Raw genomic sequence first — 68,131 nt, 5'->3', positions numbered from 1 at the left:
TACAACAGACAGGTGTGGCAGGTAGAAATCTTGGTGCACAAACTCAAGAAATACTCCGTATCTGTATTCTTGTTAAGTCAGTTCCAATCTGACTCACACTAAGCCTATGAGTTGGCAGCAAATGCAATCTCAACCATCCCTGGGGTCCCCCTGCCACTTCCTCCAGAGTCTTGTGCAAGGACCTTCTGTCCCACTTGGGCCTAAGCACGGAGGAGGTACCACCTGTCATCCATCTACTGTGATCACACAGAGATGCCCATTGTCTCAGGTCACGTGGTCGCTCGAGGTTCGAGGTGCGGCAATTCAGCTGTTCCTCTGCTACTTCCGAGCACTGAGGCTAGAACCCTAGTGCCTGGGCTCCAGCCCCCCCCCCCCCCCCCCCGCCCCGTGCACCACTTGCTGTCCTCCACAGCTCCTGCCACCAGTCAGGGGTGGGGCTGCTGGACACACGTCCCTAGCACTCCCAGGAGCCCCCTTCTGCCCATTCTGTAGCTAGCTGCTCTGCCTCAGTCCTCTTCTCCCCATCCCTTGGGATTACCCAGCCCAGTCACTCCAGAAGTTTAGCTTTTTCCAAAGTCAGGATGAGCCATCGGACTTGAAACAGCTGTTGTGTTCAGCCTTGCACAGTTCCCCGAGGCTAGGAAAACCAAAGGGCTGGGCTATCAGCATGGAACTGGGAGGGGAGCAAAACAATGAACATCTCAATAAATTATCCTGTCACAGGAGTGCATAAGTGATGAGACCCAAGCAGTGAGGCTCTGAGAGGGGCAGGGATGCATCCAGGACGGGGGGGGGGGGGGGAGGGGGGGACAACTCGGACAAGGGGCACCAAACTCATTCCGAGGGGATCAGGAAAGGCCTCCCAAGGAGCAGAGTTTCTGCCAGACTGAGCCTTGAGAACAGCAAGGAAGAGTGTTCCAGGAGAAAGGAACAGCAGGTGGGAAGGCCTCTTGGTGAGCGCCAGCAGGGGTCTGGGAAGAACTGACAGTTGGCCTGTGTGAAGGAGGTGGGGTTAAGTGGTGAAAAGCCTCCTAAGTCCCCAGCCAAGGTTTGGCTGTTCATCTTGATCATAAAAAACCTTTGAAAGAGATTAATCAAGGAAGTGACACGACCAGATTTCTGATTCAGAAACGCTAGTTGGCTAGCAGTAGAAGAATGGTGGGGGAAAGGGGAAATTGGAGGGATGGACAGCAGCTGGCAGGAGCTGCAGCGATCCAGGCCAAGGACGGCGGCTGCCTGAACCCGGGGCGGCCACCTCGATGGACAGAAGAGGACACCATCCATATGGATAGGGGGAAACGGGGGGACCGAGCTTCAAATGACTATCTGGGGCCGATCCCTGAGATGGAGCCGATTGGCTGGGGAGGATAGTGGCGGTAGGTGCCAGCAGGACACCCAGGGAGAGGAAGGATTCCAAGTGCAACGGACCCCTCCCCCCACGCCACCTCGGCATCCCCTCTGCGATTCCCAAACTTCCCACTAGATGGAGGGCTGGTGCTAAGAGACCGGCTCCCCTCCCATCTTCTGCCCCTCACCCCCTCCCCCCGACCAGGGGATGGGCCTTCACTTGGGCCTCTCCAAACCCCAAGTCCCTGAACTCGCCAAGAGAGCTCAAGTATTTGGGGCCACCAGCTGCCCCCACTCCCCAGGACTGTGACCTCAACCTCTAGGATCCAGTAGTGGGGGTATCAGCCCAGAGACCTCTGCCTCAGGTGCCTCGGCATACCGCTCTGTGCCCGCGAATACAGCAGTGTTTCTGTGTTTCGAGGGACCTCAGCCACTTGGGCTTCTAAAACCGCTGGGGTCCCACAGATAACACCCTCAGCTTAGAGACCTCCCTGTCAATGGCGCTGCGGTTGACCCCCATCCCCCGACGCTCTCCTTTTCCCCGACCCCACGCTGGAGGAGGAGGCACCCATTCCTCTCACTTCTGTCCCGGCCTCCCGAGGCAGGCCCAGGTCCAGTCCCAGGCCGCCATGCATCTCGGCCTTTCTGGACCTTGGAGACAGGATGCAAGGTTGGCCAGGGCCGGGCGGAGCCAGATAGGAGGCGGGGCCTAGTGTGGAGTCTGGGAAGGCAGAGGCCGTGGGTGTGGCCTAGGGGGCGTGGCCAGAGCGGGCTGGAGGCGTGGCCGACGGAGGCGTGTGATCGGGATCCCCCAACTTGGAAGCTTCCTCTCCTCCTTCCCTAGCCACTTGGGTCTCCCGGGAGCCCCGCCCGCCCTGGCCCCCAGTCCAATAGCCAGACAGACCCGCCGTCGCGAGGCTCCCGGCCCTACTTAACAGAGGTCGTTTCTCTGGGGAGGCCGCTCCCGGCTCCCTGGAACTGCCAGGCCTCGCAGGGAGGCGGGTGGAGGGGGGACGCATTCTCGGGCTTACACCTCACCTCCTGCAACTCCCCCCCCCCCCGCCCCGTGTTTCCATTCTTTTCTAGGTAGACAGCTGGAGGGCCTGGGGCTAGAGCCCCAGCGGGAGGAGCTGGTCAGGCGCCTGCGTCCCTATGAGGCGCCCCACTCCTGCCCCTCTGCGCTCAATCCTGGAGCCGGCTCTAAAAATAGACCTGGGCGTCTGACCCGCCCACCCAGGAGGGGATCTGGGATGCCTGAGTCACCCTGCCCGCGGGGCCTCCCCTCATCTCTGGGAGCCGGGGCCAGGTTGATGGCCAGGCATCACTCCGGCTCTGTTGGCTGGACTTTGCGCTCTCGGCCGGCCGTGCCTTGTCCCCATCCCAGGCCCCGGGAACTGGCGAGGCGATGGCAGGCCAGGCTGGGCAGGCGTAGCGGTAGCAGCCACAGCCGGGAAGAATTAGGAGTTCCCGGCCCTGATTTATTTAGTTGTTTTTGTGCGTCTGGCGGCGGTGTCCCCCCACCGCCCTGGCGGGACGGTCAGGTCTACACCTGCCCTTCTCTCCCGCCCAGGCCCACGGGGCTGTTCCAGGCTTCTGGGTGGGGACCTGGGCTCAGAGCAGCAAAAATATCCCAACTTGGATCTTACAGATTCTGGGGTTTCCACCCCATTTTACAGAGGAGGGAACTGAGTCCCAGAGAGAGGAAGGGGTCTATCACAGAGCAGACTATTGTAATAGCCCTGGATTCAAATCTAGCTCTGCCTCTTAGCAGGCCACTTCTTAGTGCCTGTTTCCTTACTGTAAAGTGCTCAACCTCAGGATGACAGCCATTCACTTGTAAAATGAGAATCATGATAGACACTTAGGATTGTCCTAATGACGAAAATTACTTTTTATTTTTAAAAAGATTTTATTTATTTATTTTAGAGAGAGAGAGAGAGAACACGAGAGCCAGGGAAGGAGCAGAAGGAGAGGGGGAGAGAGATCATCTCCAGCAGACTCCACGCTGAATGCAGAGCCCTATGTGGGGTTTGATCTCACGACCCCGAGATCATGACCTGAGCTGAAACCAAGAGTCAGACACTTAACCCACTGAGTCACCCAGGCACCTGGAAAATTCCTTTTTAGAAAGCAGCAGAGGCACATTGGGAGTTTCTCGCACCTGGGTTGGATCCCAGTCCAGCAAGTTCGTGAGCATATCTGGCAACTATTTTCCTCCCCTCCTGATGTGCAAAAGGGGATGAATGGATGAGCTCCCCTCCTCAGAGCCGCTCAGCTAAGGTGGTGTGGCATGGGACACCGGGATGGGTGTGGAACACTTGGCTCCGAGTGGGTGGGATGGGAGAGGTGAGGAGTGGTGGCATTGCATCGTAGGCTTTGCACAGGTCTGGCTCACCTGACTCTATTCCCAGTTCCGAGGAGGGAGCATGTTGGGTTCATTACAGGTTTAAGACCTGCAGACTTGGGGGAATGGAAGGGGCTCAAGAGTCCCCAAAGTTCAGCTTTACCTTGTTGCCAAGGGACAGCCTCCCCCACACCCCCCCCACCAAACCAAACAGTGCATCAAGGCAGACCCTGGCCTTGAACCCAGGTCCTCAGTCTTAGGCTCTTCCCCCCTACCTTCCAACCACCTGCCCTCTTTGTCAGGCCTTCTGTGAATGGCCAAGTCTGACAACACTCCAGTTGATTTTATTTCTGTATATATTATTTGTTATTTAGGCTTCTTCGTGGAGAAAAAAAACAACCCTGTCTTATATCTGTCAGAAATGTCATTGACCTCTCAAAGCGACATGAAATCAGCTATGTAAATAGTGAAGGGGACTGGGGGACTGTCAGATATGAATGTGGGTGTGAGGTATGGGGCAAGAGTCCCTGGTGAATTACTAGCCCTCCCTAATAATAATAATAATAATAATAATAATGTTAATAATGAACATTTTTGAGTGTTTATATGGGCTTGGCTTAGTTTCATGCGTTATCTCATTTAATCCTCCCCAAAATTCCATGTGGTTTGGTGTTATCATTATCACCCCATTTTATAAATATGGAAACTAAGGGCTCAGAGACGTGAAGGAATTTGCCTAAGAGAACAAAGCCAGGAAATAGGGCCAGGATCAAACCTTCTTCCAACCTTTGATTTGACTTTCTGCCTTGGTGAAAAAGTTGCATTTTTGCCTTCAACTTTCCCTTCCCCTGCCCACTCCCTTAAGTCCCCTTCCTAGCCCAAGTCCTCAGGCCTCCCCAGCACTGCCCCCCCCCACACCCCGTACTACTGGGAGGAGGTGGGGCTGGATAACAGCAAAGCTTCTCTCCACTCAGAGTTTCCAGGATTCAAAGAATTCCAACTGTCTGAGGCTTTTGCATGCAAAGGAAGAATCTGGGAGTCCCTGGATGCTCCCCTCCTAACCACACCTCCCCCAGAAGACTCCTTGGCCTGCCCTCCAGGGCCGGGAGTGTGTCCTTTAAAGGAGCTGGGCTCTTCTTTCATTCATGCAGCAAATATTTGTAAGGCACGTAGTCTCTGTCATAGGCTCTGGGGATAAAATGGTAGCAAAAGCAGCTCTTTGTATGGCTTATAGTCTAGCAGGGCACAAAGACATTCAGATAAATCAATGGCTGATAACTGATTGCACCCGTTTTTCCAAGCTTCTGTTGGGATTTACCTCTTGTGAGAGACTGTACCCCACCCGCTACTGGTGAGGTGATTTACCAAAAGTCATACAGCTTGTAAGTAAGGGGTAAGGTGGGGTGTGAACCCAATTATCCTGGGGCTGGAGACCCCACCCTTAGCTACTATTCTGAGTTCTTGCTTAATTTTTAGGTGAAGAAACTAAGACCCAAAGGGGACTAGAGGTTAGCTCAGAGTCCCACAGTACAGCAGGCCTGAGCTGCGTTGGCTGGTAGCCAAAGGAATGCTTGGGTATAAACTCTCCCACCGGGGCCTTGGGATGCCAACACTTGCCCCCACAGGGATCCTTGGGGGGTGGGGCAGATCTTGGAGGAAGGCTGGGGGCCGGGTCAGCCTGGGGGTCTATCCCCACCCTGCTCCAGGAGGCCCTGTGCTGTGGGGCCAAGGCCCCTTGGGAGGCCTTGATAAATGAGGGCTCCATCCCACTGCCCCATCTGCTTGTTCTGAGATGTCATCTCTGTGCAGGCCCGGGGAGGTCGCCCGTAGACAGGAGAGGAGGAAGTGTCAGTCCTTCACCTTCTGGGAGCTTCCATTCTGTCTGCAGAGCGGAGAGTTGCCTGGCTTGGGGATCGTTATGCCAGCCAGCGTCTTTGAGCATTGGCTAGGTGCCAGCACCTTGAGAGCAGCTTTCCCTTCGTCATTATCCCCTTCAATCCATCCAGCAAACCCCAAGTGATAGATGTTGCCATTATCTTTGTTTCTCAGAGGAAGAGGTTAAGCTTCCCCCGCCCCCCACCCGTTACAGAGCCAGGATTTGAACCCAGGGACAGGTGATCTAAGCCCAGGTTCTACTGCAGGGGTTCTCAATATGGTCCCTGGGCTAGCAGCATCTGCATGGCCTGGGAACTTACTCAAAAAGCAAACTCTACTGGGGAGCCTGGATGGCTCAGATGGTTAAGCGTCTGCCTTCGGCTCAGGTCATGATCCCGGGGTCCTGGGATTGAGCCCCACATCAGGCTCTCTGCTCAGTGGGGAGCCTCCTTCTCCCTTTCCCACTCCCCCTGCTTGTGTTCCCTCTCTCGTTGTGTCTCTCTCTCTGTCAAATAAATAAATAAATAAATAAATAAATAAATGAATGAATGAATGAATGAATGAATGAATGAAAGCAAGCTCTACTGAATCCGAAACCCTGGGGATGGGGCTGTGTGGGACCAGTCCTCCAAGCTTGAGGACCTCTGCTCTCATGCTTTGTAGCACTTGGGGGACTGCAGGTGACCTGATTCAGAGCAGGAGCCCTGGGGTCAGGCAGAGCTGAGTTCAAATCTCTGCTCCACCACTTCCAAGCCCTATGACCTTGAGACTTCAGTCTTGAATCCTTGCCTTTCTAGCCCGTGAAGAGGTAAGAATAGTGCCTTATCTCCTAGAATTGCCGTTGGCTGCGTTAAATGAGAGAGTAGATCCCATTTGATGGATGAAAAAACAAAAAACAAAAACAAAAATCAAAAACCGGGAGGCTGAGAGAGGTGAAAGGCCTTGCCCAGGACTGTGCTGTGTGGGCTCTTTCCCAGCAAGGGCCCTGCCCTGTGGGTCTGTCCCAAAATGACCAGTTCATCCCCAGCTCCATCCTTGCCAGATGGGTGATCTTGAGCTGATGCCTCACTTCTCTCCGCCTGCATCCCCACACTTAGAATGGGCATCTGGCTGGTGCCTGGGCCTCCTGCGGATTTGTGAGACTAACATGAGTTTCTCCATGTTGGGTACAAGCCTATGCTTTAGAAGGGCTCAATCACTCTTAGCGGCCGCTGTGAGAGGCAGGGCCAGGACCACCGCTAGTGTCTTCTAACGCCCCCACCCCTGCTCAGAGTATGATGAAGACTTTACAGGCAGTCCAAGAGCGTGGGAATTCCGAGGAGCAGAATTTTCCCCTCTGGGGAGGGCAGAGCTTCTCCACCTTGCCACTGCTGGCAGGTGGGCCTGATAATTCTTTTATTGTGAGGGACTGTCCTGTGCCTCATAGGATGCATCCATATCATATCGACTCATAGGATGCATTGCAGCGTTCCTGGGCTCTACCCCCCTGATGCCAGTAGGCACGCTCCCACGTTGCGACAATCAAGAGTGTCTCCAGACATTGCCCAATGTCCCCTGGGGAGCAAAATTGCCTCAGCGGAGAACTACTGAGGTAGAGTCATCAGACAAGGGGCTGTGAGGTGCTTTAGCACACCAGGTGAGGTGGGTTAATGTGGGAGCCTACCGTTTACCTTATGCTACACTGGGGACGCGGGGGCCCAGGGTCACACAGTGGGTAAAGGTAGGACTGGAATCCAGGGCTCTTGTGCCTGTCACCTCCCCATAGGTCCCTCAGAACAAGTGGTCCGAGCCCAGGGGACAACCAAGTCAGGGCCCAAGATGCCTAGTGTGCTCTCCCTTCTCCCCCCAGTGACCACCTGCCGGGCCATCACCACATCTGCAGCAATGCCCGTGAGAGTCTGTGCCTACCTCTCCCAAGGCTCCGGGCTGGTCCAACCAAGCAGGTGCCTGGTGCCATGAGCTACTGAAATCAGGCCCCCTGGTTGGGCATCTGTAGATGTTGTTGGGGCCAAGGCCGTCGGTGTGAGCTCGCCACGGCCCTGGAGGGGAGGTGGGCATCGGGATCTGCAGAGTGGAGCACCGGCCCCCCTGCTGGGACCATAAAGCTGCTGCCGGAGGTGAAAGATGGGTCTCCCCGCCACAGGGATGTGGACAGCTGTGGAGACACGGTGGCAGGGCTGATTTCAGGCAAAGAGATGGAGGGAGGGAGAATGAGAAGGAGTCAGAAATATAGAGCCAGAAACAGAGACCCAGGCAAAGACAGGGAGAGACAGAGACAGGGTGAAAGGAAGCAGAGAATAGGGCAGCTTGAAGATAAAGAGAGACAGGAGACAGGGACATGAAGATACAGGAAGGGGGAGAAAAAGACCGAGACACCGAGAGACAGAGATTCGGAGGTAGAGATGTCGATCCCCAGACAGAGGCACACAGGGGAGTTCGCAGCAGGGAGCAGAGGCGAGAGGGGGCGGTACAGAGGCTGGCAGGCTCTCCCTAGTGTGCTCTCCCTTCTCCCCCCCATTGACCACCTGCCGGGCCATCACCATATCCGCAGGGAAGAGGGCAGGCTAGAGGACTCGGGGGTGACACAGACACAGAGAAAAAGGGACAGAGACATTGGGAGACAGCCAGAGTCATAAGGAGACGGGACAGAGACACCCAGAGAATTCAAAGGAGGCAGGGAGTGACCTTGGTCCTCTGGTCTCAGGCCCAGAGAACTCTGTGGCCCAGAAGCTGCATGCGTGTGGGTATTTCTGCCCGTGTGTTCACTCACACCTGTCCTGGCGTGTGATCGCTCCTGTGGGTGCGCGTCTGTGCCCACGTGCTGGGACAGTGCCGGCGTGCAGCTCTCCACTACTTCACCAGGGAATGGTTCCGGGGCACCAGGCTCAGCGGTGGGCTGGTGAGTACCAGCGGACAGGCCTCTCGTGGAGCCTCTTGCTTATTAGTAGAGAAAGACAACACACACACACACACACACTCTGCTGCTGTGCAGAGATCTAAAAACAGATTCATGTGATCAGGAGCGACTTGAGATTCCTCTGGATCTGGTGGTCAGGGAAGGCCACCCTAGGAGGTAACTTTGAGGTGAGACCTATTAAAGAGCCAGCCCAGCAAAGATCAGGGGCAAATCCTTCCAGGCAGAGGAAGGGGGTTGGTACAAAAGCCGCAAGGGGGAAAATCCACCTGGACAATTCAGGACTGAGAATGGAAGCCAGTGGGGTCCCAGTTTCTGGGATGAGGCTGCTACACAGGAAGGCGGAGGCCAGATTGTGGCGGGCTCTGAATAAGGCCAAGGAAAGGATTTGGGTTTTTATTCTGGGTGAAATGAGAACTGGAAAGTTGAAGCAGGAGAGTGAGTGAACATAAGAGCTACAGATTTGGAAAGGCCTTGCTGGCTGCTGGGTGGGAGGTGGGGGTCAGGAGGCTCCTGCGCTGGTCCAGGCAGAAGCGGGTGTGGCTTGGGTGAGGGTGGGGAGGAGTAGGGGGGATGCAGGCTGTCTTGTGGAGGTAGAGTCAACAGGACTGGATGGAGGCGGGGGAGGAACCAAGGATGACTCCTAGTTTTTTGGCCTGAGTGTCTGAATGAATTATGGTGGCATTTACCAGAATGAGGAGGACGGGAGGAAGCAGATCTGTGGGGAATAATCAGGAGGTCTGTTTGGGCCATGTGTGATATGCATGCATGTGTGCGTGCGCGCACATGTGTGTGCCCATACGCCAGGGCCCAGGTATGCACGTGTGCATGTGGGGTTCAGACCACCTCTGCTCGGCTTCGTGGGAGTTCCTGGGCCTGTCCTGGGACAAGGCCCTGTCTTGGCTCTTCATTTTCCCCCAGCTTCTGGTGCTGCCCCTGCCAGATGGGGATTCCCCGATGGCCAGCTGGGACGGTGGGGTGGGCAGCCCTTGGGCCCAGCTGACATCTGGGCATACTACTCTGGGCCCAGGAGGCCTCGGTAGCCCCACCCGGCAGCGGCAGTCAGGCTCCAGGGCAGCTGGTGGCGATTAGCAGCGTTGATTACCTCGTGGTGATGCCATCTGGGGTGAGGGCACTGAGCCCAGCCCCACAGGAGACCCTGCTTGCTGGTGTGCAGGGCTTTCTGGGGCAGACGCATATAAATGTGTGCATGCATGTGCGTGCACGGTCAGTGTGTGAAGGGGGGGTGTTCTGCGGGAGCCTCCTGGTGTCTGTGTGCACACATATGTATGCACTGTAGGTCTGCAGCTTTCTCTGCTCACATGTATGAGTAATCACACCCGTGGGCACATGTGTGCATGTCTGTGTATGTTTGTGCAGACATATCTGTGTGTGTGCATATCCAGGTATACGTAGGGCTTGTACCCATGTATTCTGAGAATTATGCACCTGTGTTGGAGTATGTCCAGGGATATATTTCTGTGGGTTCATATGTGCTCTCATATGTGTCTCTGTGCATCTGTTTATGTGCAGGACCATTGTGTGTGTGTGCGTGTGTCTGTGTACATATAAGTGCCTACATGTGCATGTGAAGTCTACACGTGTGTTGTGAGACAGTGTATCTGCACGCTCCTGGATGTGTGCACACACGCATCCGAGGGAGGGAGGGGCAGAAGCACCTTTCTAGACTGTGTTTGCAGTATATCCAGGCCGGAGGAGCACCCCAGGCTTGGCGGTTCTTGGGCCTACCCTTGGAGTGCTGGAGGGAGGTATCTGTGTTGCCCCTTCTCAAGTCCGTCTGGCTCTGACTGCTCTGGGTCCAACCCTCCCCTCCTGCCTGGGAGAGTCGGGTATGAATGCGGGGGAAGGGTAGGAGTTGCCCAGGATGGCACAGTAGTTAAGAACTTGTGCTGTGAGTGCAGGCTAGCTGGGCGTGGGTCCCTTTCCCACCATCTTCTAGGCATGTGAGCTCGGGCAAGTTGCGTCGTTCCTACACTCCAAGTTTCCCCATCTGTAAAATGGGGATAAGAATAGAATTCTCCCTCCTGGGGTGGACGCGAGGAGTAAAGGAGTCAACCTATGTGAAGTTCTTAGCACAGACCCTGACCTATTCGTGTTGCCTATTGGTTCCCAAGTGCCCATCTCCGGGACAGCACACTCTGGGAAGACAGAGCCTGTGCCCCCCCTTCTCAGGCCGGAGTGCCCAGAAAGCCCCACCCCTCCGCTTCCCGCCTGCTGAGCTCAGCGCCTCCCAGGCCCCACCACTGTCGTAGCCACATCTGGGATGGCTCCCGGGACCCAGACCACAGTGGGGCTCCTCTGTGGCCTTGGTTGGGGTTTCCGCTGACTCAGCGCCTCTGGGTCTTAAGGCGGGAAATCCCCTGCTCCCCCTTCTCCCGGGTTAGATGGGGCCACAGGGCTACGGTACAACCATGTTGTTTCTACAGGAAGTCTCCCCTCATCAGGGGATCTCAGTTGCTCCCTCTCCCCCACACATCCATTCCTCCCATTCATGGGCCTCTTGAACCCAATTCTCTGTAGTTCCTTGGGCTTGCTGCCCAGAAATTCGTTTGCTGCCTGTGGCGGGGTACCCTTGGGAGGGTCACCTTGATCATCCCCTGCCTCTGGATAGAACTGGACACCGTACCTGCTCCTTTTTGCTCGCAAGTCCCATCAACGGTATATATGCTTGAATCCCAGCTGCCCCCCACCTCCTGCCAGTGTTCATGGTAAAAATGATAATAACAATGAATATTTATTGAGCTTTTTTAAAAAAAATACCATTTTTATCACTTGACAATCCTGGTCTCTTACAGCTTATCTTTTTGGCTTTTTTTTTTTTAGCTATTCTTTTTTTTTTTAAGATTTTATTTATTTATTCATGAAAGGCAGAGAGAGAGAGGCAGAGGGAGAAGCAGGCTCCCAAGGAGCAGGGAGCCCGACGCAGGACTCGATCCCAGGACCCTGGGATCATGACCTGAGCCGAAGGCAGACGCTTAACCATCTGAGCCACCCAGGCGCCCTTTTTAAAGCTATTCTTGCATATTTATTTTTTGAAGTAAACTCTACCCTCAAGGCGGGGCTCAAACTCCTGATTCCAAGATCAAGAGTCCCATGCTCCACCAGCAGAGCCAGCCAGGCACCCCATATGGAGCTCCTCTTTTGTGCCAGACCCTGTATAAGCCCTTTGATAGACTTCCACTCCTTTCCTGCTCACAACAACCCTGTGAGGTATAGAGATCATTATCCCATCATACAGATGAAAAAGGGAGTCCGAGTTAAGTAGTAAGTTCCAAGCCACAAAGCTAGAGCAGAGGACAGGGACTGGAGCCCTCCTAACCCCATGGAGTCAGGAAGAAGGGAACCTGCTGGGCTCCACTTCTCCGGGGCCTGAGGCTAGTGCAGAACGGGTTAATGCAGCGCCCACCCCCACCCCGGGAGGACCCTACCCGCACCCCCTCCAGACCCGGGAACAGACTAGCTGGGAAAGTGAGGCTGAGAAACTGGAAAAAGCTGACCGAGGAGGCCTGGGCAGTAGCCACGTCACCGCTGCCACGGAACTGAGGAGGAGGGTCTGCAACCCCCCGCCCGCCCTCCCCAGCCTTCTGGAGGCCCAGCCAGGAGAGGGGAAGGGGGTGGCACCGGGGAGGGCCTTCACGCTCCGGCCGGCCGGGCCCTTAAAGGGCCGGCCTCCCTGCACCACCCCCCCCCCCCCACCCGCCCCGGCGGCCGCCGCCGTCTGCGGAGCCCACTCGCAGGGCCGCTCCGGGCACGCAGGGACCCGCCCCCTCGCTGCAGAGCTCACCTGGCGGGGAAGCGGGCGGGGCGGGCTTGGGCGCGGGGCCAGGCCCGGAGCGGGGCCGTGCGTCTCGCCGGCCTCCTCTGCCACCGCCGGAGCCCCCTCCCCGCCCTCCTTCCCGCCTCCCGCTCGGCGGGCGGGTCCAGCTGTGTTCCATTAGCCGCCCTGGCATGTCCCCAGCCCCCTGGAACCGCCCCTCTTCCCCCACCCGGAGTGGCCGGCGGTCCCCGGCAGACAGGCGCGCGCTCGCTCGCGGGGCAGCATTCAGCCCCCGGAGCCAGCGACCTGGGAAGTCGGGGTTTCGGGACGTCGGAAGTGATCGAGGACCTCCCCGCGGGCCTGAGGAACCCAGGCCCCGCTCCCCTTGGCTGGCTGCCCTGGGCTGCCTGGATTACTCAGGGAGGTGGGGGATCCCCAGCCACGGTAAGTGTGTGTGTGTTGGGGGGTGGAGTGGGCTGCCTCGGGGCTCTGTGCTGAAGCGCCTCTTTTGCCTCCAACTTGCTGTGTGACTTGGGCCAAGTGGTGTTCCGCCTCTGGTCCTCAGTCGCCTTCTCTATAGGAGAGCTCTAAACATCCCCATTCTGCTCTCCCTGCCCCCAAATCTGCGCCTTTGTATTAGGATGGGATCACATGGTTGGAAGCTTCTCTCCTATCCCTGCAGCCCCGGCTCTGGCTGGGGCCGGGGGAGCGGAGGCTGGAGGTGAGGAGCAGGAAGAGGACAAGCACACCGCTCTTCCCCCCTCCACATGTGTTCACATGCCTCCCACGGTTGGCTCTTGAGTGATGGGACGTGCCCACCACTAGGAAGGCGAGTGAGGGGGGTGGAGGAACAGTTCTGCCCCAGGAAGAAGGGGATCAGGGTCCTATCTCCAACTATACTGAGGTGAGGGGTCCTTCCTGCGCTCACTCCCTATTCAGGACTGAGGGAAGGGAGATAGAATTCCATAACAGCTGGGGGGAATGAGGTCAGACTTGCATAAGAACTTCCCGACAGGAGGGCCTACTGGAGGGATAGTCATAGGCTGGCTATGTGCTCGTGTGTGTACGTGTAAACTGGTATGTCTGGGTAGGTCGGTGAACATGTGTCTCTGTGAGCGAGTCTGTGTGCAGGTAGGTGTGTATGCATGCACTGGCACAAATGTGTCTGTGTGGACATGTGCCTGTGCATCTGCGTGTGTCATGCTGACTCTGTGTGTGCATGTGCAAGCTGCCTGTCTCAGGGGAGGCCGGATGATGTATGGGTCTGCTGGCCGCTTGCTGAGCCTGCATTGATTTATCTGGGCCCATCCATCAGGGTTTAATAAAACTAAAAGACGAGCATCCATCAGAGGGAGAGGTTGGCAACGAGGTCCTGAGCCCGGTGACCTGCTCTCCCACCCACTGTACCCATGGGGGAATCTTCCTTGGCCCACACACAGCTCTGTGATACCTGCCACGAGACTCAGCCCCTGACCTTGTGGGTGCCTGGCAGGACTGCCAGGCTGAGCTGGGTGCAGCGAGCCAGGTACCAGGCTGGTATATAGCAATACAGTGCTATACAGGTTGATAAAATATTGAAATACTTCTAAGTGTCTTGGTAAATAGTCTCTCTCTCAAGCCCCCTCACTATCCCAGTTTACCTGGCCTTCTAGGACCCTCTAGATCTCTCCTTAACCCAGCAACTAACCACTGGCGCCATCCAACGCTGCCTGGACCCAGAATGCTCCAGCCAGCATTCTGCTCTGGCGGGTTGGTGTCCATGCCATACCGGTGGTTAAATATTTTTAATATCACCCTGGCCCAAATCCTAGCCCAAGGCCTGTGGTTGGGCCTCTGAGAGGGATTGATGCCTGGCCAGCCCTGCTGCCACCCCAGTACTAGGGCCTGGGCCCCATGGGCTGGCTGCTACTTGCCCATGTATCGTGCTGTGTGAGCTCAGGAAGCCACCTTCACGGTCTCTGTGGTTTTCAGGTGCTGTGGCTGTGGCTGACCTCTCTGGACCAGGATGTGGGCATCTTGGGTTCCTGGCTTGTGGCTGCTCAGTCTCTGGGCCGTGTGCAGCCGGGGGGCAGATACAGGTGAGGTGCCACATGAGGATCGGGATGCCATCGGCCTGTGACTGGCTCCCTGAGATGCTGGGGTCCGATGTACAGGTGTGACCATGTGCCTAGGTCACGTGGGCATTTATGGAGAGTCGGAGGGTGGGCTCAGCGTGGCCTGGGGTGTGGGTACAGTGTGAGCCAGAGTGTCTGTGTGCTTCTGTCTGCATGTTTGTCCGTCCCGGAGCCTTTCTGCATCACAGAGTGTCTCTGTACCTATTCCTGTGTCTCTGTGTGTGAACGAACAACCCTCCCCCCACCCCCACCCCCGGCATATGAACCCATCCTGTGCACACAGTGCTGGCAGGGCCAGTGAGGTCTGTCCCTGAAGAAGGAAGCTGCAGCTTGAAAGAGGCCCAAGCCCTTCCAATCCTTTTCATGGTGGAGAATCCATCCTCCAGCCCACGTGCTCCTCCTCCTCTGCAGCTGGCCCTGGATCCCAGATAAAGGGCCCTCCTCGAGGCCCAGATGCTGGATGGGACAGAGGGCGCAGCTTTCCAGGGCCCAAAGCCAGAGGAAGTTGACCGGGCAACTTGCCCTGCCCTGGTGGGTGCCCCCTGGGCTTCGTAGCTTAGCTGCCCAGCTGAGCAGAAATAGAACTCCTAGAACCCAAATCGAGCCAAGGGGGGGCAGAAAAAGCAAGGTGCAGATGTGAGAGGGGTGTGCAGCCAGGGCGCATGTGACTGCCTGAAGGTTGTGTGTGTCTGTATGTGTTTCCGCATGTGTGTGCATGTGCCTTGCTCTCTCCCTCACTGGGTCCCCGGGGCACTGAGGCAGAGAATTTCAACATCTGTAAGGAATCTGGGCCCATTGCCAACGGGTGAGTCACCCATTGCTGCTGCTGATGCTGAAGACAGTGATCGTCTTTCTGGCCAGACCTGGGGGAGGGAGACTTCAGTGGGGTCACTGGGCTTAGGGATCCAAGATCCCTTCTTCCAGCCAGGCGGTCGGGGAGTCCAGTGCCCAGCTCCTAGGGGCTGTAGCCATTGTCGTGTCCCAGCTATCCCACCTGCAGCGATGGGGAGGCCTTTGTGAGTCTGGCCTTTATCTCCTGTTGTAGCATCTTTCCTGACATTTCGCTCAGTCAACCCTAAGAGGAGGCAAGCCCACGGCTGCCTCTCTGTCCCTTCAGGGTTTTGGAGACCATAATTAAGCTATCCTTCTCTAGGAGCCTTTACCCACTTAATATACCCTGTCTGGAGCCCCAAGGTCCTGGTGGTTCCCTTGAGCTTGTGGTCCCTTCAGGCCCTCAGTCTCTTCTTCCTGTTTGTTTCATAAGGTAGTTATCCAGGTGAAAAGTCATTCTGTTGCCTCAGCCTTGTGTCTGGTCTGCTTTTCTGCTTTAGATATAGGAAGTAAACCCCTCCCACTGCAGAGAACACGTGTACCAGCTGCACATGGCATCCCCAGTGGCACGGGCATCCGTAACTCACACATGTGCAGACATGCTCAGGTGCTTGTATATAACACAAGCGTGCATAATGTGACTTTCTTTACCCCGAGGTGCCCCTTGCCCCCTGCTGGGTGTATATGCAGGAGGGAGCACAGGTATGTATCCAGCTCTCTACCCCATCTGAGTTCTAGGGCCGCCCAGAGTTTCTTTTGCTCTTTCTCTTGTTCACCTGCCGCCTGACTTGGTATCTTGGGGGAATTTGGATTCCAGGAGTTCTGGTCCTGCTCTGCTGTGAACTCGCTTCATGGCCTTGGGCCCAGCCTCAGTCTCTGGGCCTCAGTCTTCCCATCTGTATACTGGGGGTCCTCCTGGCTCCCAGGGCAGCCAGGGTCAGAAGGCAAGAGGTAAAAGCAGCCCCAAGGCTGGCCCCGGTTAAAGGTCCAGAATGGGGTACAAAAACTTGCTTCTCTCCAGGTTCCCCAAGAGCCTGGACTCTTCAGCCAGAGTCCACTGACTGGCCCACTGCCAATTCTCTTCCAGGCGAGCAATGCCCACCTTCACAACAGGAAGGACTCAAGTTGGAACACAGAAGCCATTTATCGACCAATGTGACCGGTGAGTGCCCATCTCAGTCGGCTGTCCCCTCTCTCCCATCTTCCTAGAGTGGCTATTACCCCCTCCTCACCTGCCCAGCTGAGCTCTTCATCTGGTGTCTCCCCCAAAGGCTTTAACCTCATCCATCGACTCGGCCTCCTGAAAACATCTGCCATTAAGAAGATCCGCAACCCCAAGGGGCCTCTCATCCTTCGACTGGGGGCAGCCCCGCTCACCCAGCCAGTGCGGTAAAGGCCCCAGTGTGAAATGGGAATTAATACTCTCCAGCAACTCTGGACGTGGGGCCTAAACTCAGGGGCGTACCTGGGGGGGGATGCCAGATGCCACAAATGACTCAGGTCATTTTACCCCACCTGTTGCTGGGAGTCAACCTGGTTTCCGCCCCTGGGGCTTGCAGGGTAGGCACAGAGGAGATGCGTGGCACCCCCACGCTCTGTCCCTCCCCTCCCTCTGGCTAGCAGTCGGGGGACAGGTCTATATCCTACAGGCGCTGTGGAGACCCCAGGATGGGGGTGGGAACCTGGTAAGAGTCGTGTGTGTGTGTGTGTGTGTGTGTGTGTGTGTGCGCGCGTGTGTGCGCACGTGCATGTGTGCGCACCCACACGTGCCTGTGGGTGAAGTTCAAACTCCCACAAGGCCCGGGGCGTCTGGCCCCTGCTTCCCTCTCCAGCCTCACCTTCCAGAATGTTCCTCTTACTTGCTGCTCCGGTCACGCTGAATGCTTTTTATCTTTCGCCAGCACCTCTTCCCCGCCCCAAGTCCCGGTTATCCTGGATTCCAGGGCATCCTGGATTCCTCAGAAGAACTTCACCACAATTATCTTGACATAGTGACATAGTCATCCTGGGGATTCTTTGTTTAGGGTCCTACCTTTGTTTAGGGCCCTACCACTCCCCCATCAGACTTGAAGCCTCCACGAGGGCAGGAACCTTCTCTGTGTTTTCACCACTGCTACCCCCAGCAGCCGGACCCACCTGGCACATAGTAGGCACTCCATCAGTATCGATAGAGCGGATGGACATGCATATGTATGTGTCGGTTTGAAGGTGTGGGCCTGTGTGAGTCACACGTGGGTTCGGCAGTCCTGAGGGCCCAGGGTGGGCAGAAGGTGGTCTCTCACCTGAGCCTCAGGGTCCCCTCCCTGCTCTGCCCCCAGACGAGTATTCCCTCGGGGCCTCCCCGATGAGTTTGTCCTGGTGCTGACACTCTTGCTGAAGAAACACACCCACCAGAGCACGTGGTATTTATTTCAAGTGACCGATGGAGATGGGTACCCACAGGTGAGCTGGACCCCCCTCCCCCGCCCCCCATGGCTCTTGAGGCATCGAGCAGTACCAGTCCAGCCCAACCTCGGTCCCAGCTTGTAAATTCTGGGGCCTCTCTGCCCCATCCCCGGCGCCCACCCTCGAGGCTACCCCACCCCTGGCAGCTCCTATCCCCTTCCTTCAGGTTGGACTGCTCTGTGGCCCTACTGGCTTTCGTCTCTCTCTGGGCTTCAGTTCCTCTTCCTGTGAAATGACCTTGAGAGCCCCCAACTTTGCCATACTGAGCCTGTGGGGCTCTGATTCTCTGTCTTGTTCCTCCCCCAATGCCACACAGATTTCCCTGGAAGTCAACAGCCGAGAGCAGAGCCTGGAGCTCCGGGCCCGGGGCCAAGACGGCGACTTTGTGTCCTGCATCTTCCCCGTGCCCCAGCTCTTTGACCTGCGCTGGCACAAGCTGGGGCTGAGTGTGGCTGAACGCGTGGCCTCCGTGCATGTGGACTGCACCTCAGCCTCCTCTCAGCCTCTGGGGCCCCGGCGACCCCTGCGGCCCGTGGGCCACGTCTTTCTGGGCTTGGATGCTGAGCAGGGGAAGCCCGTCTCGGTGAGTGCTAGGTGGGGCGCTGCCTCTGCTCCCATGTTTTCAGAGTCTGAGTGAGCTCCCTGGAATCTCTATCATATGACCAGGTCCTTCCCTTGCTCGGAATCCTCTTGGGGTTCCCCACTGCCCTCCAGATGCAGCCTACACATATCAACCTGGCATTCACGGCCCTTCGTGGTCTGGTCCCTAGAAATGTCTATGGTATCTTCTTCCTTTACATCTCTCTGTACGGCTTACTCCGGTCAAATCCTTCCTAGTCGTCCACTCACCTGCTACTTTCCCGCCTGCTCGCCTTTGACTCGGCTGTCACCCCCACCTGGAATGCATACCCATCTGCAGAGTATCTACTGGTCCTTCAAGGCCCGGCTGAAGCGGAACCTCCTCCGCCCCCGTTCCTCTGGGCCAAAGTGACCTTTTCTCCCTCCTCTCTTTCCTGCATGCGCAGCTCTGTTTCGCTTTTGGTGACAGCTATACTCCTGATGGTCTCCCCAGGTGAGACTGGCAACCCTCTGAGGGCACATCCTGGGGCGGAGCCATCTCGGGGCCTCCCGGGCAGCCAGGACACTGAGCTGTTTGATCAAATGAAGTGGGAGACTGACTTGTGTATCGTATCCCCTGCAGTTTGACCTTCAGCAGGCACATATCTACTGTGACCCGGAGCTTGTGCTGGAGGAGGGATGCTGTGAGATTTTACCAGGAGGGGTGAGTGGCCCAGCTCTGGCCCAGCTGGGAAGGTTTGGGACACTTCCCAGGGGCATAAGCGTGCTGGAGGTGGGTGGCCAGGATGGCGACGCACTGAGATCTTAGGATGAGTGGGTGGGGGGCGGCCTGCCTTCTGTACTGACCCCAGCCCTTTCCCCACTCCGGACAGTGTCCCCCAGAGACCTCCAAGGCCCGCCGGGACACCCAGAGCAATGAGCTCATCGAGATCAATCCACAGACTGAAGGCAAGGTCTACACCCGCTGCTTCTGCCTGGAGGAGCCTCAAAACAGCAAGGTGGGTGGGCAGGGCAGGTAGACATGAGCACAGGTAGGTACAAGTAGGACTGAGGTCTACCACCAGGGTCAGTTGTGCCTGGGGTAGGGCGGGCACTGGAAGCTCCACGCATCTATGGACCACCGCTGTAGGATTCAGAGAGGCCGGAACCCACTGGGTGAACCTGTGTCTACCTGCCTGTTGGCATTGAGAGACATGCCCATCGAGCTCTGGCACTCCCCAGCCCCTCACTGATGTCACGCCGGACCCCTTTGGTCAGGTCAGGGCCAGGTTTGCACTCAAAGGCAGTCCGGGACAGGGGTCCCCGGGGTCAGAGGCCAGGCCACACTGGTTCCCTCTGGGCTTGCTCGCTCTCCTGGGCCCAGCCCGTACCAACCCGTACCCACCAACCCATAGGCTGGTCCTACACCCAGCACCATGGCCAGCTGCCCTACCCACTCTCAGGTTCTTCAGGGTGGCAGGGAAGCCCAGTTCCTCCCTTTGCCCCACCTCCAGGATGGGCAGTCTCCCTGCCCGCTGGGCATCATGCCCAGCCTTTGGCTGCAGGAACACAGGATCCCATTGATTCATGGTCTTGTTTTCTCCGACATCACGTGGGTGGGGGGAAAGGGAGAGAGGCCGGGGGGAGTGCCAGGGGCCTGAGCAGGCTTTCAATGCCTTGGGAGACGCCAGCTGAGGGGGTACCTGGGCCCATGCCCCTACCTGGGTGCCCCTTTCCAGCGTGGGCCCCTGCACTGCCCCTCTTCAAGAGTTCCTTTTTGACTCCGTCTGCCCAGGTGGATGCCCAGCTGACAGGAAGCATCAGCCAGAAGGCAGAGAGGGAAACAAAGGTAGAGATGGTAGGGGGAGGGCAGGGGGTGGAGTTCACGGTGCCCTCGGTCTGCTGTCTGTGCCCTCTGTAAACCCCTTGAGTAAGCCACTGTTCTCCCACACTCTTCCCCCCGCCCCCACTCCTGGACAGAGCTTAGGAGGCACAGGTGCCAGCTCTGAGAAGGAGGGATGAATGGGGGCGAGACAGACAGTACCTGGCACAGCGTAGGGCACCCGCTCCTGATGGTTCTTGGGTAGGAGTATTGGAAGCAGGGCTTCGAAGCCTCTGCTTCCTGCCCATTACCATGCCCTCCCTCTTCCCAGGCCCGTCAGGAGACAGCAGCCGACGAGGTAAGCCTCCCATCTAGACTGGCAAAAAGAGCTTGGTTGAGGAGGTGCCAACACGAGCCCTTTGGACAGGCTTTGTGGCACCGGAGCCTGCGCATGGGGGTTTGGGATGACTACGCAGCTCCCAGCATTCCTTCAGGGCTCAGCGCTGGGCCCGGTCTGCCTGCTGCCTCTCCTTGGGTGGGTGGGTGGGGGGCGGTTAGTCCTGGACACTCCTGCTGATTTGGCAGCGAATGGCTATGGGCATCATGGGAAGAATCCAGGCCTTGGCTGTGGGACCGCAGATCCTGGGCCTCACTCTGCCCCCCCCCCCCATGCTGTGTGACCCAGATCGCACTGCTCTTCCTCTCTGGGCTTCAGTTTCCTCATGTGAGGAATGGCTTGGCACTGGGTCGCTGGGAGTTGAGGGATGAGGCTTGTTTGGTAGGATTCTTATCTTCCTGCTCCCTTGGACTGCACTCAGGACACACATGACGTTCTGTGTGCTCGCTGTGTGTATGTGGGGGGAATAGGGTGGGGAGGGCTGGTCCCGGGCTCTCAGAACTGACCTCCTGGCCCATTCTTCCCTTGCAGTGCCCACCCTGTGTCCATGGTGCCCAGGAAAGCAATGTGAGTGAATAGAGGGTGTGCAGGGTGGGGTAGGCGGGGGCTGGGAGTGGGCTAGTTGGCTTCCTGGTTAAGGACAAGTAGGCCTTTGTGTTCTTATCACACTCCCTCCCTGCACATCCCCCAGAGCCGGGCTTGACTCCCACCCTGTCCCCACCACGGGCTGCATGGAAGGAAGCCTCACGCCCTGTGATCCGGGCAATGTGTTGTGATCCAGGGTGGAATGGGGACAGAGTGGTGGCTGGTGGGACCAGAACCTTGGTTGCTGATCCCAGCTTTCCACTACCCACAAGGACTCGGGGCTGTTCTGTTTGAAAGCTTCCCATATCACCTTGGAGGCCTCGAGAAGGGGAAGGCTGACTCAGGGTGACACAGCCCAGCGCTGGCCCCCAAACCCATGTTGGCTCAGGACTTCCCCTCCTATGCCTCTCTAGCTAGCTGGCCCCGGTCTGGCCTCCCTTTGGGGGTCCAGAAGGACAAGGGAGAGCACTCGGTGCGGGCACAGCTAGTACCCAAATGTGCTTCTCCCACGGGCAGCGTAAGTCACTACTTTCCCATAGCCTGACTTTCTGAATTGACGTGCCACGTTAGTTCATAAAGGGCACAACCCCAGGTGCCCTCAGCTCCAAGCCCCCTGACCTTGGGGGACACAGGAAGTACCCCCTCTGCTTCCTGGCCCTCTTTCCATCTAGCCCGCCACCAAATCTGGTAAGGCTGATGGTCCCCAGATATGCAGGAGTTACCATGGCAACTGAGAAGCCCTGTAATCCTAACAACCAGGGGGTGGAGCTAGCTAAAGCCAGGCCGTTTAGAGAAGGTAGGTTAGACCCCGCTGCAGGTCTGACAGCCTTAGGATATGAAGTCAGCAGCTGGGTGGCCTTGGAGGCAGAGCTGTTGGTCCGCTGGGGGTCTTGGATTCAGGCTGTTGGTCTTGCCACCATGCTGTGTGGCCCTGGCTTAATTGCTTGCCTTCTCTGTGCCCTTGTTTTTTTCTCCATCTCTGAGATATAATGCTCTCTTTGCCTCCCAGGTCACAATTGGTCCCTCTGGACCCAAGGTGAGTCCGAGATGGAGAACAGGACAGTTTTTCCCTCTTTGGCAGTCCCAGCCTGTCCCACAGCATGTGGCCCCATGGCTGTGTGTTTCTATCGGGGCTACCCAGCTCTGTATATGTCGGGGGTGACTAGGGGTGTGTGTTGGAGACAGTCGGGGGTTGTGTATGTCAAAGGGTGTTAAGAGCGCCCCTTTTCTGAGTCCTACCGTGCATCCAGCTTTGGGCCTCCCATTGCACATCTGTCACCTTCCCGCCCCTCAAGCATCCTGCAGGCTGGATACTCTCATTTTATTTCAGAAAAACCCGAGAGCCAGCTGTGCCCCCCGTGTGGGACGGGGTGTCGGAGTGATTGTGTGTGTGGGGGGGTCTGGCTGTGTGCCTCCTGGGACACATGTTCACATGTGTGTGGCCCCCTGGGGTGGGGGGCATGAGCCCTTGTCCCGGTGGGCCCGACAGGACCACTGAGCCTGTGAGGGACGGGGCAGGCGGCACGCGTGTAAACGTGGGACTGTGTGCTTGTGCGCGCCTGAGAGTACATAACACAGCTCCGGGGGCTGCCTTCATGTCCCATCTCTTCCTCGCCACACCCCCCTGAGGTCCCACTTTATTGATGAAGAGACTAAGTCTCAGAGAGGTGACATGACTTGCCCTAAGCGGTGGGGCAGGATTTGAACTAAGGCAGCCTAACACTCACCAACATGGGTTCTGTCGTCTGTGTGCATCCGTGCATGTGTCCATGTGCCCCTGGGTGAGCTGTGTGTGAGCTCGCGTGCTTTGATAGGGGTGTGGGGAAAGTACCCTCTTTGTGAGACTATAGATTTGCCAAATATAGCCTCTTGGGGTGGGAGGGCCATATGGATGAATGCATATGGAATCCATATGCTGTGTGCATGGCTGGGGGTTGGGGCACGCTGTGCTCACTTACACACCCGTGCGTAGGGGATGGGTAGAGAAGACAGACTGGGGAGACCTTCCTCAGGTCCCCCAGGTGCTCCCCCCTGGTCCCAGCCCCTGTTTTGATCTCATCCACAGGGAGGGAAAGGTGAGCGAGGCCTGCCTGGCCCATCAGGCCCCAAGGGAGAGAAGGGAGCCCGGGTAAGTGCCCCAGCCATGCCCGCTGCAGGGCCCTGCTCAGCTGGGCCCCGGGGGGGGGTGCTGGCATGTGAACCATCCCATCCGCTCAGCCAGACCCCTGCAGCCTGGCCCACATGGGGGATGATGGGGAGGGTCTTTCTAGGAGTTAGTAAATGGCAGCCTCTATTTTTTAGGGGTACCTAGAAGATGACCAGTAGGACTGTGGGACTCTTGAGCCTATCCTTCTCAAAACAGGGTCCCACCCTGATCCCTCATTCCCTCCCCTTAGGGCAGTGACTGTGTCCGAACCTCCCCGGATGCCCCACTTCAGGTAAGACCTGGAGGCAAGGCCTACTTCAAGGCCAATATGGGGTCAGCCCCTGGGGAAGGGGCTGTGCCCTTGGCAGCCCACAGGGTGACCCTGGGACCATCTTAACACCTTCTCTCCCTGCTCAGTGTGCAGAAGGCCCGAAGGGAGAGAAGGGGGAGTCAGGAGCTTTGGTGAGTGTGGGACCGGGGTTAGGGCCGGGCAGTGGGGTCCTGGCCCAGCCTCTCCCTCCTTCCCTCACCCCTTCTGTTGTGTCCCCCCCTTATCTCAGGGACCCTCAGGACTTCCGGGCTCTATAGGCCAGAAGGTAATGGGCGTGGATTTGGAGGGACAGGTGCCAGGGAGGTCTGTGGGCTCTTCCGACTTGAGGAAGGAGATGTCTAAAATCTTCTTGGAGGATGGAGGGCCCCGTCCCCCCGGAAGACCCTCTGTCCCTCCCAGTCACCCTGCCCTGTCCAGATTCCCACCAGACCCAGAGGGAAATGCCACCGACTCCCTGAGAGAGGCCCGGCAGGTTCGGAGTTTCCTTCTGTTGTCCACCTTCCTGGAGTGACAGAAGCCTTTCAGTCTCAGGGGAGGCAGAAACTGGGGGTCTAGAAAGCAGTTGTCCGACCTCCCGATAGAGCTGCACTGGTTCTTCCAGCCCCTTCTTTCAGCCCCAGTCCCTTTACCTTTTCCTTCCCCAGGGCCAGAAAGGCGAGAAGGGGGACGGAGGCATCAAGGGCTCGCCGGGAAGGCCAGGCCGCGATGTACGGTGCTTGGGACCCTTGCTCACCACAACCCCGTGGTCCTCAGTGCAATGCTGGAATTAGCCAGCAGAGTCCAGCCTGCTAGCTTCGCTCAGACAGGAGAACAGAAACCCAGGGAGGGGGAGGCTAGGCCCCAGGAAGCAGAGCAAGGAGGGGACAGAAAAGAATCTGAACCCAGGCCCCCTGGCTCTCAGCCTAAGAGCCCCTGGCCTCTAATGCCCTGATGGTGACACCTGATGACCTCGGGGCACAGGGGTGGAGTCTGGCTTTGGGGAGGGGCACTGAAGGTGGGCAGTTTGCTGCTGCCCCAGGGAGGTGCCAGGCCTCAGGCTTTTCTTCTACCTTCCATGACCCCACAGGGCCGGCCCGGAGAGATCTGCGTCATGGGGCCCAAAGGGCAGAAGGTGAGTTGTGGGTGTCTGTGGGATGGAGGGTGGGGGGTGGGGCTGAGGCGGCGGCTCTCTCACACCCAACTTGTGTCTGTGCCAAGGGAGACCCTGGCTTTGTTGGGCCTGAGGGGCTGGCAGGAGAGCCTGGGCGCCCTGGCCTCCCTGGGCCCCCTGGGAGAGGACTTCCTGGGACACCGGTGAGTACTCCTGGCCCCTCCCGTTGTTCTTTCCTCAGGGATCCTTCTCTTGCCTGGCCAGGGCTGGGGAGATAAGGCTCGGGCCTGGGGGTCCTGGTTGGGGGGAAGGGGCTCGGGTAGGTCTCGCCGTGATGTGGGGCCCTTGGCAAGCCTCTACCTGATGCTGTTTCCGCCCTCAGGGGGACCCAGGAGGCCCGCCAGGCCCTAAGGGAGACAAGGTAAGCACAGGCAGGAGTGTGGGCCCTTGGGGGCAGGGATGCCCTGCATGGTGGACGGAGAGAGAAGGGGACCCAGGGCAGCAGGTATTCATGGGGGGAAGGAGCCAGGCATTCAGCTGAGGAGGCTGGCTCAGCTCGGCCAGGCCCCTCACTGGGGAGTGTCCCCATCCCAGTGCTTGCCGACATGGGAGCCCTGGCCTGGGTTCCAGGCACGGGGACAGGTAAGCCTAAGTCTAGTCATGACCAGAAAGGCCACACCTGGAGGGCCCAAGCTCATTTTAGGGTCTTATGCCTTGAGGAGCAGAAAGCCCTGGAAATGTCTGACTGTCTGTCTGTCTGCTATGGTTCCTCTGGGGTCACCCGGATTCCTCTTGACCCGCTGCGCCGGAGAAGGGGTGCACAGAGGCCTCATAGTCGTCCCCTTTTGCAAGCAGAAGGGCTTGGGGTAGATGTGGAGAAGGCCAGGCAGCAGGCGGGAGGTGCCTGCTGAGCAAGCCGGCCAGGAGGAGATGGGAGATTTGGCTGAGATCGTACTGCCAATCCAGAGAAGGGACTGATGGGGATGGGGTGAATGGTCTGAGGCTGTGGCCAGGAGCCTCCCCCTTAACCCTTCTTCTGACCACAGGGCAGCTTGGGGGTACCAGGAAAGGAAGGTCCTGGTGGGAAACCTGTAAGTAAGCCCAGTCTGGAGAGGGAGGGGGGCCGCCACCCACGATGCCCAGGGCTGCTCTACCAAGGCCTCCAGGGGCCGGGGGCTAGGTCCTGGGGCCCGCCCTTGGCATACCAGTCCCTCTGGCTGGCACTAACCACTAACGTTCACTGCTTCTTCTCCAACAGGGGAAACCAGGGGTGCCGGGGCTGAAGGGAGAGAAGGTGAGATCCAGGCCGGGTTGCACCAGGATAGGGTGGGAGTGAGAGCCCTTCTCTGAAGGTGACACTGAGCATCAGGGGTGCTGGACCTTCTCTAGGAGACCCCTTGTTGGTCCACTCATGGTCTCTCCTTTCTGCTAGGGTGACCCCTGTGAAGTGTGCCCAACACTGCCTGAAGGCTTCCAGAACTTCGTGGGGCTCCCTGGAAAGCCAGGACCCAAGGGGGAGCCAGGTGATCGGGCACCAGCCAAGGTGAGTGCCCAGGGTGGCCACTGAGGAGCTCCACAAAAAACCTGGGGATGTGATCCTGGAAAGGAGTTGGGTATGTGACAGAAGGACTGGGTACTTCTCTCGGCCATAGAGAGATTGTGGGCCGAGGGTCCTGGCTCTAGATGGGAGGGGCGGGGGGGGGGGGGCTGAACCATAGAGTTTAGGGTTGGGCTAGAAGGTCACCCAGGTCTCCATGGCTACCTCCTAGGGTTCTTGAGGAGGCTCTGAGATGCCTTTTGGGCAAGCTGGGGTGGAGCCAGCCCTTATAGTGAGTGAGGCTGTGCCTTCCTCCTGGGAGTGGGTGTTGGTTGGGGGTGGAGGAAAGGAGTGGGCAGAGCTGGGTTAGGGTCCTGGCTCGACTCCCCACCCCACTCCTCTCCCTCACCCACACTTTCTTTCAGGACGGCCTGGGAGCTGTTGGATGGAAAGGTGATCGGGTAGGTACAGGAACTTTCTAGTAGGGTAGCTTAACCTGGCCTGATTTCCTCCATCTATTACATGGTTGATGAGCCCCGGCTCTGGGTGCTGACCTTGAACCCCATAGGACCCCTGGGTATTTGAAGCGTTTGTGGTGTGTAACATTGCTGTCCTCACATATGAGTAGGAAGTTTGGGGTGCCCCAACAAGGCCCAGTCTCAGCCCATAAACCTTTTCTCCCTGTAGGGAGACCCTGGCATCCAAGGCCCCAAAGGAGAGAAGGTAAGGGAACACTGGTCCCCTGGCTGCCCGCCCCCCCCCCCCCAACTGCTGGGAGCTTTCCAATTCTTTCTCTTCCTTCTCCAGGGGGACTCCTGCTTGTCCTGCAGCTTAGCTGTAGGGGCCCAGCATCTTGGGCCCTCCACAGGGGCCAAAGGAGATGTGGGCCCCCCTGGCTTCGGTTTGCCTGGCCTCCCGGTGAGTGACTAGCCCGGCTCAGTCCAGCCCATCTTTGCCACACCGGTGGCCTCCCTCGCTCCTCTGGCTCGGAGTCTCAAGGCAGACCAGGAAGGAGGCCCCGAAGCAGGTGTCCCAGGCCTGCAGCCTTGTTTCCCCCTCCATCCGCACACTGCCCCAGGCTGCTTGCCCTGGGGGCTCCCTCTGTATAACAGAAGTAACTGCCTAGCTACCTGCAGAGTCATGGCATTTGTAATTCCAAGCTGGCTTCTCTTTCTGGGTAGATGCTGGGACCATGGAGTCTTGAGGGGGTGGGGTGGGCAGAGGAGTCTCTAATTGTGACTTGTTGTCTTTCAGGGGAAAGTTGGGGCTCCAGGGCCAGCAGGGCTGAAAGGAGAGAAGGTGAGATCTGAGTTAGCTGTCAGCGATACCAGGGCTTTCTGGGCAGGGAGGCGGGAAATAGGGATGAGACAGACGAGAGATCAAATCCACAGTGAAAAAAATTCATCGGTGCTTTGCAGTTGGGAGTCAACGGACTTACTTGTGAGAGCCCTCATGCTCTCCAAGAGAATTCCTTGGTGTTGTACTTTTATTTTATTGATCATCTAAGACAATTAGGCACACGTAAGATGACCTTTTAATAAAATAACCATATTTAACTTTCCTTTACCACTTACCATGTGCCAGGCACTGTTCCAAGCGCTCGGGCATGTATTAACTTGTTTCACCCTCCTAAAAGCTGATGGGGGAGCTGACTCCATTATTCTTGATTTACGGATGAAGAATCGGAGGCAGGGAAGGCCAAGTCAGTTCCCCAAGGTCACATGGCCATTTGATTATAGGAGCGGGATCTGAGCCTAGGAATCTGGCTCCAGAGGCTGTAATGTTTGTCCCTCGGCCGGGTCACTCGAATTCGGTGCCCATGTTCCCATTTGTATTTATGATTGCGGCTGAGACAAATGACGGCACTTCTCACACGAGGGCTTCTGTGCATGACCGAGTGTTCAGGGGTGACAAACACCGCCGCAATGTATGTCCAGACCCCGCTCTGTCAAGCATACCACCCCTGGCATTTCTCCGACGAAGCTTTTGTACCCCCATCTCCGAGCGGCAGGGTGCCCTGTCTCAGTACATGGCATGTCCCCAGCTCCTCCGGCCCCAAACCTGCAGCCTCCTAGATCCCCGCCTGCCCCACACCCTCGCCTCCATCTGACGTTCTGCCAACGGCATCTCTGTGGCACCCCACTACCCCCCCCCCACTCCTCTCCATGAGCCACCACAGCCCGTCCGCGGCCCGTTTGTCGGCCGGCAGCTAACACGATGTGCCCTTGTAAAAAGAACTCGGGTTTCATTATTTCCCTGCTTAAAATCCTTCCCCACTGACTCCGTGGCAGCGTCCTGCTACACCTGAGACCCTGGACGACCAGCCCCTGCCTGCGTGTCTGCTGGCTCTCCTCTCCCCGGCTCTCGGGCTTTAGATGTGTGGCCTCCTTCCACTCCGGACCGTGTCAAGGCCACTCCCACCTCTTAGATTCTGTACTTGTGGCACCCACCTTCTAGCACATTCTTCCTCTCTCCTCTCCCCCCACTGCTTTCGCCGGCTGGCCTGATTCTCGCCTTTCTGATAATAATCATGCTCAACAATTCTCTGACCCCCTGTCCAAAGCGGCCTCCCCCGTCTCATCTCCCCGCCTGTTCTCTTTGTGGCACTCATCCCGGTTTACAGTTGCTGTGGCTTCAAAAAGTTCTGGTTGTCCCCACAAGTGTGTAGACTCCACAGGTGTTTATGTGCTGCTCACGGCATCCGACCAGCATCTTGGCCCTGCACGCTGTGTAGACATGCAGCGAATAGCTGTCGGATGAATGAATGAATGATCTTTGCGTGCCGGGTGAAGGCTGCGTGTGGGGCTGGGATTCTGTGAAGTGAGGCCGGGGGCAGGAACCTGCCACAGACTCTCCTGGAAACCTTGGGGGAAATCCCCTTCCCTCTCTGGGCCTCAGTTTCCCTAGGCAGGAAATGAGAGGGGTAGTCAGTCTAGAAGTCCTCACAGGTGGCTACTTTTGTGGTTTGTGGTTTGGGACTGACTCAGCACCTGTCATGCCGCCTCACTTTGACCCTATGTTCTCTGCTTTGCTCCAGGGGAATTTTGGGGAGGCAGGGCCAGCCGGCCGGCAGGTGGGTAATGCTCTGGGGAGAAGGAAACATGGGAAGTGCTGCCTGCTGCTGGAGGGGGGGAGGGGCAGCAGACCCGGACTGTGCCCAGCATAGCCCAGGCAGGTGCCGGGCCTCACACATGCCTTGTTTTTTTTTTTTTTTTTTTTTTCAATCACACAGGGCCCACCAGGGCCAGTGGGACCCACAGGCATCAAAGGGGAGAAGGTGAGTCTGGGGACGTTCTCCACGCTGCAGCCAGGGTGAACTTCCTCAGCACACACTTGCTCTAGTTCCAGCCCGTCGAGGCTCCCCACTGCCTGAGGGTAACATCTTGCCCCTTAGCATGGCATTCGAGACCTTAATGATGTCGCCCCCACCTTCATTTCTTACCTGTCCTCCCACAATCTCTCCTGAGCTATCCCTTGCCCAGCAGAGATGCTGTGTCAGGCCCAGCTCAATTCCCCAGACCCCAGATCCCAGGCCTGGCCTGGGATCTCCCCCCGACCCCGACCCCGTGTCCTTGCTTGGCAGGGGGAGCCTTGTGAGCCATGCCCAGCCCTGTCCAGGCCTCAGGATGGGGACAGCTACATGGTGACCTTGCCTGGCCCTCCTGGAGAGAAGGGAGAGCCTGGGCCTCCAGGCTATGGCTTGCCAGGAAAACAGGTGGGTTCCCGCGTTGTTGCAGGCAGGGCTCAGAGGAGGGGAGGGACCCCTGCCTGGGTCGCTTGGCTCCCTGGACAGCGGGGAGTAGGTGGGAGTGTATGGAAACGTCAGTGCTTCTCTGTCCCCAGAGGAGCTTGGCCTCAGGGGCCTCAGCCCTTCCTCCTGGCAGGGCGCGCAGAGCACTGACTTGGGACCAGACGGGCCTGGCTTCAAACTCCAGCGCTGCCTTTTCACTCACTCTTTGACTCGAGCAAGTTATTTTTCCTCTCCATGTCTCTGTTTCCTCCACGTGGCGTTGTTGGAAAGCCCCGGGATGCTGTGCGTGAAGCACCCCACCGGCCGCAATAGGCATCCAGGAAGCGATGACTGCCGCGGGCCCATTATTGTTACCGTTTCACTGAGAGCGGCGAGCATGGGCATAGGGCTCGCTCTGTGCAGCGCGCTGCTTCCCACGGCCCGGCGCGTCTAGCCTCACAGGGACGCCGCAGGATAGAGGCCAGTGCCATTTTTATCATCCCCATTGACGCATAAGGAAACCGAGTCACAGAGAGGTTAAGTAACTTGCCCAGGGTCACCGAGGCAGGACTCTGGCTTGTCTCTTCTCTGCATCTATACAGTATCGCTTCCCTAGAACGAGAGCAGGGATTGTGGTCTGTTTTGCACACTGCTGTATTCCCTGGGTCTAACACCGTGCTGGACACTTAGGGGTGTCTGCTGTGAGTGAATGGATGCTAGAAATGCTTTCTCCCCAGGGCAAGGCTGGAGAGCGTGGACTGAAGGGGCAGAAGGTGAGAACCTTGTGGGCATGGGTGGGGGCACCACCTGTCTGATGAGCTTTCCATCTCGTGTTCCTGATGGCCCTGTGCCCTCTCCCCACTCCCTGTGCAGCCCCCAGCCCCAGTGAAGGGCTCCGAGTGCCTTTAGTTCCCGGGGCTGGGTCTGCCCTCCTTGACCCCTACTCCTTACAGGGTGATGCTGGCAATCCTGGAGATCCTGGAGTGCCAGGCACCACGGGGCAGCCGGGACTGTCGGGAGAGCCGGGGGTTCGGGGCCCCATGGGCCCCAAAGGAAAAAAGGTCAGTCGGGCAGAGGGCATTTTGTTGCATGGACCAAAAGAAATCAGGCTGAGAGTTAATGAGGTGAAGGACGGCAGAGTCAGACTGTGAGCCTTACAGAATACCAGAGTCACTGGGTGGGGACGCCTCAGCTCTTCTCCACGGCAGGGAGAAGAGCAAGGAGTGGTGATTTCCCAGACTGAGGTGGGGGCAATGGAGGGGCAGAGCTCTTAGAGGGGCACAGGGGCTCCCTTTCTGGGGCCTCCCCCTGGCCCTGCTGTCAGTCCTGGCTCAGGGCTCCTGGCTGTGCCCATCTCTGACCAGGGTGATGGCTGCACTGCCTGCCCCAGCCTGCAGGGGGCAGTGACGAACACGGCGGGACTGCCTGGGAAGCCGGGCCCCAAAGGAGAGCCGGGCCCAGAAGGTGTGGGCCGGCCTGGTAAACCGGTGAGTTCCGGCTGCCTGCCCTCTGGTCTTTCCCTGCCTGAGCTTTGCCTTCTCTCCCACCTACACCCTTTCCCCTGCGGGACCCCATGGGCCACTTGTATCTTTTAGGGCCAGCCTGGTCTACCTGGAGTTCAAGGGCCCCCAGGACTGAAGGGCACCCAGGTAGGTGTGCGTATGGGGAACCTGGGCTGCGGGTGTGTGATGAGGGTAGGAGTGGGCAGATACATGGGGGCATAGGGCCTGGAGTGGGGAAGACGGGCTACAGCGTAGGGAGAAGGTGGAAGTAAGAATGTTAAGGGGAAGAGCCTGGGGTAGGAGGTTTTACGGGTGAGTGGGGAATCTCAAGCCAAGGATTGTCCTTCTGCCTCTTCAGGGAGAGCCCGGGCCTCCAGGAAAGGGAGTCCAAGGGCCCCAGGTGAGTTTTTAGCCTTACCTTTGCCTACCTGCCCCCCAGCAGGCTCCCAACACTTCCATTAGCCAGCTGCCCACTCCTATCTACCCCTAAAACTACAGAGCCCTGCCTGCTCTCAAATGCTCAAGGGCACAGCTCTGGGGTAAGGAATTGGTCAGCAGCCCTGGCCTGCCATTACTTCTGTAGAGGACCTTGGTTTGGCCCCCTGCCTCTCTCACCCTCACAGTCTTCCTGGGGAGCTCTCTTGAGTTTCGGCTGGTATATACCCCACCCCAGACCAGGTATGCCAGTGGGACAGGTTGGCTTGGGCAGCTGTGGCCCAGGCTGTGTTTTCTGACTTGCAGGGGGAAGCTGGAGTCCAGGGTTTGCCTGGCATTCAGGTATGTCTGCTTTGGGCCTAGAGGAGGCTGGGGACGGTGGGTGGGAAGGGCCGCTTTAGGATAAGGGTTAACTAACTGTGCTTCCATCTGCAGGGACTTCCAGGACCTCGGGGGCCACCTGGACCCGTTGGAGAGAAGGGCGTCAAGGTGAGTCTGTGCCTCGTCAGGCACTAGCCCTGTGGTGCTTTGGAGTGCCCTGGCTCAGGGGACAGGGGACAGGGGACCTGTGACATGCCCGCCACAGGGCCACCTAAGACCTGGTCTGATGCGTCCCACCTGCCTGATTGCCCCTGTAGCCTCCGTGTCCTCTCTTCCCCAGGGGTCTCCGGGACTGAAAGGAGCTGCTGGGCCTATGGGGCCCCCTGGTGCCAGTGTCTCTGGGCCTCCGGTAAGGGTCCTCTCTGCGCTCTGTGCTGGAGGCCTGCTGGGGCCAAGGCTCTCACTGCTGGGAAGAGGGCACAGGGCTGACCCCGCTGGGGCCTGGCCGCATGGGGGATGGGAAGAGAAAAGCCCAGCCTCCGAGAAAGAAGACCACACTGTCTGGACGGGGGCACCTGACTAATGACGTTACTGATCGCCACCATTCTGGGAGCAGTGACTGCTGAGCCTGGTGCTAAGCTCTAGACCCACAGAGATCCGCTTAAACCTCCCAATAGCCCTGTAAGGGAATGGCTGTTCTTGTCCCTGTTTCATAGATGAGGAAAGCTGAAGGCCAGAGAATGAGGAGGCAAAGTCAGAACTTGAACCCAGGTCTGTCTGACTCAAAGCACGTATGTGAACTCACCCGCCCCCACTTCAAATCTCGGGCTTTGGGGGAATCTTCTAAATGAGCGCTGCCCCATCGAACTGTCCGTAAGGATGGAAATGTTCTCTTCTCCTCTGCCCAAGCCACATATGGTTATTGAGCACCCGAACTGTGGCCAGTGTAACTCAGAAGCTAAATTGTAAATTTCATTTAATTTTAATTAATTTAAATTTAAATAAGCACATGTGGCTATGGGCTACCCTACTGGACAGCACAGATCTCTCTAGACCAGCAACACTTCCAACCTCATTACCCTCAAAGACCTCTCTTCATGACTATCCCACCAATGAGTCCCATGCTTTAAAAGATGTGTCTATTCAACAAATTGCAGAGATTAAGTAATAATAAGTGCATTTCCTCATTTTCATTCATCAAATACCTGTATAATAGCTTCCGCTCCACACGAACCCACTAGAATTTTACGAGATGGTATAATTCTAGCCAAAATCAAAGAAATGCTACCTTTCAGCCGGCCTGTGCCATGCTGGGTCGTGGGCAAATGTGTAATTTTTCTTGGGCTTTTGGTAATGGGGAAAAGAGCCCAGTGAAAGAGACCTTTTCTATCTTTACGGATCCCTAGAGAAATTCCAGTTCCAGTTTGGCAATCACTGATAGAGTCCTCCCGAGGGTGCAGGGAGGCCCAGAGGGGCCAGCGCCTTGCCCACGTCCACACCGCCAGTCTGTATGGGCCACTGGAGCTGGACTGTCAGGGTCCCAGCCTGTCCCAGGGAGCCCCAGGGGAAAGGCAGAGGTTAAAGGCAAAGGCGGTCCTGGTCCTTATGGATTTTCGAGTCCCTAGTGTGAAGGTGGCAGAGCCCACAGAAAGGCGGCCATCAGAATGCCATTGTGTGGCCCGGTGGACTTCTCCAGACCTTCCTCCCTCAGGCCGAACCCCATCCAGGAGGCTTTCCAGTCTCAGCCCCACACGCAGTGCTAGTTGTGTGACCCCGGGCAAGTGACAGCCTTTCAGAGTCTCCAAATCCTCCGTGAGAAAATAAGAGCAGAAATTTCCTATCTCCTGCTAAGTCATCTGAGATAACCTTTGTGATAGAATGTGTGTCAAGCATGAAAGGGACCGACAGGGAGAGAGCAGGCGCCTCGGGCCGCCTGTAGCTGGTGCAGTCGTGCTGGGGGGTCTGTTACGAAATTTCCTTAAGCCTGAGTTTCCTCACCTGTCAAACAGAACAGTGCCATCCTGCAGGGCTGGGAGGGGGGATCCCACTTAGTGTCGTCTGACCGGCGCTTGGCCCAGTGTCCGACACCCGGAAGGCGCTCAGGAAGTGCCAGTCTTCCTGCTTCCTCCGCTCCTTGTCTCCTGTGCCAGAGCCCCCTCCTTGAGGACAGGGCCACTGGGACACAGGCTTCTGCTTCTCCTATCGCCCTCCCCTGCACGTGGGCCACGCGGCTGGCTGCAGTCCAGGCTCGCCTCTGACCCTGGGCTCTCTCCCCTCAGGGCCCAGATGGGCAGCAAGGACAAAGTGGCCCTCCAGGAGCCAGAGGGATGCCGGTGAGTACAGCGTCTCAGGACAGCAGGAAGATACGGCCTCTTGCCTCCACACCCCTATCTACTCACCTCGCTGTGTTTCTTCCCTGCAGGGTGACAAGGGACCTCAGGGAGAGAAGGTGAGTCCCAAGGCCCTGTGGCCAATACTGGGGGGGAAATAAACCGCCCCAGGAGCCCCGCCCCCAGGGGAACCTATACTCTGGACTGGAGGACAGAAGCTGAGGAGTCATCCTGGTCTCCTTGCTACCACCAGCCCCCTGGTTCCAGGAAGCAGGGGCCCCGAACACTTCTCACTTCACCTGGTTGCTGGCCCAGGGCACAACCAGGATCCCAGGCGACCCAGAGAGCCCCAAGGGCCCCACGGGGGCGGCTGCATTTGCAGATGGGCCTGAGTCAGAGGCTGGGGCAGGCGCTAAGTTGGAGAGGACCAGTGGTGAGAGGGCAGAGACGTGGGGGACTGGGCCAGGCCAAGGGGAGCGGGACGGCAGCGGCCAAGCCTCAAGCGTCCGGGAGGCAGAACAGCTGTGTGGCAGCAGACGCTGAACCCAAACCGACAGGAATAGCAGCAACATCCAGCCCTTGGGGGCATAAGGGCTTCCCATGTGGCAGGGACTCTGTGTATGTTCATCCAGTCCACCCTCCTGACAGTCTATGCATTTGGTGCTATTACCCTCATTTTACAGATGAGGACACTGAGACTCGAGAGGTTGAACTGGTTGCTCAAGGGCACATTCGTAAGAGGCGGATCCTGGATTTAAACCCTGGCCTCTCCATCCTACAGCCCGTGCTGCCTCCCAGATGTTGGCTTCCGGAAGGTCCTCCATCCTCGCCCCCCTCTGACAAAAGCTCTTGTCTTTTCAGGGTGAGCCAGGGGAGTGTTCCTGCCCCTCTCGAGGGGACCCCATCTTCTCTGGCATGCCGGTAAGTGGCGCTGAGAGCCCTCCCCCCAGCCGGGGGAGAGGCCTGGCTTCCTGCGTTGGCTCAACATGCGCGGGCCCCACAGGGCTTTGCGTCCTAGCCAGCTGCCTCCCCATGCAGCCCTGCGCTTGGTGTGGACGTTGCCTATAACCTCTCCCTTCTTTTGCGACCCCCACTCCCACCCAGGGTGCTCCGGGACTTTGGATGGGCAGCTCCTGGCAGCCGGGCCCGCAGGTGTGTGTCGCTTGTCTCCTCTGTCTCTCCACTTGTCCGCCAGCGCCCCACGGCTTGCCCACCCTAATGCTGCTGCCCCCAGCAGTGGGACAGAGCTTTCTTTGGGGTCTGATTACTTCTCCTCTCCCTCAGGGTCCCCCAGGTGTTCCCGGACCACCTGGCCCTCCTGGAATGCCCGGGCTACAGGTAAAGGGGGAGGAGAGGATGGGAGTCTGGGAGGCAGGGTGGCGGGGAGGCGGGGCTGGGGCTCTGTGCTGGCCCCTGGGTGTTCTGTGCCTCCACCCAACACCTATGCGTGCCATCCTCACTCCTCTAGGTTCCTGCTCCCCAGAGCGACATGGGGGGCACCCACTGATCCCTTAGGGCAGGTCGTGGGCAGTCCCAGCCCTTTCTTGAGGAATGCTCTGCTGTGTGCTGGCCCAGGCACCCTACTGACACCCGGGCCAAGCTCAGGCTAAGGTCAGGCCTTGGTCAGGAACCCAGGATCTGGACTAAACAATCCCTTACACCGGCATGGCGCTCCCCTGTTTTGGAGCAGCGTGCAACATTCATTCATGCAAGGAGGAAGGAGGAAGAGAAAGCAGGGCGTGGGGTCAGAAAGTGGGAGGAGGGCAAGGAAGATGTTCAAGAAGAGCATTGGAAAGAATCCAGACTTAGAGGAAATGAGTGAGTAAGCCCATGAGGGAGAGCATTCCTGACAGTGAAAGCAGCAGGTGCAAAGCCTTGGGGGTGGGACTGTGCCCGACAGTTGGGGGAATAGCAGGGAGGCCAGAGACAGTGAGGGGAGAGCCGTGGGAGTGGAGATCCGTGTGGCACTGTGCTGAGAGAGTGCATTCCAGAGCCCATCAGCCTGACTTTGCATCCCAGCTCTGCCAGGTGCTAGTGGTGTGGTGCCGGGCAAGTTACTTACCCTCTCTGTGTCTCAGTTCCTTCATCTGTCAAGTGGATATAATTATAGCACGGACCTCATGGGGCTTTTGTGAATTTTAAACAAGTTAATGCATGTGAAATGTGTAGAACCATGCCTGGCACATAGTAAATGCTTAGAAGGCATTAGCCATCATTAGGCCGGTGACTATGATTATTTTATATCCATCCTCTTGTTCATGGGAGTCTCATGTCAACTCCGATAGGCAGATGGTGTTCTCCCTAAGTCTCAGCTGGGCACACGGGCTCCGAGAGGTGAAGTATCTTGTCTGAGGTCATCCGGCTCGGAATTAGCGCGGGACTGGGCTTCCCCAGCGCCCAGCATTTTCTCCTCCCTGCCACTGCCCTGCAGGACAGCTCCCCAGCGGCATGCACACCAGGCCCTGTTCTCTGAAGGTCCTAGGAGGGACAGACAGTGGCTTCTGCATGTCTGGCTCCCAGCTCCTGAAGAAGCAGAGCAGAATCACATGGAAGCTTTTTACAAACTATTCCCCCCACCCCCGGAGATTTTATACATCCCCCGCTGCCTCCCTGGGGTGAGAATCTGTTCTGGTGAGTCCCCATTGCTGATGGGAGTCTCTGCCGGGATCCAATTCTCTCTGTCTCATCAAGAGCTCAGAACTAGAGCCAACTCTCAGTCCCCCATGGGCCAACCACACATTTACCAAGTGTCCCAGCCTCCTGCTGCACCACCAGGAAACAGGAATCTGTCTGCAGGGGTCTTGCAGTTTGCTTGGGGAAGCATGAGAGTCATTTCAAAGTGACCCATTAACACGCTGATAGGGTGTGAACCCTGCCAAGACATGTTGAGGGAACAAGGCAGAAAAGAGTGACTGCAGAGTCTGGTCCCAGGCACCAGAGTCCTCGCCCGGTGCCAGTGCTGGAGACCAAGCCAAGGCTGCCACTAATAGGCACCTGCCCCGTGCCAGGCAAGATACAGCTTCTTCTTCGCCAGGTGGACCCTGTAGTCCTTTCAAGGAAGGGAGGGCCCAGCAGCTCCTCGTCTTCAGGCTCAGAAACGGGCCCAGAGATAGACGGCATTTATTTGCCAAGTAATGAAATCTCCTGTAATCATCCATTTCCCAGAAGGGGAAACTGAGGCAGGGAGGTCAAGCAATGTGCCTGAGGCTATGTAGTTAGTAGCCGGTGAGTGGGTAGCTCTTGGTAGGACAACAGGTGGGACATTTAGTTCCAGGAGGGCAGGGAAAGAAAATCACCGAGTATCAGGCTTGAACTGACACACAGGCAATAGCAACCGGAGTGGCGGCGGTGGGCGGGGGGGCATAATTTAGGTGCATAAGGATAACGACCAGGTTCAAGGCATTTTCCCTGCACGGGGGACTATCCTAAGCACATTACCCTGTGAACTCCCTCAGGATGCAGAAGGACTGGTACAGGAACTTGAGGGAGGGAGACTGCCTCCAGTCTGCCTCGGGCCTTGGTAGAGCCTGGCCTGGAACAGGACAGGCTCGCAGGGGAAGGTGGCCGTGTTCTGTCGCTGGGAGCCGGGACTTGAAGGGAGGCCAGCTCTCAGAACGGGCCAAGGAAGTCCCCGGCGGGGAGAGCAGGGTGTGCAGCAGTGTGTTCACTCTGAGCTAATTTAATGCATGCCTCCTCTGTGTCAGGCACTGGGGATTGAAAAGGGAACATGCTCCCGGCCCCCGTGGGGGGATTTAATATGCAAATGTGCATCGTGAGCCTGCAGGGGCCACAGGGAGTCTGGGTGGAAACACCTCACCTGAGCTCCTCACAGTCACGGTCTCCTCTTCGCTTCACCATAGAGGATCCCTGTTTCACAGATAAGGAAACTGAGACACAGAAAAAAATTTTTTTTCCAAGTAAGCTGCCAGATGCTACCCAGGTAGTCAGAGTTCGCACCTGCATAGGTCTGGCTCCCAAGCCTCCACCTTGCTGTGTACATGGTGTTCTGGGGAATGTCTTTTGAGGAAGGTGCTGGGATCGTGGTTGAGAGAGGGGATTGGAGCCAGTGGTCCTGACTCTGAATCTCACCTCTGCACTTTGCTCATCTTGTGATCTTGGGCAAGTTACTTAGCCTCTCTGAATTCTCTGTTCTGTTTTTAAGTTGGGGGTGATACACCTAACTCACCAAGAGCACCGAGACTCAGGGAGATTAGATAGGAAATGGAAAAAGAAACGTAGTTACTATGTAGAAGCTCCTCTGCCCGATTTCTGACCTTCCTCTAACATGTGGGAAAAACTTCCTGTTGGACTGTTTTTAGGGGTCACCCTTCTGGGCCTCCTCAGCCTTCCCCACAAACAGTCTGGAGATTTTGAGCTAAGCATGGACACCAGCCTTGCGCCCGTTGGGCTCTCGGTGCTGCAGGAAGGGAAGGGGCAGGGGGGCTGGTGGGCATGAAGCAGGGTGGCCTTTGGCTCCAGAGAAGAGTCCACTCACTCACATCTCTTCTTGGCTGCAGGGAGTGCCTGGAAACACCGGTTTGCCCGGACAGCCTGGGCTAACTGCGGAATTGGTAGGTACCAGCCTGGGTCACCGTGCAGCCCCCTCCCTGCCCTTCCCAGGGCTGAGCTGGCCGTGCCAGCTCCCTTAGCTGCCGTGGGGGCCCTCTTCCCTCCCTCCTGCGAGGCGGGGAGAAGCCAGGGTGGCATGTGGCTTCCTGAGGCTCCACCTGATCCCGTAAGTCTCCGTCCCCCTTCCCCCTCACCTGCCTGAGCCCTCCTGTCTTATCTCCTGCAGGGATCCTTACCAATTGAACAGCACCTCCTTAAGGTAAGGGGGTAAGAGAGAAGGAGGAGGGAGAGAAGGAGAGAAGCCCCCTAAGGGGATCGTTGTAGGATGTGCTCAGCACCGCACAGGGAGAGCTGCACAGGGAGAGCTGCAGACGGGACCTGGTTGCGGGGAATGTGCATTCTCCAAGCGGCACACAGGGCCTAGCACGGTGCCTGGCGAGTAGCAGACCCTCGGTCCTTCCAACCTTGCTGAATGAGTGTTTGAAGGGATCCTGCCTAGGTACCCCCATGGTGGATGTTGTGGGCAGTTCCTGCCCCAAAGCCTGCCCATGGGAGCCACCAGTGAGGCCCTGTACCACCTTGGTCACACCAGGGCAGGGTCTAGTAGCTTCTAGAACAGAGCGGAGGGTGAAAGTGCAGTTGAGTCGTCAGGCAGGGAGCTGTGGACGTTACTTATGTTCTTTGACGGGACTGGGTTGGGGGCCCGGAAGAAGGACAGATTGACCAGAGGACAATCCAGAAAGAATCCAGGGAGGAGGCAGGATTTCAGGAGCAGTTCTAGTGGTGCAGGGGAGGGGACTTGGGGTCCTGGCAGGGTCGGCCCTTGCCAGTGCTGCCAATAGCATCAAGATCACACTGATGGCTTTGGCCTGGTCTGGCCTCCCTTGCTCAGTCACCTCTGGAGACAAGACCTGGATTCTCCTCTCCTCCAGCTTAGCATCCTCTGGGGCCCCTCCAGAGCCCCCTTGTCCCAGTCACCCCCTTGAAGTACTGGCTAGCCAGTGCCCCGGACCTCCCACTTCCCCTGTGGGTCCCGGTCAGGCCAGAGCCTGGGACTGCCTGCCCTGCCCCCGCTCTGGACAGCAGATGTCTGCAGAAGCAGCTTGCAGTCGGGTTAACCTCCTGACAGCTGCTACAGGTTGGATCACAGCGGAGTGTGGCAGTGAAAGCCCAGTTCTTCTCCCTGAGGCTCCTGGCAAGCTGGGGATCCCCCAAGTCCTGCCCCTGGGCACGGGATTGCATGACCGCAAATGCAGGATTTGGCATGTTTCTGTGCCACATGTCATCTGACAGCCTCTTAACCAAGTGCTCTGTGGAGGACCCCAAACTGGAACCGAGTGTGGTCTGGAGAAGGGGTCAGAAGGCACCCCAGAGGAAGCCTGGCTTTCTCATCTCCAGAATGCTTGCAAGATTACCTGCCTCATTGCACAGTCAGGAGTGAATGTGATCACGTGCAAAGGCCTATTACAATGGCTGGCATCGTGGGTGCTGAGTCAATGCCAACCATTATCCCTGGGCTGGGCAGTGAACAATGACCGTGGAGCAGGGGCTCCTGCCCAGGGGTCCAGGGACATCCCTCCATGGATGGGCGAACGGGGGAGCCTGTGACAGTCGGGATCTGCTGGGGCAGGAGGGCAAGCCCCATCCCGGAGGGTGTCTACAAAGGGCCTAGCTCCTCCTGCAGCTACTCCTTTGCTCCCTTGGGCGGAGAAGCTGGTGTTTGGAGCAGGCCTTTTCAGCCCAAATCCTCGTGGCGTGTCCTCACAGTGGGGGCAGGTTGCAGGAACAGCCGGGACAGATGGTCCCTCTGTGGGCCCCTCCGCCTCCTCCCACGCGCCTGTCTGGAAAGTGGCTTTGGCTTGGCCCCACAGAGCTGCTTCCTGGAGGAAACTCAAAGCCAGTGTTGGGATTGGGTCTCCTGAGGATGGAGCAAAGCTGCCGCAGGGATGTGGCCAGGGAGAGAGAGAGAGAGAGAGAGAGAGAGAGAGAAAGAGCGGACGGGGCTCCCTGGCTGAGTTCGGAGTGGGGTTCCCCCTTCGGCCTGCCCTGGCCTTCTGGGACCCATGCCCCGCTGCCCTCTCCTCTCTCGTCAGAGCCTGTGCAGGGACTGTGTCCAGGGGCAGACAGCCCACCCAGTTGCACTCCTGGAAAAAGGCGAGAAGGGAGACCAGGGTATCCCCGGCGTGCCAGGCCTGGACAGCTGTGCCCGGGTAGGGGGCTGGGCTCCGGGCTGGCCTGGTGTGGGCACAGCGCCCGGTGCCTCGCCTGATGGAGGGCCTCCTGTTGTCCCCCTCAGTGCTTCACAGAGCGGGAGCGCCCAAGAGCTGAGGAGGCCCGGGTGAGTGGCCCCATGCCCGTTGCTCGCCTGTGTCCCGGGCCCCACAGGGAGGGCCCTGGCTGCTCAGCTCACCAACTCCATCCCTCTCCAGGGAGACAGCGGCGAGGGGGATCCAGACTGTGCTGGGAGCCCCGGCCTGCCCGGTCCTCCAGGGCTGCCTGGCCAGAGAGGGGAAGAGGTAAGACCAGGGCCAGACCCTCCCTCGTCCGGGCAGCACCCCAAGGGGGCCGGTGTCTCCATGCAAGTGGCCCTCAGTTCTCGGGGGCAGTTTCGTTCCTGCCCAGTGTCCTCCCGGGCCCTCTGGTGGCTCCCTGTCTCTTGGGAGTCCTTTGGGGGCCTCCAAGTCTCAGGTCACCTGGCGCCTCTCATGGCTGGGAGTCCCTCGCTCTGCTGGCACACCAGGTGCTCCCGGCCCAGGGGACCTTTTCCGCCCCGGCCAGCCACTCCCTCTGCCCGCAGCTCTTCTCCGGGGCTCGTTCCTTTGCCCCTTCCACCCTTTGCTCAGATATCACCTTCTCAGGGAGACCTTCCCTGGCCTCTCGGAGAAACTGACCCCCCCACACCACCCCTAGAACCCCTAGTCCCTTCCTTGCAGTGCACGTGTCACCCTCTGAAGACCGTGTATTTCTTCCTTTGGGAACATTCCACACGCATCTCCTGAGCACCATGCGCCAGCCCCGGTTTTATTTGTTACTGCCCACCTCTCCCCCTAGAGCATCAGTGCCACACGGCAGGGAGTTTTATGTTTGGTTTATTACTGTGTCCCCAGCACCTGAACTAGTGCCTGGGACATAATAGCTGCTCAATAAATGTTTGTTGGATGATTGAATGGGCTGAATGAAAGGTTTAACCTCAGCTAAAATGGCCCTGCTTTGCCATCCCCTGCCCTCTGTGGATCTGGCAGTGGTGAGCTGGGAGGAAGGCAGCAGAGACCCTGGGGCTCTGTGGGGCCTGAGCCTCTCCCTCCATTTCCCTTGGCTTCCTTTACAGGGTCCGCCTGGCATGAGGGGCTCCCCAGGTCCTCCAGGCCCTATTGTAAGTATCCGTGGTTTCCTGGCCCACTTGAGAAGCTCTCGAAGGGGTTGTAACGCCCAGATTCCATTCTGCTGCCTTGTATCCAGGAAGCTGGTCAGGGCAGAAGAAGGGAAATTCTACCACCTGCCCCTTTCCCTCATCAGAGCATCTGTGGGGACTGTGGACCCCACCACCCAAGCCCCTGGAACTGGTCTGCTCTGTTCCGCTCTGCTGGTGGTCCTGCTTCAGGGAGGCCCTCAAGGGCACACCCCTGGCTCCCCATCCCCATCCCTACAGTGTCCCGCACAGTGGACCCAGGCTCCCCTGGTGGGAGGGCCTAGGCTTCTGGCTCATGGTCTTGGCTGCCAGGAAAGTATGTGGCAACCCGACCAAATCTCTTCATGCCTCCACGCCACCAGTCGCTACTGGGCTGGGGCCTAAGACGGAACAGCCCTGCGTCGCTCTGTAGGGCCATCTCTAGGACAGATCTACAAAGGCCAGGCCAGGGATGTCCCCCCTGGAGTCCTCCATGGCGTTGCTATGGCGGGAAACTAGAAGTGCCCAGGAAAGACTGGAAGAACTGAAAATGCTTTCTTTGGAGAACAGGTGGCTGGTGGGAGCCACCCAGCTGGGGGCATCTGGAGGTCATGTGGCAGGCACGATGGGCTTGCACTCCACCGAGGGTGTCCAGCGGGACTTGGGAGCACTCGGCCAGGGCCCTTGGACTCTGGGGACTGTTTCTCATCTCTGCTGATGGTTCGAGCCATTCTTCCTGGAGCCAAGGGGGAGGAGTGGGTGTCTTCAATGAGTCTCTTTTCCAGCCGCCTTGGAAATAATCCTGTGACCTCCTCTCCCCATGCCCCCCTGCCCCAGACGATGCCCAGGGTTACTATGCCTCTGAGTTGTGACCTGCCTGTTTCTCCCACCAGGGCCCCCCAGGTTTTCCTGGTGCTGTTGGCTCCCCCGGATTGCCTGTAAGAACCTAGTGCTGCTTGACCTCCCCTCCCCCTGCCAGCCAGGTCTCTGTGGCGTTTGCTTGTCTCCCTTCCTGTGGAGCCCTCGCCCCCTCCTCCATGTTTGTCTTTGTCCCCCTGCAGGCACATAACGACACGGGTTCCCTGTGGTCCTAGCGGCTTGGACATCTTCCCAAGTCTCGGACTTCTTTCCCTTTTCCTTTCTCCCTCTGCTCCTGCTTCTTTCATCTTCTCTTCCCCGCCCCGCACCTACAATCTCCTTTTTCTCTTCCCCCAAACCCACATCACTCCCCCCGCCCCCAGGCCTCAGAGCTGTTTCACCTTCTTATTTGAAGCTGGTGCCTCCAGGGGCCTCTTGATTCCTCCCTTTTCACTTCTGCCTTCTGCTTCTCCCACCTTTGCTGTTGACTTGAAGATTTGCTGGAAGTAATTCTTGGGGCCCCGCCAGGCCCCTGGCACAGAGCCCGGCAGAGATGCCAGAGCTTCAGGGCTCCACATTGCGGGCTGGCACACGTTGCTGCCCCGCTGCTTGGCAGGGCTGTCCCGGGGCACCCCAGGGATCTGAAGGTAGCCATGCTTACACCTTGCCCGTCGTCCTAGAGGAACCTCACAGCTTCCTCCTCTGCCTCTCTTCCTCGGCTCCGGGCCCCGTCTGCTGCCCCAAGGCTGGGCGTGTGATGCCAGCCAGCTGGGTTTCTGGGTGTCGTGGGGCCCGGCACCCCCGTGCCCAGTGCCGTGACCCGCTCCTTCCGCCAGGTGTCGTTAATTGCTCTGCCTGCGTCATCGTCACAAGTGTGTTTAAATCATCCCCATCCTCACTGTTGCTCCCTCCTGGGTCACGGAAACTAACCTCCTGCTTGTCAGATCTGGTGTTCCTGGGGGCCTGGCTCCTGTCCTCCCAGGCCTGGCGGTGGAGGCTCAGGGAGCGGGGCCCCTCCTTGTCATGGCTCCATCTGTCCCCACGTCCTCACCCTGGCCGGACCTTGTCTGTTTCTGCTTGCTTGGGTGAAGGGGCCATCTGTCCGTCTAGCCATCTGTCTTGTGTTGTGGAAAGATTTGGGCATCATCTCTTGAGGGCACAAGGGAGAAGGGGCAGACAGAGCCCCTTAACGCCGTGGCGAATCCACAAAAGTCAGGGTGAGGACTGAGGGGTGGGGGGCTCTGGCTTTGATTGAAAGCGATCTCCCTTTCCACCCTAAAAAGTGACAGGGACGGCTCTGGAGGGAGCAGTCTGCTCTGGGGGCCTGCCCATGTCTCTCCCCTGCATCCCTAAAAGGAGGTGACTTGTGGCTGGGGGTTGGGGGTGGGGTACAGGTAAGTGTTGACTATCCAGTGATACATTTTGGTCGAGGAACATCATTGTAGGGATACCTCTCCTCACAGTTGCCCCTCAGGGGAGCACACACGTGTCAAACTCCTGAAGGTACACCCCTGCCACTTACCGAAGTAGGGCACATCGGTGACAGTCACCTGCCTGAGCGGTACCCTCTGAGGGTCACCTACCTGGGGGGGGCATATCTCCATAGTGACCTGTCTTGGGGGTATGCTCTTGAGAGGCACCCCTGTGTGAGAGTCTACAACTCTCACAGTTACCCTTCTGGGGTACATCCCATGGTCACCTTGCTGGGGACCTTAATGGGGGGGCATCAGTGATTCCCAGCTCTGCCTGGACTGGGGACAGAAGGCTGCAGAGCAGGCAAAAGGAGCTGGGGGCTGGGTGGGGACAGCCCTCCCCAGCAGGTTCTCATGATTTTTCTCTCCAAGGGTCTTCAAGGAGAGCGAGGCCTCAGGGGCCTGACAGGAGAGAAGGGGGAACCGGTAAGGGGGGCCGGCAGGGGAAGGCGATGGATGAGGAGCCCTGGGGAGGCAGAGGTGGGGCCCCTGGGGATGGCTGCTGAGTGGAAGATGGGAGGTGGATTCCTTTTGAAACTCACTGCCGCTGATCCCTCAGATCGGGGGTCTTCACACCCCCTCGGGATCAAAGGAGGCTGATCTCCCTGTGCCCCAACCCCCTAGAAGGGGCGAACAGCCCTGCCCCACCCCACCGGCTTCCAGCAGTGCCGCGGGGACTCTTCTCCCAGGGTCCTCCTGCGGCCCCTTCCACGCCCCATTCCCCCCACTCCCACCCTCATCCTCCCTGCTCTGGGCCTTTTCCTCTGGCTCAGCTCCCAGGTCCTGGCCAGGCAGGCACGTGTCCCTGAGTCCCAGGCTTGTGGTGGTGGTCTCAGCCAGAGGAACCTGGGCCTTTGGGAGCTGGCCCAAGGTGGTGGCTGTCCTCGGATGGGCGTGTGCTTGCTCAGTTGGCAGCTCAGGCGTCCTGGTTACCGCTGCTCTTTGCCCAGGGAGGGGGAAACGGAAACGTTGGGGGGCTGGTCCATAATGTCTCCCTTTCTCTATAGGGTCCTCCAGGGCAACCTGGCTACCCAGGTGCCATGGGCCCCCCAGGACTGCCCGTGAGTAAGGGGATGCTGGCTCTGGGGGTAGCAGAGCCTGGGGGTGGGGGTGAGGACAGGGCCAGGCTGGCGCATCCCCCAGCAGGCTCCCTCCCTTCCAAGCATTTCAGCCTGTGCCTCTGCCAGGCTGTCTGCCCGTCCATCCACGCAGGGCTCCCCAAAGCCCCTGTGGTAGTGCAGCATGGCCCTGCCACTCCACTTCGGAGGTCGCCTGCAGCCATTGCACCGGGAGGGCCAGACTCTCCGAGCACCCAGACCCCAGGACTGAGTTCTGCCTCCCAGCGGGGGGGCTAGGAGAGGTGGGGAGACCACGGGAAGCCTACCCCCCTACTCCCCCTACCCCAGGCTGGAGGCTGCTGGGTGGGCGTAGCCCCGCTTTCCACTGGGGGCCACGGTGGCGGGTGGGGAGCAGCCCCGCTCCTCCTCCCCCAGCCGTTGCCCTCCGTGCCATCTGCCTGTAAGTGCCAGCCTGGGCCAGTCTCCACCCCTCGCATTAGCGCCGTGACAGCAGGCCACGGGGCTAATTCAGCTCTCTCTCTGCTTGCATGTCAGGGCATCAAGGGGGAGCGGGGCTATGTCGGGCCCCCAGGAGAGAAGGGAGAATCGGTGAGTCACGGGGCTCGGCGCGGGGCGGGGGGGGGGGGGCAGGAGGAAGGGCTCCAAACGGAGCAGTCCCTGCCCCACGGCCACCCGAGACTTTCCCAAGCAGCCTGCGAAGGAAGAGACCTGACCCCGCTTCCCTGCCCCCTGAGTCACTCCAGCTGCAGTGCAGGCAGGCGGCGTGGGCTGGTTGCCGCGGAGGTGGAGGGGAGGCTGGAGGGAGGATCTGAGCGGGTTTCAAGGAGTTGGGCTGGCCAGGGCTGCCAAGGGGTTGGGGGGGGGCAGAGTCAGCCAGCAGGAAGGCCTCCTCCTCCCCTGCAAAAGCAGGTGGGCGGGCAGGGCAGAGCAGGGCAGATGGGGGACCCCAGACCCAGCTTAGAGCCTGGCCTGATCCGCAAGCCCAGAACCACTCTTCCCAGCTGGGTGAGCGCAGGGGCGGGGGCTGTTACCAGGTGAGGACATAATATCAGTTAGGTTATCCCCAGGCTCAGGAAGTGACATGGTTCACCCAACACGCTGCCGCGAGTCAGTGAGTGAGTTAGGGCATAGCGTGGACTTGCACCCAAGTCCCTCTGTGACCAACCTGCCAAAACCTTAGTCTTCCCTTCCCCTCACACGTCAGTGAGGCCCCGGGTGGGATGTAGCTGACCCCATGTGCATTTACTCAGTAACAGACATTCCTCAGGGGCCTTCTTTCTGGGTGGCAGGCTGTTCTGCGGGTGCCACAGTGAAGAAAACAGGCACCTGTGCCTCTTGACCTCAGAAGCTCACATTCCAATGAGGGAGGTAGATAACAGATGAATAAGCCAATGCATATAAATGAGAAAGCAATGGAGAAAAGAGAGCAGGGTAAGGGGCCAGCTGGTGTACAGGGTGCTATTAGAAGGAGGATCAGGAGGCCTCTCTGAGACGGTGCTGTTGGATATGAGCCCCGAATAGAGTTGGGGGTGGGGGAGGGCACATGGTTATCTATCCTGGGGAATCCCAAAGGGAGTGGGTGGGGGAACCTCAGGAAGAGATTGGAGCCATCTAATCCCTTGGTAAGGTTTTAAGAGCCCCAGAAAGGGTGGGGGAATGGTAGGCATTCTAGGGAGAGGGGGCAGCTCTGCAAAGGCCCAGGGGTACGAACAGCCGTCCGACCAAGCAAGGCAGAAGATAAGACGGGGAGAAGGAAGTGAAGCAGGAAAGGGTGGGTGGTACTAGATCACAGGATGCCTCAAAACCCAGCACTGGTGGAAAGTATGGACCTCATTCAGTTGCACAGAGGGGAGCCATGGAAGGCTTTGGAGCAAGAGAGTGTTACAATCAGAGCTATGCTGGAGAAGAGGAAATGGCAGCCAGTTGCTGGCTGGATTGAAGTGAGCCAGGAGGTGGCAGGACTAGTTAGAGGCTGATTCAATAGCTTAGGCAGGAGAAGGGAAGCTGGAGCCAACCAGGGGGAGTCCTGCCGGCATCCCCATCTACTCTCTGTGCCCTGTGCCCTGGTCCCTGCCTCATCCCCTGCTCTCCCACCTCCCCCAGTCAGAGTGACTGAGTCTGCTCCTTCGTGTCCCCAGGGCCCACCAGGATCTGAAGGCCTCCCAGGTGCCCCAGGCCCAGCGGTGAGTGAGGGAGGAGACAAGGAACTGTGGACGTGGGGACTCCTGGTCCTGGTCCAGCCCTGGGGTCTAGGGGAAGAAAGACTGGGTTCCAGCTGCCTTGTTCTCTATGGTGACAGGGTCCCCGGGGAGAGCGAGGACCCCAAGGAAACTCGGGAGAGAAGGGCGACCAGGTGAGTGACCACAGGACCTGGCTGGCTGTCCTGATCATGGGGGAGGACTGAGAGGGGGGATGGGCACAGGGAAAGGGCTAGGTCCTCTCCCTGGTGGCCACCCTCACCTGTGGAGGGGTGACCAGCTCTAGCCTCCAGCCCTCACCCGTCCTTGAGTTGTAACCTCCCACCTCGTGACTAGAGCTTCACCTGCTGGTCATCTTGGGCAGAGTGGAGGGCAAGGCCCCATGGCTCGAGGCAGCCTCACCCTGTCACTCTTTCCATCTGGGCCGCCAGGAGGGAGAGAGTGGGCGGCACAGCAGACTGTCCCTTGCTTCTTCCCCTAGGGATTTCAAGGCCAGCCAGGCTTTCCCGGCCCACCGGTGAGTGAAGACACAAAACCAGCCCTGTCTGTATGATCCTATTTGGGAGGGGCAGGCCTGACCAGGCCAGGCTGGGCTAGGATGGGCCGACGGAGGGGAGGGAAGAGGCATGGGAGGAATGGTCTGGGTGGCCAGGCCTGATTCCAGGAGCCAGGACCTGGAGGGCAGAGCCTCCTGGGTGGGCCCCAGCACAGCAGGCCAGCCAGCTCCTAGGTGGTGTTTCTAGGAAGTCAAAATGCATCAAAATGCATCGTATTAACTGTAGTGAAGCAAACCCAGGAGGAAGAAGGAAGGGGAACTCCCCCTCCAGCCCCATTTTCATTCCCGCCTGCTCCTTTGTTGATATAGGGTCCCCCTGGATTCCCGGGCAAAGCTGGAGCACCCGGCCCACCTGGCCCCCAAGCGGAGAAGGTGAGCGGGACCCCAATTTGGCCACAGCCACAGATCTGAGCCATGCAGCTCCCACACCCCATCCCACCCGACTATGGGGCCTTTGGAAATTCAAGGACTGACTCGGTTTCGGTTACAAGGGTGGGGAAAGAGACCTGCAGCATAGGTTCAGCAACTGCCGTAGGGCGACAGACCCGTGGCCCCAGGATGGCAACTGTGCTGCCCAAGTCCCTGCCCGCTGGGAACAGGGGGTGGGCCGGAGGCAGAGGGGTGCGCGAGAGGTGGTGACTGGAGCGCAGGAGGCTGGCTTCATCTCCAGGAGGAGGGGCCAAGTGGAGGGGGAGGAGCCGAGGGGAGGGGGAGGGGGAGGAGCTGAAGGGAGGGGGAGGAGCTGAGGGGAGGAGGGAAGCGCATCCAGACTGCGAGCCCGAACCCGAAGCCCGAAGCCTGAAGCCCGAAGCCCAGATACCTGAAGCCAGCGCCGCTCTGGCCACTCACCTGGGTCTGACAACAGCAGGAACGGAACATGCGCAGATTGTCCCCAAGGGCCCAGAGAGGGCAGGCATGGCCTGTGAGCTGGTGACAAGGTTTGGAAGGAGCAGCGGCCTGGGGAGCCTCCACACTGGCTGCCCCTGGGCTTGACTTGATAGTTGGTCCGGGGGCTGACATCCCTGTCTCATCCCAACCTCTGGACTCCCCAGAGGTGATGGCTGGATAGTATAATGAGGCCCCAAATTGACTTCTAAACTTGGGGTGGGAGGCTTATGACCCAAAGGGGGAGGCAGGGGGCCTGTAACCTCGGGTGGGGCCTCTTTCTTCTGAAAACACACATAGCACAGCAGTCAGAGCTAGAAAGGACTTATAGAAAGGCCACCTTGGTCTAACTTCTCACTGTGAGGCAATGAGGCCCAGAGAGGCTGAGGGCATCCCAGGGGCACACAGCAAAATAACAACAGAGCGGAGACTCCCTCCCAACCCAGGATAGCGCCAGGGCACCTCGCTGCCTCCCCAGAGCCAGCACCTGTCAGCCACTGTTGAGGCGGTGGTGGGCGCCACCACCCTTCCCTTCTTTGTGGAAGACCCGGGTGGCAGCCCCTGCCAGAACCCTCTGGGCTGGCTCTGTACCCCAGTGCTGCCTGCTCTCCTTAGGCTGGTCACTGCAGAGAATCTCAAACCTCTGGCCAGGGGTTCTCCCATCTCCACCCCCTGTGGGACTGACATTTTCTGGGGCTGTGCTGACCCCTCCTGGTAGCTGGTGGCATTGCAATGCCACCGGGGCTTTCTCTCCACGCCCCCCCCCCCGCCCCCCCCATGGAGGGGCGTCTCTAGCGGGATCATTTCCACCTTGGCTGGTCCACAGCCACGGCTCCAGAGCAGCCACTCTCTTCGCACTAGGGACGCGGCATCCCGCCACACCAAGCTGCCCCCCTCCCTTCTCTGGTAAACATTCTAGTTCACATGTTGATGCTCATCATCCCCCTGCTTTGAACAGTCAGTGGCTCCCCAGTGCCTGTAGCAGTGGGTCCCAGACTTTATTTTGAAGTCCCTGAGCCCTTTCATCACACAGAAGCTTAAAATGTATATAACAGATATGAGTGGCGCTGCTCTGGCTAAGGCAGGGACAGGGGTCTTGGGTCCCACCCTCTGGGCTCCCACTTCATGCACCCATCTCTGATGTTCCTCCAGGAACCCCCAGGGCTCTGAGAAGTACAGTTTGAGAAGCACTGGTCTGTGAGATAGAGTCTAGCACAGTGTTCAGGGCCCTCCCCCCATCAGCCTCTACCTTCCTCCAGCCTTGCCTCCCACCCCACCCTTCACAAGGGCTCCCCAGACACCCTGGCTAGACCAGGCATGGGACCACTTCCAAATCTTCATCCTTCTCTGAAGTTCCTTCTGGCATGCCCTCTTCTCCTTCCCCACTTGCCCACATCCCGGCTATCCGTCAGAGTCTAGCGTCTGGTGATGCTTCTGTGACGCTTCCCCTGAGCCCTGGCCAGAGAGAGCCACTCCCTCTTTGGAACAGGACTATGAGCTTCTTGAGGACAGGGGCCACCCTTTTTTTCATCTGGAAGGATCAGCAGCTGTACAGTGCTTGGCACTTTTTTGGGACCGATGTGAACTGAACGTATGCCTTTAGTTGGCACACATCACTGAGCGCCCACTCTGCCGGCCCCTGGGTCAACCCTGAAGAAGATGCTAGGCCGAATAGGCTCTGTCCCCTCCTCATAGAACAGTGTGAAAAGGGGGGTGCTTTGCAGACGAAGACAGATCCTCTTGGGGGAGTGGTGTGGAATATATCCAGTTAGGCCAGAGCAGAACTGGGGCTGGAGACCAGTTGCCCTGACTCCCAGTAATCATCAGAACCCAGTGCCCAGCGCCTTGTCCCAGGGTGGGGCAAGGCCCTGCTGACTTTGTTGCGGGGGGTGGGCTCCTTTCCAGGGCAGCGAAGGGATTCGAGGCCCACCAGGCATGCCTGGTCCCACCGGGCCACCGGGATCTCCCGGGATTCAGGTGAGTGTGTGTCCTCTTAGTGTGACAGGTATGTGCCGTGCGCATGTGTGCGCATGTGTGTGTTTAGTTGGGGTGGAAGTTGGGTGAGGGGTGGACAGGGTGGAGGGGCTGGGTCAGGTCTCTCACCTCCTAGGGCTCCAGCACAAGCATGCATATATGCCTTTTTCCTGTTTCTAGGGTCCTGCTGGTCTGGATGGTCTGGATGGGAAGGACGGCAAGCCTGGCTTGAGGGTGAGATAATAGGCACCTCCTTCCTTCTTCCTCCAGGAGCAAAAGTCAACGGAACCCCAGTGAAGGAAACCGAATCCCCCCATGCCTCTGCCTTCCCTCCACCTGCTTCTCACCACTTCTCTGATGGCTCCAGGGCCCCTTGGTTCCTCACTTCTCCTGGTAGCCTTAACCAGGTTGCATGAGCTGGGTCTCACCAAAAGGCAGGCAGCCAAGGGAGTGGATTTATATCCAGAAACTCAGGCAACTAAAGATACTAGGCTGGGTGTCAGGGAGAACAGGCTGTAGGCATGGAAGGACTCGAGCAGCCCTGGCTCCATGGGTCTGGTTTTGCTGGGGAATCTGAAAGGGATGGGGCATGGCAAAGGGCAGAGCATCAAGGCCAACCCTCTTCTGTACCCAAAAGAGGAAAATTGAGGTTCAGAGAGGGATTCACTCAGGGTCCACAGCCAGTCAGAGGCCGAGCCCAGCTTAGATTCTTCCCTCTGCCTCCCGTGACATTCCCTCCATCCTGGGATAGCCGGGGAGGGGTGGGAGAGAGGGAAGACAGTGGTGAATGAGTGGGCATCCTGTCTCATATGCCCCTGGTCTCTTCCCTAGGGGGACCCTGGTCCTGCTGGCCCCCCTGGACTCATGGGACCCCCGGTAAGTTGAGCTGCAGGAAGGAGCGGAGAGTGGGGAGGTCCCAAAGCTGAGCAGGTGTGGGGTTTGCCTTGGTGGGTGGGGCAGCTCAACTTCAGATCCTCCGAGGACCATGGTAGGATTCTGGATGGGTCTGATTTCTTTGGCCTGAGGACGGAGGCAAGGGAAGTGGCCTCTGCTTGGGGCGAGGGCCCTGGCAGCTTCCCGCTTTTTCTTCCAGGGCTTCAAGGGGAAAACGGGACACCCTGGCCTCCCAGGACCAAAGGTAAGGAAGGACCTGGTGACTTCTGCCAAGCAGGTCTTCTCAGCCCTCCTCAAGGCCTGACCCCAGGCAGACAGGGCAGCCTAGCTGGAGTGCCCGCGCCACCAGAGCCTTGGCTGAGATGCCATCGCAGCATCCGAGCCTCCTGAGACCACCGATGCCAGGAGAGTGGGTCAGGCTTCGCCATCTACCCGCCTGAGGGCATCAGAGGGCTGCTGGCCAGAGCTGGGCAGGGGGCAGGGCTCTTCGGATATGGGGTCAACTTGGGGCTGGAGGAGCCAAGTCAAGGCCTGTCGAGCTCCAGTTGGCCCGCTCTCTTCCAGGGCGACTGTGGAAAACCAGGTCCCCCGGGCAGCAGTGGCCGGCCTGGAGCAGAGGTAAAGGCAGAGGCTCCCTTCAGACAGCCTCTGGGCTCTGCTGAGTCTGAGACACAGCTGCTCCGTCCCTCTCCCTGGCCACCTGGCTGCCCTCTCTCCTGGGCACGTTTTGCCTCCAAACTGCACACCTCCTCCTTCCTGCGGCCTGTTGGGTCACTCACCTAAAAAGCCGGGCCTGGCTTCTTGGGCTGGGGGCTCTGGTTTCTCTCTCCACCATATTCATGGGCAGGGCTGGTCCTCGGGCCCTGGACAGCATGGGCCTGGAGGCCAGGACTCAGCCCAGCGTCTCTGACTATTGCCGTCCCGCCTGCTCTGCTCAGCCTTCTCCCACCTAACGACCCTGTGAGAGTAAGTCTGCTTCTGTGTTGCTTTTTTTTTTTTTTTTTTCTTTTTTCTGGCTCCTACAGGGTGAGCCTGGTGCCATGGGACTTCAGGGAAGACCCGGCCCCCCCGGCCATATCGTGAGTTAAACCGTTCTTGCCCCCGCCTTTATGAGAGTGAGGGCTCTGCTGGGCTGGGGTGGGCGAGGGCGATGGCCTGAAAGAGCTGACCCCAGGAGCAGCCCCATAGCGCAGTGAGGGGCTGTGGGCCCACCTCATCCAGTGGCCCCCAGGGTCTTTGCCATTTTCTTATTTTCTGGGCACATTTGAGTTTACTCATCAAACAAAGATCATTCAGTTATTCAACAAACAATAATCGAGCACCTGCTCCATGCCAGGCACCGCTCCAAGCAGGGGGCTAAGAGTGAGACAGACAAGGTCCCCTGATCCCAGAGCTTGCACACAGGCATGACAAACCAACAGATTAATGCAGAAGCGTCGGGCAGGGATGTGATGTCACAGACAGGGCCTGGGAGGCGCCTTTAGATGCACCTTTACTGCCCAAGTGGCATTTGAGCCAAGGCCTGAATGACAAAAGGAGCCATCTGTCTAGCAGTCTGGGGGAAGAATGTCCAGGCAGGAAAGGAGGGTGGGGGTGGAGGGCCACCAGCGCCTGAGAGCCTGAGGCAGGGAGGGGCCTGGGGTGTAGGGGGAGCCCCAAGGTCAGCGAGGCTGGAGTGGAGTTTGACAAGGGCATGAGTGAGAGCCGGAAAGCTGTGCTTGGAGATGATCTGCTGCAGACCTGGGACCTCGGGGATGTGGGCAGGAGGGGAGGGGCGCAGGTGGAAGCCGGGGTGTCCCTGAGGGATGGGGTGGTTGCGGTGGGGTGGTGGTGGCAGGCAGGAGGGCTGTGTTTGGAGGACTTGCTGCCGGCCTGTGTGGGGGAGGGGCGGGGAGCGGGGAGCGGTTGAAGGGGGGGTGGCGGGGGAGGACTGGCCCTGGCCCGGGAGGCCGGTTGCGTGGGTGGCGCGCTTAGGGAGATAAGACAACTTGGAGAGGGCAGTTATTAAGCCGTAATGAGTTTCCCGTCTGGATTTGCTCCTCGGTAGCATAGATGGCTGCCGATGTGCGCCTTTGATCAGTGTGAGGCCCCGAGCTGATGGGGTTCCTGAGCAAAGGAAACACTCTGGCATTTGATTGCAGGCCTGTTGTGGCAGATGTACAGTTTCCAAGAGGCTTCTGGAAATGTTAAAAATAGTTCATGAGCAGAAAGAGGAGCTCTCGGGTCCTCATCACCGTGTGTATGGATCTCGAGGGATCCAGAGGCCCTGGCTTGAGGACCCGAGTTTTAGCCTAGTCCCTGCTCACATTACAGATGAAAGGAAGAGCGCGCTCTGAATTGTGAGCCCGTCATGGACTCACTGGGGGCTGGGGAAAGGGGCCGCGAGGTTCCCCTCTCACTTCTGTCTGCCCAGCCTCAGCCCCTGCTCTGTGCCAGTCCCAGTGCTGGGCATTCCTGCCCCAGAGGTCTAGAGAGGGGTAGAACAGAGTCCATGCCTCCAGAACTTTCCATCTGGGAGCATGGAGGGAGGTGCTGTGAGAGAGACCTGCGTGCCCTGGGCTTCAGAGAAGGTGTAGCTCTAACCAGGGAGCTAGCATTTGAGCTGTGACTCAGAGATGGGGAGGGCATTCGGGCACCACCTCAGCCCAGCAGGGTGGGAGCAACCCCCACGAGTTGAGTCCCATTACCCTCCAGAGGCAGTAGAGCAGGAGACCAGGGAGGCCCAGGGTCCGAGGGCTGGCCTTATCCGTTTGGTCTCCGGGGTTGGGGTTGAGCCCCTGCTACGCAGCTCGCAGCTTCTGCTCTTTGCTTCTCCCACAGAACAGGAGGAAGTAGGGGGCCTCAGAAGACCCCAGGCCCAACATAGTTAACCTTCAGGCCTTTGCCCTCTGCCCTCAGCTCTGGCCGTGGTCCTGTGAGCTCAGGGACCCCCCAGGTATCAGCTCTGGCACAAATCTCTTGGTAGAAGCTCAAGTGCAAGAGCAGAAGGGAAGGAGGGTTTAGGGAAGAGAATGGAGCTGCTGAAGTTCAGGGTCTGTTCCCGCTGTTGGTCCCCCGTTTGCCTCCAGGGGGCCTTATTACCCGAGACTCTTTCCATCCCACTGACTTCGTCTTTCTTTAGGGCCCACCAGGGCCTCCAGGCCAGCCAGGCCCAGCTGGGATCTCTGCAATGGTGAGTGGCCTGCGCCCCCCATCCCTCCCTCCCGGGGGCCTGGCTGGGAAGAGTTTGGGTCCATCCCCCCCCTTCCCCGGCTTCAGCCTCTCCTGCCTCCTGGGTCTCCCCAAGTGGCATGTAGTGAAGGCCTTCGGATTCAGACAGTGCCACCCCACCCCTGACACACAGTGACACCTGCCTCTGCTGTGTGGGGTTCACCACTGCGTCTCCTGTCCCCTCTCACCATCCACCTCCTTTGTCTCCAGGGCCTAAAAGGAGATCGGGGAGCCACTGGAGAAAGGGGCCTTCTAGGCCTTCCAGGCCAGCCTGGCCCCCCCGGACACCCTGGCCCCCCGGTAAGACCCCACATCTCACTGCACAGCCCCCAGGAAGAGGGCCAGTCGGCTTTGTCAGTTGAGCGCAGCGCTGTGTGTCTGGGGTCTCCAGGGAAGGAGAGGCTGTGAACAGGGAAGCTAGCAGCGCGGGGCTCGTGCCTGAGGATCACGTCATATCTGGAAGAAAGGACAAGTCCTGCCAGCCAGCACTTGCCAGGCGCGCACCGGGCCGCCGCCCCTGACCATGCACCACTTGCGCCGATCCCTCGACCTGGTGTCAGGCAGGGGAGACCTGGCACCTGTTCTGCCCCTGCCCCCTGCCCCCTCCCCTGGGGAGCTGGCTGGTAACCACAGAGAGTCTGGGAACGTCAGGAACCAGAAATGCAGCGCCATTACCGCAGCCCCCTCAGCAACTCAGAAACCACTCCTGGTCTCAGCTGGCGCTTAATACTCTAAGAGCCGTGATGCATTGGCCACGGACAGTGTGCTGAATGGTGACCTAAGTGCTTGACATTTTGTCATTTAATCGGTACTGCAACCCTATTTAGTAGGTCTGATTGTCCCCATTTTACAGATGAGGAAACCAAGGCTCAGCCAGGTTAAGTAGGTTGCCCAGAATTGCAACAGCTAGTGAGCGGAAGAGCCTGCCTGATTGCAAAACTTGCGTCCTTAGCCACTCTGCAATCCTCCCGCTTTCAAAGGTTCCAGACAAGTGACCCACATCGGGTGGTTCGATTGCCAGTCTTAGGGATGAAGTCTCCTGGGGAAACTGAGGCAGGAACCCAGGTCTCCTAGCCCCCAGGTCAGGGTGTTCTCTTTTGGGAACAGTAGCCATGACCCTGGGGCTGGTGGCCTCAATGGGATGGATGACTCCAGCCCATGCAGCGGTGATGGTTGGCCCAGCCGCCAAGAGGGCTGAGTCTCACCTACACACTCTGATTTCTTGCCACGGCCCCAGGGCAGGGGGCGTCCCTCCAACCTTCTGGCCTTCCCTGGAGCCTCCAGTATCCCTGGATACAGCCTCCAGTTGTATCAGATTACCAGCCTGGCAATCACAGAGTCTTCCCCACCATCTCACCAGAAGCAGGCTGGGCCCATGATGCAGCCCGTCCTGTCCTGGGGAGGGAGCAGGCTTGGCAAACATGTAACATAAACTCAAGAGCTAGGGCTCCTGCAAGATGCCGGGGCCTCGAGCCAGGAGCCGGGAGCGTGCAGCCCGCTCTTCCCTTGCCCATCTCAGTCAGGGGGCAGCCAGGGCTGTTGGTGTGGGGCTCTGGGACAGGCTAGAATTGGGGATGGGGGGTGGGGATCTAAGTTTCCATGGTCTGTGCCCCGAGGGTCTGAGGGTGAGGGCTAGAGAATCGTGGTCCCTTGGTGGCCCAGGACTGGGCACCTGTGGTGGGCGAGGGGAGGCAGGGGATGCCATGCTGGATTAGTGCCTATCACACGTCTCCTACTCTCTACTCCACAGGGTGAACCCGGTGCAGATGGTGCGGCTGGCAAAGAGGTACTGTCGCGCTGGGCTTCTCCTTCCCGGGGGAGCAGGGGGTGCTGCTGCTTGTGCCTCGCCTTGCCCTCACCCCTCTTTGTTCACTCACTAAACACTCCCTGAATGCCAGACTCCCTCCAGATGGATATGCAGGAAGTTGGTGACCCTTGCTGCATTGGGGAGAGGGACTGGGGACTGGGGAGAAGGGTGAATGACACTTGTTCTTCACTATTTTTCTTACTCTGTACCTGGTCAAAGAGAGCCAATGATGATGATGGTGATGGTGGTGATGATGATGGTGGTGGTGGTGGTGGTGGTGGTGGTGGTGGTGGTGGTGATGGTGATGGTGATGATGATGGTGGTGGTGGTGTTGATGGTGGTGGTGGTGGTGGTGATGGTGATGATGATGATGGTGGTGATGGTGGTGGTGGTGATGGTGGTGATGGTGGTGGTGGTGATGGTGGTGGTGGTGGTGATGGTGGTGATGGTGATGGTGGTGGTGATGATGGTGGTGGTGATGATGATGGTGATGGTGGTGGTGACGGTGATGGTGATGATGATGGTGGTGATGGTGGTGGGGGTGACGGTGATGGTGGTGATGGTGGTGGTGGTGATGGTGGTGGTGGTGGTGATGGTGGTGATGGTGATGGTGGTGGTGATGATGATGGTGATGGTGTTGATGATGTGGTGATGATGGTGGTGGTGGTGGTGATGGTGGTAATGATGATGGTGGTGGTGGTGGTGATGGTGGTGATGATGATGATGATGGTGGTGGTGGTGATGGTGGTGGTGGTGGTGATGATGATGACGGTGGTGATGGTGATGATGATGATGATGGTGGTGGTGATGATGATGGTGGTGGTGGTGGTGGTAGACTCCAAACATTTCCTGCAGCACCAGCTCTTGCCAGGCCCTCCAATATGCCATGGACTGGCCCTCTTGCTCTGACTTCTCACCTCTTTCTGTCTGTGACAAGGGACCCAACCAACATGATCACACAAGGCCATGCCTTGGGAGACATCATGCTCCCTTCTAGCTGTCAACCAACAGAAAGGAGGCTGTTGTCCTTCCTCACACAGAGCCCAGCTGGACATAGCCCGAGGCCTGAGGGCCGTAGAAGGTGGTCCTTTCACGATACCTACCTCCACAGAATGGCTTGGAGATGTTGACCCCGGACTTTTGCTTTCCTCTAGGGACCCCCTGGAAAACAGGGACTCTATGGACCACCTGGTCCAAAGGTGAGTGGGCACTGGCTGGTTTTGAGGGGAAAAACTCATGAGTGATGAAGGCCAGCTCTATGCTATGACTTTAGCCATGGAGAGGAGACATAGAAAGGCCAGTGGGCAGGAAGAAAACATGAGCAGAACTCAGAACTTGGAGCAACCTCATCTCTAAAAACTTCTCACATGGACCTATTTCTTAGCTAGGATTGGGAGGATAGAAATCTCAAGTTCATTCACTCATTGACCAGTGGGTGGATTCATTCATTCATGCTGCAGGCGTCTGCTTGATCTCACTTACATTCCAGACCCTCTGTCCCAGCCTTGGGTAAATAGAGGTCTCTGAACAGTAACCGCTCACCGAGTCCAGTCACACTTACGCTAGGGCATGGTATCCTTTTCAGAAGATTAGACATAGCACCCAACTCAGCCTGGGAGTCAGGGAGGCTGTGCACAGAACAGGAGCATTTCAGCAGAATGGGAGGAGTGTACCAGGTAGAAGGAGGGGAAGAACATCCCAGGCAGGGAGGGCAAGACGGCGTGGTCGGAGCCGAGTTCTAAACAGTGAGGTATGGCTGCGGGTGCAGGGGCGGGGAGATGGGCCTGGAGAAGAGGTGGTTGGGACCACATCACGAATGATCTTGAATGTCTGGCCAAGGAATCCGGTTTTATCCTGAGGGTGGGCGGGAGCCATCAGAATTTCTAAGCAGGAAGTAACGGCATGAAAAGTGTCTTTTCAGAGGACCGCTCTGGAGTCCTCGTCAGGATCTGTGGCCACTGTCAGAGGAAGATGCCGGGGGCCGGGTCGGGGGATGGAGAGAGAGAGAGAGAGAGAGAGGCCAATGGCTGTGACATCATGAAGTGGCCAATCTGGATGTGACTTCCTGTCCTTGCAGGGTGATCCAGGACCTTCAGGACAGAAGGGACAGGCAGGAGAGAAGGGGAGAGCCGGCATGCCTGGCGGGCCTGGCAAGAGTGGCTCCATGGGGCCTGTTGGGCCACCGGGTCCGGCAGGAGAGAGGGGCCACCCTGGCTCCCCGGGGCCTGTAGGGAGCCCTGGCTTGCCCGGGATGCCTGGCTCCATGGTAAGGAGGGAGCCTGGCAGCCAGGGGCACGGTCCCACAGAGCAGGCAGACAGGGTGGGTGGAGCAGAGACCATTTTAGAAGCTCCTGCCGACCCTCTGAGGGAAAGAGCATGACTCCCATAGAGGTGCTTCACCTGTGTGGGCGCGAGTGGGGGAGGTTTGGGAACCCTCTCCCCAGAAAAATGCGCTGTGTTTTGCACCATTGCAGGGGGGTGAGGACCTTGGGTTAAGTACCTGTGGGAGGCTCCTAGAAGCGATGTTCCCCTCCTTACCCTTTATTTGCATAAAGTCTATTCCCAGGGGGAGAGCACCAGGCTTGGAAGTATAATTGAGGCAGGTTTTCTTTGTTTTCCTCAGGGAGACATGGTGAATTATGATGAAATCAAGAGGTTCATCAGACAAGAGATCATTAAAATGTTTGATGGTAATTGGCAGCTGGCTGGGCGGCGGTGGGCGCTGCTGGCCCTTCCCAGCTCTTTTTCTACCCTGCCCTGGCCTCCTTTTCCTTCAAACTCAGTGCCCCTCCCCAGGCACCCACCACCCCCCTCCACTTACAGGCATATGTTCAGTTAGACGTCAGACCTTCCTTATCACCTGCTCGGTTCAGAGATAAAATGACTCCCCACCCCCACCGCCCCCACGCTCCCTGAGCAACCACTGGCGCAAAGGAGACAGACAAGAAAATTGAAATCAAACGAGTCTGCATGAAGTGAGCTCTAAATAGAGGGGCGAGCAGCAACCGTAAGAGAGCTGGGGTGGTTTCACTTTTAAGCTTTTTTCCTGTTCATCTGTTCATCCAGCCTTGCCATGCTAGGGCCTGGGGAGAACAGGGACCCTGTCCTGATGGGGCTAGTCATCTTGCTTGGGGAGTGGAGTTTGAATGCCAAGCAAGGAGTCTGGACTTTATTGTGAAGCCAGTCGTGCACTAATGAGGGTGTCGGAGGGGAGGGAGGCCATCGTCAGGTCCGTGCTCCCGAGAGACCACCATGCAGAGGAAGGTGGAGGCGAGGGCACGAGAGGCCACTCAGGAGATCAGCCCCTGTGTTCCCTGCACTGGGAAGCAAGGCCATTTGGGACTTGATGCTGGCAGCCCCTCTGCCCGGTGTGAGGTCCCGGGGCACCCTGTGACCGGTCCCTCGCCTTTCTTACAGAGAGGATGGCTTACTACACCTCCAGGATGCAGTTCCCCATGGAGATGGCTGCAGCTCCAGGACGCCCAGGGCCCCCAGGGAAGGACGGTGCTCCAGGCCGGCCAGGCGCTCCGGGGTCACCCGGACTCCCTGGTCAGATCGGCAGGGAAGGACGGCAGGGCGTGCCAGGAATGAGAGGTAGCTCTGCCCTCCAGCTCCCCAGGAGCATCTGGAACTCTGGGGGCAAACAGGAGCATTGCGTGAGGTCTATCATGACTCTGACATTCAGCATTGCGTGAGGTCTATCATGACACATGTGCATGTGTGTGTTTCAAATAATCTGCCTGGGCGTGTCATTTTTCTGCTCAGGAATAGGACTTATTTTATTTCTTTTGTCCCAGGATTGCCCGGGACCAAGGGTGAAAAGGGGGACATTGGTGTCGGCATTGCAGGAGACAATGGTCTTCCCGGCCCCCCAGGTAGGAAGAGCCAGAATGTGAGAGCATGAATCTTGTAGAATGTTCCTTCTACAACACAACGGATTTGTGTAGAACCTCAAATAACTGCAGGCCTATCAGCCACCATTTACAGTCATGCCAGGGTGTGCAGAGGGGGGAGTGGAGGACCCAGGGCCCGTCCTCAAGTCCTAAACCAGGCTAGCGGGACACAGGGAAAGGTAGTTGGATATGGTGGGGCTGGGGAAGGTGAGTTCAAGTCCTGCTCAGCATCCTGGCTGTCCAAACTTGACAAGGTCACTAAGTCAGGCTGTAGAGCCTGAAGGAGAAGTGACCATAGCCTGCCGGCCTGGCTCTGAAACCCAGCCTCACTGAACGGCCTACCCCATGTGGGCAACCTCTCTGAGCCTGCATCATCATCTACAACATGAGATGATAGTTTCTTTCTCATTGTGAAGATTCATTGAACTATGCATCAAAAGCACTCGCCTTGTGCCTGGCACACAGAAGCTCCCAATAAAACTGGCCGGTATTGTTGTTATTGTTACATTAACATAAGGATCAGATCAGGTCTTCTCGAAAACCTGTTGTAACCTGACAAATATTTATCACATATAAGGTATTATTTACCACGACCACGATTTTTTCTTTTCTTGTCACCTGGGTCTCTTGACCTTCCTTCTTCTGACTCTTCTCCCCCACCTACCCCCCAGGTCCTCAAGGCCCTCCAGGGTATGGCAAGATGGGCGCCACTGGACCGATGGGCCAGCAAGGCATTCCTGGCATCCCTGGCCCCCCGGGTCCCATGGGCCAGCCAGGCAAGGCTGGCCACTGTAACCCCTCTGACTGCTTTGGGACCATGCCCATGGAGCAGCAGTACCCACCCATGAAGAACATGAAGGGGCCTTTCGGCTGAAATCACCAGCTCTGTCAGATGAAGGACTCCATTGGGAACATTTGGCTGAAACTTACAGGACTCTGTGATGGGTTGTGAATGTTTTGTTTTTCTTAATTGCTATTAATATTTTTTTATCAATAAATGAACAAAACTACCTGCAACCCCACTTCCACGGGGTTCTCTGCTGCTGCCACTGCCTCTCTGTTATCCCCCTGTCATTTGGGCCCAGGGTCAAAAAAAGGGCCTTTCTCTCGTGTCTGCGGTCAACTGGCAGAGCTGTGGGACGCTGCTGTCGAGGGTGCCCCCAGCTCAGCTCTCCTCTCTAGATGCTTCCGAGTCATGCTTTGGTCCCCTGTGGACCTTGTGTCCTGCCCTTTGGGGCACACTTCTCAAAGTGAAAGAAGGTGTCACACAGCCTGTCCCCATAAATGAGCCAAAGGCAGGTTTGAAGGCCCCACTTACGGCTCATAGAGGCCCCTCCCTGGTTGCTTCCCCAGAGAAACCGGTGTTTGGTACTTCTTGAGAGTGGCCCAGAGCCGATCCAGGGTGCACCTGGGGAAATGCCACCCCGAGCGGGGGTGTAGTCACCTGCCTGCCAGTGTCTCCAAGCGAGCAGGCTCTTCTCGCTGCTCCAGTAATTCTGTCATTAGAACGTCTGTGCAAACAGGAGAGATAGGCTTCAGCTCCCGGCCTACGCAACCAGGGACGGCTTCTCCAGGAAACGAAATGGAACTCTCTGCCTGTACCAGCACACAGCCCTGTCACCAGCTCTCCTGGACTGCAAATGGCGTCTTTTGTTAAACTTTGTTCATCTAGGGCGCCTGGGTGGCTCAGTTGGTTAAGCGACTGCCTTCGGCTCAGGTCACGATCCTGGAGTTCTGGGATCGAGTCCTGCATCGTGCTCCCTGCTCGGCGGGGAGTCTGCTTCTCCCTCTGATCTTCTTCCCTCTCATGCTCTCTCTACCATTCTCTCTCTCTCTCAAATAAATAAAAATCTTTAAAACAAACAAACAAAAAAACAAACAAACTTTGTTCATCTAATGCGTGTGGTGCTTCTCCTGCACATCTTAGCCCAGGCCTTCAGAAACAGGGTGCATCGGTGCAAAGGGGTCACGGGCAAGCCATGATCAGATCTAAGCTCAGGGGTCTTCAAAGTCCACTGGGAATTTGGTGATCTATCTTCTATCTCTTTCTCTATATATAAAGAGGTCAGGAAGAAAAGGGAGGGAGGGAAAGACAGCAAGTTGAGTATTATGGAAACATTCCATCTCAAGCCTCTTCCTTCTGTCATTTTCACATCTCTTGTCCTGATGGGCTGGCTGCCCTGTGAGAAAGCAACAGGGCACATCCAGAGGGACTTCTAAAGAAAGCCTTTTTACTGGTCCCAGCATTCTGGAAGGTTTATTCAAGTTGGATAAACTTCAAAGAGATCACAGAGCAAGCTCAGAAATGCACCCAGAGTCTAGATGCTTATCCAAACTGCCTGAAGCCTTCCAACTGGCTGCCATCTCTTCAGAGCCGGCATTTCCAGCACAGTTCTGAAAATTCCCTTCTCCAGTTGCGCCCCGGATACCAGGAGACCAGCCTACTCATGGCTTTTCAGAACCTTTGCCCTATTTTCTTCCTGCCAGGAGCAGAGGTGTGCCAGTGGCCAGGGGAATGACATCGGGCAGACTCCCAAGCATGCCCGAGTATCTCATGTGATGCTTTTAGATCAACGGGGCGTTGCTTCTTATTTTGTCCCTCATCAGCCATTCTCAGTTAACTCTGGTTCTAACATCCAACATTAAAAAGCAAATGCATCATCTTTGCATTGAAGTAGCAGCCAGCTTTGGACGGTGGGTGAGACAGATGTTAAAGCATTCCTATTGGAAGGCCAGCTCCCACTTCCAGCCCCAGTCTGCGAAGTGCTGACGATTGGCGTCGTGATAAAGAGCACATGGGCATGAGTAGAGAAGGAAGCAAGGACCAGCGGTTGGATCGAGTGGGTTGGCTTTGAAGGCCAGAGGGGACTATCACTATGGGTAAACATCAAACTCCTACCCTTCGAGGGCCACCAGGGAATCGATCCTTACACAGTAAATGACGCTTTCTTCACTTTTCTTCCTGAGTCACATTCATGCAGCTCTTGGGGGAGTCAACAGGCTGGTTTAAGCTTTCATGATTTGAGTGCTTGTCTCTCTGGAGTTTGGAACGGTTGTATTTTCTTGGACCATGAAGAACCAGATGGAAAGCTGAATTTTATAGTCTCTTCTGTTACTGTGGTCAGCAAAAAAATCCACGGATTTTGCTCATAAGTTCAGGAGCTGGGTAAGCTGAAGAGAAAGGAAGGAGGGGCACAAGCTTCAGGCAGCTTTCTCACATTCCTGCCATGTTATTCTTTGGTCTTCATTTCTTAGTATATTCCAGGCTGTAAAGGCAGCATACAGATCATTCAGATGGGCAAAATCTAACCTGACGAGTCCGTTTTCCTCTCACTGCTTTGTGCCAGGAACTGTAATAGGCTCTGGGGAGTCAGAGGCAAACAAGACGGATCTGGCCCCCACCCCCACGGTGTCTACAGCAAGAGCAGGGAGTTAAACAAGCAATTACAATAAAGTGGGATGGTTGGGCAGTACCAGGCGCCAGGGGAGCGCAGGGCTGAGGGACCTAACCTTGTCTAGACACAGATCGATGGAGGCAGAGGGAACACCATGTGCCAAGGTCCAGAGGTGGTTAAGCGCAGCATGCTGAGTGACAGGGGCACAGTGCAGGGGTCAGTGTCGTTTGTGGCTGGAATACAGAGTGTGAGCAGGGCAGGCAGTGGGAGGCAAGGGTTTTCTGCAAGGGGATGTTGGTCAGGTTTGCCTGCTCACTGACAGCAAAGTGAAAAAAGTGGATTGGAGGATCCTTAATTTGAGAAACCCTCTGCTCTGTAAGAGGAAGAAAAGGCTGCTGCAGATTTATTCTGCAGAGAAAAATCCCAAATCTGATGCCTTCTGGAATTTAAATCTTCCCATTTGTCATAAGAGTTTCCCCTGTCACCAGAATTCAACAAAATCTAGCCGCTTTCTTCACATGTGCCTTGTTAACCCCTTATAAGACTAGATCTTCTGGTGTGGTCCTGAATAATTTATGGGAATAGAATATATCAATGTACTCTCTGTATGATCCCATGATGGAAGGGGAGTGTGGCCAAAGTGCCACGTCTGCTGTTCTCATTTTTCTGTTGGTTCTATGGAAAGCTGCAAATCAACCTCTCATCCACAGCATCCAACTGCAATTTAAACTTCAGAACTGGATCTAGTTGGAATCAAAGAGAATTAATTCCACAATAATTAGGTGGCTGTTGCTATTCCTTCTCAGTAAGCAATACTGGAGCTTGGAGCTGATCCAGGATGCCTGGGAGGAATGATGTGTCCCTAGGGGAGGTGATATTTTCCAGCGGATGGACCTTCCATTACCAAGCTCTGCCTCACCTCTAATGGCTTCCATGAACTCAGGAAAGTGCTCTGTGCTCTAAAAAGGGCCGGAATCCAAGTTTTCCCCTTTGGCTAAAGCTGAAACAATAACAGGAATTTCCCACCCACCTCTGTCTGCCTCAGGTAGTTGAGGTTTTGGAAATGAGTTGACTGTTTTTCAGTCTTTGGAATTCCTGATCTCCCTGTTATCCAGCCTGCTCCAAAATAAACACACCTGGGCCTGCCCCAGGTCCTCAGAAGCACATCCCTGGATGTTGGCTTTGGCTAGTTTCAGTGCCTGAGAGATGACTTACATGCTCTTGCTTCCAGGGTGCACAGATATCCAACAGAACGTTCTCCTAGGAGCCCTTTGCTGGGCAGAGGGGGTTAGGGGGGTGAGATTTTCATAGAAATTTAATCCTCAGCACTTAGAATAGAGCCTGTTAAGGGGGTGGGAACTCAATAGGTTTAATATATTTGTGGAATAAAATGTGCATCACATGACCCCAGTTTGTAGTCTGGGGCTCACCTGTTTTCTCTCCCAGCAGATACCCCTTGACCTTCAGCCCAGACTATAAGACTTCTTCCTCTCTGAGATTTTGCAGTGCAATTCTACCTACTTTTTTTTGGGGGGGGGGACTGGGTAGGGGGTTACAAAGGTAAAGACAAGACTACTTAGTAGTTAAACTATTGAGTAGTTAAAAGATGTGGACCTGGGTTCAAGTCCTGACCTCTCCATTTATCTTTTTGCTGGTAGGGAAGTCACTTAGCCTCTGTCAGCCTCAGCTCCTCGTTATAAATGAGTAGTAATATCTATCTCAAAGCACTGCGATGGAAATGAAACAACGCATTGTACTTAGTACAACATCGGGCACCTAGTAAGAATTCAATACAGGACGACGACGACAACAATGATGACAATGATGATATCTAATAACATTTATTAAATTCATGCCAGATATTATTCTAGGCACTGGGGATATAGGAGTGAATAAGAAGAGGACAATGCTACAATATACATTAAACTTTAAAGAGGACAATTCAAGTACTGACAAGTACTATGATAAAATGAAACATTGTAACATGATAGATGACTAGAATGTGGGGGGGGCAATGCTACTTTAGATGTGGTGTCAAGGAATGCCCCCCGCCCCGAGGTGATATTTGAATCAAAATCTGAATGGCAAAGAGGAGCCAGCCAGGGAAGACCCAAGGGAAGAGCATTCCAGGAAGAGGGAAGAACTCACCCAAAAATCTGGAAGTGAGAATGTGCTCAGTTCCACGGGTGGAGACCAGGCCAGCACGGCTGGAGTGAACTGAGGGAGACAGCAGGCACAGGAAGTGAGGCTGGAGATGCAGGCAAGGTCTTGGTCACATGGGGCCATGAAGATCGTAAGGCTGAGTTTAGATTTTTATTGTAAGAGTTATGGGAAGGAAAGTAAGCCCAGGAACAACATGATCTAATTTACATTTAAGACAAGCACTTAAATTTACATTTAAGACAAAGCACATTTAAGACAAGGGACACCTGGGTGGCTCAGTCGTTAAGGGTCTGCCTTTGGCTCAGGTCATGATCCCAGGGTCCTGGGATCAAGCCCCACATTGGGCTCCCTGCTCGGCGGGAAGCCTGCTTCTCCTTCTCCCACTCCCCCTGCTTGTGTTCCCTCTCTGTCTCTGTCAAATAAATAAATAAAATCTTAAAAAAAAGATTTTTTAATGCTGCTCCATGAAGAATAGAGTGTGGGAAAAGAGTGAAAGCAGGGACACTGATCAGGAGGCTACCGCAATGATCCAGGCCATAGATGATAGAATCTCGGACTAGGGTGATAGTGCAAACAGGGAGAAAAGAGCAGATGTGGGTTTACTTTTTTTCTTTTTTTAAGATTTTGTTTATTTATTTGACAAAAAGAGAGAGAGAGAGACAGCAAGAGAGGGGACACAAGCAGGAGTGGGAGAGGGAGAAGCAGGCTTCCCGCAGAGCAGGGAGCCCGATGTGGGGCTCGATCCCAGGATCCTGGGATCATGACCTGAACTGAAGGCAGACACTTAACGACTGAGCCACCCAGGTGCCCCAGTGGGTCTACTTTTGAAGTAGAGCAAATGGAGGTGGGAAAACATTTGGAGAAACAGAGGCCACACTAGAACAATCCTAGGTTCTGCCTGAGAGACTGGGTGAATTTTCTGAGATGAAACAGGGGAATAAGTTTTGGGAAAAATATCAAAGAGAACTCTTATATGAGGCAGGCTGGAATATAGCACAGCAACAGTACCAAATGCCAAGGTGAAGTTGGATCATATTGTGAAGAGCCTGAGGAGTGCCAGAATGAAGAGGTTGGGCCTTTTTTTGTAGGTGCAGATGAAGAGGAGCCATTGTAGCCACTGTCCAGTGGGCAAGTAGCATGATGGGCACAGTGATTTTGGAAAGTGCCTGGCCAGAGGGTTAGATAGATGATCTGGAATGGATAACACCTCGTAACACTACTCATTTAGTGTGTGTGTGTGTGTGTGTGTGTGTTTAAATACAGTGCCAGGCACTGTACTATGTACAGCGGATATGACAAGCAAAACCACATATAATCTGGGGCACCTGGGCGGCTCAGTCGTTAAGCGGCTGCCTTCG

At 57.2% G+C, this 68,131-nt stretch overlaps 1 protein-coding gene across 8 annotated transcripts; it reads left to right on the top strand.

Annotated features, from left to right (window-relative positions):
- The first annotated feature begins 12,351 nt into the window (after window positions 1-12,351).
- On the top strand, window positions 12,352-62,975 carry COL16A1 (collagen type XVI alpha 1 chain). 8 transcript variants are annotated; one of them, XM_027621987.1, is made up of 72 exons: window positions 12,566-12,702; window positions 14,230-14,336; window positions 16,291-16,365; window positions 16,475-16,592; window positions 17,522-17,645; window positions 17,965-18,231; window positions 18,850-18,930; window positions 19,100-19,225; window positions 20,002-20,055; window positions 20,360-20,386; window positions 20,957-20,992; window positions 22,020-22,046; window positions 23,076-23,138; window positions 23,407-23,448; window positions 23,574-23,618; window positions 23,717-23,752; window positions 24,132-24,194; window positions 24,554-24,598; window positions 24,685-24,780; window positions 24,960-24,998; window positions 25,624-25,668; window positions 25,836-25,871; window positions 26,010-26,120; window positions 26,540-26,575; window positions 26,802-26,837; window positions 26,922-27,032; window positions 27,369-27,413; window positions 29,152-29,187; window positions 29,347-29,391; window positions 29,698-29,829; window positions 30,582-30,617; window positions 30,798-30,905; window positions 31,209-31,331; window positions 31,440-31,493; window positions 31,705-31,746; window positions 32,088-32,123; window positions 32,217-32,270; window positions 32,443-32,511; window positions 34,382-34,435; window positions 34,525-34,551; window positions 35,294-35,353; window positions 35,537-35,584; window positions 35,717-35,770; window positions 38,950-39,003; window positions 39,228-39,260; window positions 41,095-41,211; window positions 41,298-41,339; window positions 41,431-41,517; window positions 42,330-42,374; window positions 43,283-43,327; window positions 45,092-45,145; window positions 45,727-45,780; window positions 46,333-46,386; window positions 47,937-47,981; window positions 48,098-48,151; window positions 48,478-48,513; window positions 48,862-48,924; window positions 51,343-51,414; window positions 51,592-51,645; window positions 52,243-52,287; window positions 52,505-52,549; window positions 52,870-52,923; window positions 53,331-53,384; window positions 55,427-55,477; window positions 55,726-55,815; window positions 57,266-57,301; window positions 58,477-58,521; window positions 59,400-59,588; window positions 59,946-60,012; window positions 60,740-60,916; window positions 61,120-61,197; window positions 61,887-62,975. In XM_027621987.1, the coding sequence occupies exons 2-72, from the start codon at window positions 14,264-14,266 to the stop codon at window positions 62,087-62,089; spliced, it is 4,878 nt and encodes a 1,625-aa protein (XP_027477788.1). In that variant the 5' UTR covers window positions 12,566-12,702; window positions 14,230-14,263; the 3' UTR covers window positions 62,090-62,975. The 8 variants fall into 8 exon arrangements, with proteins under 8 accessions (XP_027477757.1, XP_027477779.1, XP_027477768.1 ...); XM_027621931.1 differs by lacking the exon at window positions 14,230-14,336 and having other exon boundaries at window positions 12,353-12,702; XM_027621994.1 differs by lacking the exon at window positions 43,283-43,327.
- The last annotated feature ends 5,156 nt before the right edge of the window (window positions 62,976-68,131 follow it).

The sequence above is a fragment of the Zalophus californianus genome, chromosome 4, assembly GCF_009762305.2.
Source record: "Zalophus californianus isolate mZalCal1 chromosome 4, mZalCal1.pri.v2, whole genome shotgun sequence".
Classification (NCBI taxonomy): Eukaryota; Metazoa; Chordata; class Mammalia; order Carnivora; family Otariidae; genus Zalophus; species Zalophus californianus.
Note: the sequence above shows the minus strand (reverse complement) of the source record. Positions and strands in the feature narration are given on the sequence as shown.

What these genes read in the sequence shown, in the direction of transcription:
- COL16A1 (XM_027621931.1), top strand. Translation starts at nt 12,450, where the DNA reads ATGTCCCCAGCCCCCTGGAACCGCCCCTCTTCCCCCACCCGGAGTGGC. An exon ending in ATGGTGCCCAGGAAAGCAAT is followed by an intron (nt 20,993 to 22,019) that starts GTGAGTGAATAG and finishes TTTGCCTCCCAG; the next exon opens with GTCACAATTGGTCCCTCTGG. An exon ending in GTGGCCGGCCTGGAGCAGAG is followed by an intron (nt 52,924 to 53,330) that starts GTAAAGGCAGAG and finishes TGGCTCCTACAG; the next exon opens with GGTGAGCCTGGTGCCATGGG.